General features: G+C 38.6%; 1 protein-coding gene across 1 annotated transcript; it reads left to right on the top strand.

Moving 5' to 3' along the window:
* The first annotated feature begins 925 nt into the window (after positions 1-925).
* Positions 926-50,770, top strand: SLC1A1 (solute carrier family 1 member 1). Its single transcript, XM_062512593.1, has 12 exons — positions 926-1,016; positions 14,338-14,478; positions 31,932-32,024; positions 33,612-33,726; positions 35,527-35,569; positions 37,304-37,411; positions 38,716-38,900; positions 40,844-40,951; positions 45,689-45,811; positions 46,340-46,534; positions 47,032-47,166; positions 50,353-50,770. The coding sequence occupies exons 1-12, from the start codon at positions 926-928 to the stop codon at positions 50,597-50,599; spliced, it is 1,584 nt and encodes a 527-aa protein (XP_062368577.1). The 3' UTR covers positions 50,600-50,770.
* Positions 50,771-51,426: the final 656 nt, after the last annotated feature.

Raw genomic sequence — 51,426 nt, 5'->3', positions numbered from 1 at the left:
GCTAAGTCCGAGTTTTAACACTTGACACTGATGACAGCTCTTGCTTCTCATCCAGGTGGATTTCAGTGCTCTTACCTGCCTCATCAAGGTACATACTTGTCTCTTTCTCCAAGATGTCACACAAAACAGCTAGATTCATGTGAAGAGCTAAAGTGACAAGGTTTCAAATGCAGTTTCTGCTGATTTCCTTCAGGTCTTACTCACTCAGTTATTATAGAAAGAAATTAGGGAAACCTCACTAGTGTATGTTCTGAAATGGATGACATCAAGTGAAATTAAATGAGATAAATTAAACTTACATTCTGCTCTCTGCATCATGTCATCCAGCAAGACAATGGCAGATTTTGGTTAGGCTTGGCTGTTTCTTTTTCACACTTACCATTGAGCTTCGGGTTTGACAATCAAAACCGACACGTTTATAGACATACTGAAAACCACAGCTGCACAGGGAATCGGGTCCAAATATTATGTATACTTTAATCAAGCTTATGGTGGGGAGGAAGAAGAAGGCCATTGCCAGTGAACTGCACAAGAAATAAACGGTTCTTCGCTTAAGCCTATCAGGGTCAAATCCCCGGGGGAAACCTTACCAGGCATTAGCGTCCCTCCGCCTCCAGGGCTCCCAGCAGGGGCTGGGTGCGCTGGCCGGCAGGTGGGCCGGCCGAGTGAGGGGGCCGGGCTCTCCGGTTGCCAGGTGAAGCGCAACGTCTCCGCCTCCCCGCGGTAAGCGCGCAGCCCCGCGGAGCGCACGCAGGCGGCCCGGTTCGGTTCGGTTCGGCTCGGCTCGGCTCGGCTCGGCTCGGCTCGTCCCGGCTCGGCTCGGCTCGGCTCGTCCCGGATCGGCTCGGCTCGGCTCGTCCCGGATCGGCTTGGCTCGGCTCAGCTCCGCGCGGCGCGCACCGCCCCAGCCCCGCCGAGCCCCGCCATGGCGAAGGCGATCAAGAAGGGATTGTTCTGCCCGAGCGCCGTGAGGAAGAACTGGCTGCTGCTGAGCACGGTGGCCGCAGTGCTGGCGGGTGAGCACGGGGGCAAGAAGGGAGCGCGGCGCCGCCGCCCCCCGCCCGGCCTTGCCGGCACGGTACGGCCTTGCCGGGATCAAGGGTGGCGCGGCGCCCGTCCGGAGTCCCCGGCGGGGCGAGGGGTGCTGCGCGGCCGCAGGGCTGGGCTGGGCTGGGCTGGGAGGCGCGGGGCCACGCCAACGACCCACCCGAAAGGCGGGCATCGCCGCGGCCGCGGAGAGCAGTGTCTCGGTGCCGCAGCGGCCGGGCGAGAGCGGGGCTGGGCGCGGGGGACGCGGTGCTCGCAGCCCCGGGCGGTCGGGTCGGCGGTGGGGGGCCCGGGGCCCTCCTGGCCGGGCCGGCCCCTGCGCGCCTCCAGTGTGGCAAAGGTCGGTGATCGGCGGGCTGAGACCGCCCTGTGGAGAAGGCGCGCGGGCGCTGTGAGCTCTGGGCGCTGTGAGCTCTCCGTGCTGCGGTCCGCAAGGCGGGCTCTACCCCGGGCGGCGTCTGCAGCTCTTGGGGGGACGCGGCCCCTGCCTGCTGCTGGTCTGCCGGTGGCAGCCCCGCCGAGACAGGCTGCAAGGCCGGAGAGCGGTGGAGGTGGCTTTGCGGGGCTTCTGGTGGCCCAGGCGAACGGTGCGACTGGAAGAGTTTGACAGTGCCGCCCAGCTTTTGGAGGGGTTTTCGGGGGTGAAACCTCTGGCAGTGCCACCCGGCTTTCAGAGAGATTTTCAAGGCCATCATTGCAGAGATAGCAGGATTTCTTCCCTGTACGTCAACAAGTTTTCGAAGGGGAAACGAGTTGAACGCCATCTTACTAAGGATAAGTGGTCAAAGAGGGCAGAGAAAATGCATCGAATTACTTAGCTGAAGAGGCTTTTCCATAGGGCATAATTTCGGCCCTATTTGCGCACCTTAATTTTCTCCTGGTTTTAATTTGGAGTGCCTCGTTTACATTGTTTCTCCTGTGGAGAAGTGGTGCTAAAAACACTTTCTTAACTTGCTGTCTCGATGTCCTTGAGGTGACTTTTCTGCTAAGTTGAACTTTGGCTGGACCATGCCTATTTTGGTGCAAATTTGTTCAGAAGAGAGTTATTATTTTGGGATTCCACCCAGTTATTTATAAGCTGTTATCAGAACTGTGCTTACATATGCGTGTTTTTCTCAATGCATTCAGTATTTGAAAGATTTTTGGATTTTTCTCACCTCGTTCAAAAAGGAAAGATTTTTGTGAGTTTTTCATACCTGGTGCTAAGGGCCTTGCTTTGGAAATGTGACTGTAGAACTGGAGGAGTGTGTTTATGTGTCTGTGTTTGCGTTGTGTACAACTGCTTTTTCACATTCTCCTGTTAGGTACTCTTTCAAGAGTTGACATACTTACTTCCAATTTACAGAAGTGGTATATTCCCCCCTCAGTATCTTCAGTGACTGTAGTTGGAATTGAAGAGTATGATGTGGTACTATAGGCGCACCATTCTAAAATCAAATTTCTCTGAGAGCCACAAAGTATGACAATGCAGGAGCTGTGGGGACAACTGACCCCAATTCCCCTAATACTTACTAGGAATTCCCAGTGAGAGAATAGACTCCCAACACCTGCTGTGTCCTTCGACTTCTCTGCCTGCTACACTGTAATTAACAGTCCATAACTCAGGGGAGCTCTATAGTACTGTCAAAGAGAGCCTTCCTAGAAGTTCTGTGAGCCTTGAACCAAATTACCTTTTGCAAGGAACTGTGTATCTGCAGCATTTCCAGTATTTCTCAAAGGTGAAGTAAGGTACACAAGAAGAGCAGTGAAACACTTGTAAAGGTGAAGTTAAATGTTATATTACTGTTTTACTACAGTTTGAGGAAAGTTTGTAATATACCTAGAGTCCACAAATCCCTCATCATTAAATTTGCATATTCATATTTTAATATACCCTGGGAAATTGTTCTGAGGTTTGTTAATCTAATTAGTTTGGGAGAACAATTTAGCATTTATGAGCAGAAGAGTGGCACATCATTTTGAAAGAAGAAAATGGGCTTTTCAGGAATGTATGGAAGTCATAAATGCATCAAGCTGTGAAATGAAAATATGCTGTGAAAGCTGTCCAGCTGTAATGCAAAATACCTGACATTCCTACACTATCATAAGGAATTGGGATTTTTTTTTCATCATTGTCAGAGCAGTGTTCAGCATCCAACTGGAATATGCTTATCTTTGCTAGTATCCTTACTAAGCTGAATTTTTCCTGATTATTGGTGTGTGTCTCTGAAAAGAGACAGAAGCAGACAGAAACCTCTCAGAACTCCGAATACTTCTTCCTTCAAGAGTAATTATTTTATGCTATGTCTTAAGCATTCAACATTTTGCCTCTTCTTTCTGTTTTCAAAAATACCAGAATTTCTTTCTTAGTGTGTGTGTGTGGATGGAGGTATAATTTAAAATCTGAACACAAAATATCTTGAGTATCATGTATTTTGGGTGGAAACACTTGAATGCATATTCAAAGAAAACAAAATTTGAGGGTCAAGTGGTTATTTATCTCACCTTAGAAGAGAATCAACTTTAGGCCACCAAGCTGATGTGGAGAGATGTGTAACCAGGAGAGTAGCAGCCTCACACAAATACCTGCAAAAGGAGGTGTATCTCACACCTTTTTATTATGCTGGCCTTACTGAGCCCAAAGCAACTGAGCTAACAAAATCAGTATAAAAGTCATCTTGCTTCAAGTGCTTATTGTGCCCTTTATATAGAAAGTTACATTGTTTCCAGATTATACAATCAGACAAAATAAGCCAGAAATATCACTGGAAGTTACTCACCCTGAAACAGATGTCCAAAGGGCAATTGCATACGGAGTCTATTAAGTCACACCTCATGGGTTTCTCCTAGAGTATTTCTTTTTTGTCATCACTTTGTCACCAAAAGGTCACTGCTGCAATGCAGACAAACCAGTCATGAAAGTAAAAGGCTGATTGTGTGTAAATACTTGCTCATTAGTCCCTGTGTCATAGCCTGATAGTCTGTAATACTGTGCAGTTCTTCACTTTTTCTTATCGTGGAAATTAAAGTGTAGGTGATTTGTGTATATATAGTCCAAGGCACTGAGTTGCAGTAGCAAGCTATACTAGAGCCAAGATTGTTTTATGTTCTCAGAAACTATACACAAGGAAGTTGCAATTTTTAATAATTTTTTTAAGCTTTGTGACTGGGAAAGATTATTCTGAGAGATTTAGTTCATCTAAATTTGCAGGTTACAAGTACTGTTTTTTTAATCACTAAATAAAGTGTCTGTCACTTCCTAAACAGATTCAGAATTTCAGATACCTCTGACCCTGTCTGTGACTTGCCATTGGGATTTTCTCAACAGCATATGTGTGGGACTCTCAAATTGTTCAGGTATTCATGCAGAAATGTGAGAAATGCAATATTGAGATTGATAAAGAAGGAGGAAGCTAATGGCACGGGAGACTGTGAATGGTAGATGTCCTTTGTTCATCAGGGGTGTGCCAGTGCAGTCTCAGCGTGAGGCAGCGATAAACACTTTTGTGCTCTGCTGTTACCTTCCTCCATCCTTCTCCTCTTCAGGTATGTACGTGGTCCTTACGCTGTACACCGCAGACACCAGGAGGAAGGAGCCTTGGTGCCGCCCGGGGAGGCGGGCTGGGCGGTGCAGGGGCGGCGGGAGCTGTCCGAGGTGGCGTAGGGAGAGCCGGACCGGGCAGACGGAGAACACCCAGAAACTCGAGCTGCAGCAAGCGCTGATGTAAAGCAGGGGTGGACTGATAGCGCAGCATTCAGGTGTTGACGCTGGAGCATGCCTAAATACCTGACTCTTCCACCTCTGAAGTGAATTTATTCAGCCTCCGCAGGATGAGATGCTTTGCTTGTGCAGTTCTATTGTTGAAAGATTTGGGCTCACATCAGAGCTCTTTTTCTCCTCACAACTGAGAGGTCGATTAAAATATGCATAGTTCCTGTTGTAACACCAGCACTGCAGAAACTTTTAGTGTTGTGACTATAGTGATTTGGCAGTATTTGGAAAGTGCAGGAGCCTCTGAATATTCTGTTTTGTGTTTTATGATATCCCCCTAGCAGTTTATATGCCTTTATTCTCTATAATATTAATGGAAGTTATTCTTTTATATTATAAAATTAAGTAGTGTTGTCTTACTATAGGAATATTTGTTTCTAGACAAGTCAGGTGCATTCACACCTACTAAATGAAAAGCTATGCTCCCTCTGTATCGGGGGACTTGACAGCTGGTTTTAGTAGCAGTAGTTCTGCATTACTGGAAGCCCACCAGTGCATTCTTACAAGAATGAATGTCTCAAAGGGTGAAGAAGACAACAGAATAGTTAGAACCTGTCACTCTGTTGATGACCTGTCCCTATGCAGAAGGCCACATGAATCCAGCAAGCTCACCATATTCCTGAGTTTCTTATGCAAATGTAGACTGCAGCCTCTAAACCCCAAAGACCTATAAAGCCTTTCTGAAAGTAAGTTTCTTCTGTCTTTGGCAAATACAATTTAAATAGCAAAAGCCCATTCTTGATATGAGGTAAGATTTCACCATTTTCCATTTCTCCCTCCATGTACCCTTACCAAAATGGCCTATTAGCTTAGTTTAGGCTGTCTTCAGTACTGCTTCTTGCTTGTAGAATACAGTGGTAACGTTCCAAGCAATGAAGCAGATTTATAGTCTCTTGAAATACACCAGCAGAACCAGCAGGAGGGAAGCTAAGAGGAATATAATAAAACAAAAGAATTATTGTTTTGTTTCTGACAAGTACAGTTAGTAAGCCAAGCATTCAATTCCTTTCTTGAATTCTGAAGCATAGTATTTTATTAATTTGGAATTTATAGAAAATGAAGACCAGATATCTTGAATCAACTGTGGTATCATGGAAATTTAAAAGAATACTGTTTTCTTCTTGCTGTGCCTCAGAACAGCATAGATGATACTTGTGACTTCTTATGCCTCTCTAGACAGTGATTATTCTTAGGCCTGTGTTTCTCTGTAACACTTGCCAACAGTTTCATATAGGATGGGATCTCTTCAGAAATGTACAAAACACAGCAATTCTGAGAAAATGTCTGATTTTAATTTTAACAATGGAAAGCAAAATGCAGAATTACAAATAATTTCATCTGAGACTTTCACATACCACTGAGGATCAAAAACAGTCTAAGCCAGGAAGTCAGCCAGTGAAAGAATTCAAGGTGATTGAAGTTAAGCATGATGCCTCTTTTGGTCTTGAAGTGCTTTGAAGCAAAGAAAACCCAACTTTTATTACTTCTTCTGGCATATAAAGTTTTCCTATTCTATTATTTGTTTTATCACAGTCTCTGGGTTTCACTTTATGTGAGTGAAGTGAAACTATCACTAGAGATGAATTTTTATATCTTTGGAAAGAGTGAGCCAAATGTCAGTATACACTCTGCAAAGTCCCCAAACTGCCAAAGTCTACCAGTATTATTTTTACATTTGAAGCAAGAACACCAATATTAGTATCAGCAAAATATTTACTGTGTCCAGTTTCCCAATATTATTTAAGGGAAGATACGACAGTGTAATTGCTGTATTAGCAATTTTTTCTTCTTTTATATTTACATTTTAGAAACAAAGAATAAAGACGCTTTCATCTTATTTACCCCATCAAGAAAAGATCATGTTTAGGTTGACACTACACACAAACAACAGTTGTGCTGTTCAGAATTTTTTTTTCCACAAATGCCTCATAGGATTTGTGCAAGACGTTTGTACTTAGAGTCCCACAGCATTATCTTGTGCAGTGAGAACACATCTGTATCACATCTGTATCACATCTGAAGATAAGGGCTGTACTGGAGTTAGTGTTTCAAATGTCATGGTCCTTGCATGTTTTTGGAAGGGCAAACAACCTGGCCTTGCTTAATCTGAGCTAATTTTCTGGGTCATATATCAGATTTCTCAATGTTCTGATGTGTTCCTCAGTTTCAGAATAACAATGTTTCTGCATGGTACTATCTGTCTATCTTTAGTGTCCACTAAATTGCCTTTCCAGCTGCTTATCTTAGTCATAATCATTCCATTGCTCTTTCAGCAAGGGGCAAGCTAGAACAGAATGTCCTGTTTACTGTCCTCTCTCATCAAAGAAGCAATAACAAGGGCCAGAATCTGGCAGATATTTCCAGTTACTAGCCTTTCACCTTTCTTATACCACTGCCAACCATTTGGTTTCTTTTGTGTTTTGGGGGTCTTAAATGAAGATGCATTTTTCCTGATTTTTCTAACTGAGCTAGTGTCTATCGGGCTATCCGTGTTCAAAGGTGCTTACACAGCTTTAGGACAGCAAGCAAAGATTGTGGAAAGAGAACAGAAGAGCAGTGGGCTTTTACAAGGAAGGGTGAGAAATTAGGTGTTTGTGTGTGTGTGTGTGTGTGGCATTGTGATGGTGCCAGTGGTGCTATAGTGTGTTAGGCCATATAAGCAAAACATTAGATGCTAAAACTGGAGGACATGAATTTCTGAAATGACTGAGAAGAGGGTCTAAATGCTTTATAAAATGTAGTGCATTTGGAGACATTATGGAAATAGTAAGACCTATACATGTCTGGATAAAAAAAGCAGGCTTACACGACATTGATGGATGAGATGAAGGAGAAGGGTAATGGTTTTAGAACTGATATCTGAAAGGTGTCATAAGGGAGGTCTGCAAAAGAAGAAAGACAAGTACTGTTGTCAGGTTACCTTTCAATTTTACTGTAAAACACAGGAATATGAGATAGAAGGATACCTCCTGGGCTATCATATCTAGCCTCTGCTGCTTCAGGTTACACCATTGTAGATAAAATTCTGTTACATATCATGCTCCATCTTAAAGCTGGATAGGCTATTTGGTGCTGTATATCCTCCTAGGAAGCTGTATTCTTCAATATGATGGTTGAAAGCCTTGCAATTTCCTGTATAAATGTATTCAGCTTCACTATGCATCCAATAATTAAAATATTGTTCCATCTCTAGTATTAAGCCATTTTCTATATTTCTACCTCACTTATCCCTAGTGGGCAAACTAATCTCTTTCATCTCCTTTCAAAAGGTAGGCTTGTGTGTTTTCAACACTGAATTAATTTTTCCTGAAACCTTAATGAGTTTCACACAGTATTTCCCAACAGAGCAGGTGCTTTCACCAGAACACACCCAAATTCATGAAGAAATGTAGGGTGTGTAGCTGCTGGGAAAGAGTTGCATTTTCCCCAGATTGTTTAATTTATGACATAACCTTGTTTATAAAATAAATAGATTTGTTATGTTTAGATTGTAAGCACAGAACTTCACAAGCATAACAAGTCAACAAGTTTGTTGAAAAACTGTGAAAATAATTTTATCTCTTGTACAACTTAGTTTATTTTTACAGTGGTAAATTCTGTACAAGAGTTCTAGCTAGATGAAGCACAATTGTAAGGTTTTTCTTGTTCCTTGAGCAGTGGTTTTTTTTTTTCTTTTGCTTTCTCTGGAAGAAGTTGCATCTGCACGTGGAAGATATTTGGAAGATATGTACAGGTGGAATTCCCCTACAATCTGTTTGGATAAAGGAGAGGAAAGCCAGAAGAAAGCAGAGTCCAATAGGAGACATAGTTAAATAATCAAATAATCTGTTTAGCTCTCTACATGTTTGGAGGGAGTACTGGTTTAGATTCAGCAGAACTGTGGTCATGTAGTCGCAGGAAAATAGCTGTTTTATAGCCATAGAATATTTCTGTTTTCCTGGCTGAGTGAACTTACTGCCCTTGGTTTGATTAAGGGTGAGGTGTTGCCTTGTGCAGGGCTGCCTAGCAGAGAGGCTGCTCTTCCTTAGCGGTGACTGCTACAGGCAGTTATTACTGTTACTAGACCTGTTCCAGGCTCCTGGAAAGTAGCAGGAAAGTAGCAGGAGTTACATGGGTTTTCTGTTTGCAGTAGACTTCAAAACTACTGCGAGTAAACGGAGTACACTCACACTGGAGATGCTGATTTTCCCCCTCTGGCCAGCACTCCACTTTGCCTTCATTCCTGAAGGTCCCTCACAGGGAGTCACTGCCTACCTGAACTTTTCTCACACTGCAGTCAGATGACAATGTGTTTTACTTGTGTGAAGGAATTTACAACCACTGCACCCTCAACAGGATAACCCGAGAGCATCAGGGGGCCCACTAAGGCAGAGAAAAGCATATATTCTCATACATTGCTACTAAATACTCTTCAGTAAACCAAAAACTGGTATGGAAACTTTCTTCTGGAAGATTTCTAAGAGAACTTTTCTTCACATGTCTTTGTAAGCAAGCTGGTAGTCTGGTTAACACTTGCAACCAGAGAGTTAAGATTAGTTGCCATGTAATTATACCCCTGAAATTCTGTATCTTAGTGGTTTTCTAAGAATCTTCTTTTTTTCAATCAACATCAGTATGTTTATTGGAAGGTACATTGTAAAGTAGAGTGTAACATTAGTAAAAAGTGTGTAACATTAGTAAATATTAAAAATAATGCAAAAAGAGCTGAAATAATATGTTTATAAGCATTAGTAATATATTCTTCCACACCCTCTCTTTTAGTGTTCTACAGCTGGCACTGTGTTTCTTGGCACTAAGAGACTGCCAGTGGTAAGAGAAACTCTATGGAGAGAGCATACAAAATTGATTTATAAAATATTACTAAAGGACTGAGCATGTATCACACTGAAAAAAATCTTTCCTGCCTGTGCTGCAAGTTGACATGTTATATTGAATATTTTGCATTGTTTTTGAAGCAAGTCAGCAAACTTTGTTTGCTAGCCTTTTCAGTTCCATGAATCATCTGCTGTGAAGTTAATCCAATTAAAACTAACCAAAATGATAGAAGTAATTGTGTTTTAGTCTGTCACTTGTGTGCATTATATAATGTGAAATTATGAAGAGCTTAATCACTTAGTTAATAGCACAATAGATACTAAATAATACCAGGCTTAAACAATGTGACTTTTTTTTTCTTCTTTCAGTGCTGTGTCAAAGAAGAAACCCTATAATTCTCACACTGTCTATCAGCATTAGCCAGGGTCACCAACTCTGCTTTAGTGAAAAGGAATTTCCATACTACAAAATTTTAAGAAAACAGGAAAAATAAATACCACCGTTTTTGTGTTTTTTTTTTTTCAGAGCACTATGTGTACTACAGAACAGATCATTTTACAAAACAGATTATTAGTTCTACAAAAATACATGCTGGATTCCTTTTCTCATTGTCTTTGCAGTTCCTTCCTAAGGACCATTCACATAATTAAGTCAGTGGGAGGTGAAGGTGATGTGCTGCTTTTTCAGCGTCATATGCACTGATGAAGAACTCCCTGTCAGTTAAAACTATGCGTCCCAAACCAGTGTTCTCATCCATGAATGTAGATAATATGAGGGAGTCCTATCTGTTAGATAACATTTTTTCTGTTTTATATTTTTCTTTCAATGAGAAATAGAAGCAGGCATGTCTATGTGTGGACCTTGGTTATCAGTTTCTAAATTGTGAGTTGTTCTGCCTGTGAAGGTAAAGAAAGTATAGGGGCATGCTATCATGCCATCTTCTTATCAGGGATGTAATTAGGTTCTGAAGAGCAACTAACCCACAATGGTACTGATGTAAAGCAAATAAGTACAGTAATGTCATACTGCATGTCCTGAACAGATTCAAATACTCAGGGTCCAAATTCAAAATCTGTATTTTGTTGACCTCACATAATTATACAAAAAAGGCTTCCAGGTTTAGTTATCACTTCCTGAAAAATTGTAAATGTTCTCCATGAAAGGTTGCTTACCGGGCTGTTGAATGGCCAGCACATTTTTAAAAGTTTACAATAGCTGTAGGACAATCTATGACATACCCCATGTATGGTAGTATAACTGAGCCCAGAGATTATGTGAATTTTCTGAGCAGAGTGTGTGGATGTCTTTTTACTAATTTCCAAATCTGTGTCATGAACTTCAGCAAGGTATGTGAAGAAGAATGTAGTAGCCCTATAATGGTTCCCATACAAAGAATTTAGACAGCATTTCAGAAGGAATAGCAATATGCAAAGAGACACTCCAGACAAAGATGAGATGCAATAAATTACTGTTCACCAGATACCCAGATGTCACAGAAGTAATTTTGCGGAAACCTCAACATTATGGTCTCTCAAGACACATTTTGCCTAATTTTCTGAACTATTTGCCTAATCACTGAACATGTATGCACAGGCCAGACTGATTCTGCCACCTTATTGCACACAGACATCATCTCCTAGGTCCTGTAAAGCCTCAGGCTTGGTAGATGTGGTGGATCTACTGCTACATACAGTGGAGCCTGTTGCACATGCTAGCTAACCCCTTGCAGCACTTTCTGCTCCCCTTTTTCTGGGTAACACAGTAAAGAATAGCTCATCCTACAGAGAGGAAACATTCCCTCTAGCTTTTTAAGCTGTGACTCCCTGAAAGATGGGGGCCAGCAGGTGTCACTTGGTGTGCTTATATTCAGTGATTTTTTTTCTGCTGTTTTTCTTCTCTTGTTCTTCTCATCCCCGTCCTTTGCTTTGCTTGGTCTGTATTTATACCCTTTCTTTGAAGGATTTTCTCTCTGTTACCAAGCTTATAAAAAGCTTAACGTTCTACCTGGAAGAACAGTAAGAAGGAGTTAGGGCATGTGTTGTTTCATATAGGTTCAGACAGGAGAATTGTCCTGTGGCCTTCATTGTGCATCACAATCCCAGGGACCCAGGCTGCACCTTTTACTTGCTGTCTTCGTGGCAGCTGGTAGAGGAAATGTAGACACCATGCTATACAGCATGTGCTGTACTATGCACAGTTACAAGGATATATTTTCCTTAAAAAATTAAAGATACAGGATTGTACAGTTTATTCCACCATCATTCTTCACATCTGCCCAGTATTGCAGAAATCTAGAGCTTAAGCAGTATAAGTCATTGAGCTGTAAGTAAAGGATTTCTCTTGTGGTAAAAATCATAACCTGACTTAACCATGTGGACAAGAAGGAAAAACAAAGAGAAGAGATGGAAAATAAATAAAACCAGTTTATCATGGACGAGAAGAAAGGTGGAGTGGTTGAGAAGGAAGGAGGAAGAGGGCAAGTAGGAAAAATGATGTTTTGTTCAAAAAGTAGAAGTAAATTATTTCATAAGTTGTAGTAGTAATAATAATAATAATAATAATTATTATTATTATTATTATTATTATTGAATGCTAATATATAGAAGCAACTTTGCAGACTATAGTGTATTTTAAGGATGCCAAAAGTAATTTACCATTTTAATTTCAGAAATAATGGAGTTATCAGTAGCATTCATTTAGAGAAACTGAGATTTTTATAAGTCTGTCTCTACTTATGGCTGCTGTGATCAATTTGATGTTAAAAGTAGTGGTTACCATGTGAAATATGTTTATGCTGGACCACACTTCTTTTTGTGCATTATAATTCCCAGGAGAAATTCCCAAGTTTAGCTTGGTTATTGAGGTGAGGATTAAAAAATTCTGTATATGTCCATTTCCAGTACAAAAGTGGGTCTATTCTCCTAAATTTCTAATCTTCTCTTGTTATTGTTACAAAATAGAATTTCTTATATTCCCATGATATATTCAAGCAGCATATGCTAGATGCTTACTGCACTTAAAAGGTAGCTGAATTTTACTGTAGTTTGGCATACTACACAAGTTAATGTGGATTTAAATGCTCTGTCTGGTAAAGAAATTCCATGAATAAGGAATTGAGAGCAGTAATGTAATTTGAAGAAATTGTTGGAACTGTATTCTCAGATATTGTTATTAGATAAATAATATCCTCAAAAAAAAAATCAAACAGAACAGGTATAAATCTAGAGATGGAAAATCAACCCTGCTATAATTTTGAGAGCATATGGGAAGTTTTTGTAGTGAAATACTAAGAAGTGAAAGACAGAACTCTCAAGATTGAAAACAAGGGTGAATCTTTCTACCTGGTAGCAATCCTGCTGAATATACAAGGATCAGAATTCCATCTGGTCAAATAGGACGGTCACCATATCGAATGAAAGGCAGACGTTAGAATGTGTCCTAGTCATACCTGATCAAAGTAAAGTGGCATTACACTGCTAGCCGTAAACATGGAGTTCAGTCTTGCTGCAGTTTAAGCAAATGTCTACCCTGAGTTTCATGAATGGTCTGAAGACATGGAGATTACCTGTGTGGTTAGATTCAGCTGTTTACTCTAGTGCTTTCAGGATCAAAGTCTTAGCAACTAACTTCAATTCATGTAAGCGTTTACAAGTGGAATTTTATCTCACTTGGGCTTATCTAAAAGTGCAGAGTAAATATTTTCAACCCATCTAATTCAGTCCCTAGATTAGAGATCATTGTGTCTTATCATTCATTAATCAAGGTCATTTGCATAATATTGCAAATATCTTCAAGGCTGTTAAGATTCAAGATTGCTCCAAGGAATTTAAACTGTCTGTATTCACTGGCAGAGATTACACCTTGATAGAAATCTTTAGCACAAAGCTCATATGTGAAGCAACAGTTCTGGTGGTTTTTTAGACACTGAAGAACACATTTCTTATAACAGTCATTTTAATTTGAAAATCATGTAGGAATGGAAAATGAAGATATTTCCTGTCAAACTGAAGAATTTTGTGTTTTGGCCTATGATTTTTTTGCTTTTGGTAGAGCTCTTATCCATGATCTATCTCAGAAGTGAGAACTAACTGATAATTCATGTAATCTAAAGATAAGAGGATGTATAAAGGTGCCTTGCACCATGGCTCAATCACTGATTGAATTTATAGTCTGGTATTTGTGTTGTGAAATGAGCGGAGTGTATTTTTGTTGATCTGTTTCCTGGAAGTTATTAAATTAATTTAGTGATTACAGTCACACTCTTTCCTAATTATGTAGAACAGCAATTATTGAAAGTGGCGCTGCTGGGTAGGCTTATTTTCACCAATGGAAATCATCTGAAGTATTTATGTCACCATCTTTATTTATTGTTTGGTAGTGTTTATATAGTCCATTGATTTTTTTAATACCAACTATAAGTCTTCTGGCACTAGCGAAGGTGGGTAAAGAGTCAGTACTGGACTAGACTGATAATCAAACCACCTAAACAGATTTTTCCAAAGACATACCTGAAGACATTCTGCAACTTCAAAATTATGTGTTACTACTTTGCTTATCATTAGAAAAGGAAATATCTCTTATCTGATTTGCTTTAGAAGTTCTACCATAGCTGTGAAAATATGTTTATTGCTTGCTCTTTTTGTTCTGCTATTTTTTCTCCATGTCTCACATGTCTCTACTGTAAATTACATCTAATTTGTATAACATTTTTATGTCCTTTTTAGGTATTGGAATTGGTGTGCTGGTACGGGAATATGGCAAGCTGTCTAACTTGGATAAGGTCTACTTTGCATTTCCTGGGGAACTGCTGATGAGAATGCTCAAACTCATCATTCTGCCATTAATCATATCAAGTATGATCACAGGTATGACTGAAAATGTATTGTTATCTTACAGGGTTATCATTGTGGGTTAGCTTTCTTTCAAAAGGAAATAACCCCTAAAAACAACCTGATGGAAGTCTATACTGGGAAATACCAATTTCATACCTTTAGATTAAGTTATTTCTGTATATAATGAGAATGAGAAAAGATTTGAAAGGATTAACACTGTTATCTGGGATATTATATAGAGCTGTGAGCTAATAACTTTGCAAATTATAGATTCTTATATCTCTCCTAATTTTCAGCAGTGGGTTAAGCAGTTACAAATTGCAAGCTCAAAGCTGCACCTACTTATTCTGAGGTACAGAGTTAACTGTTGTAAGTAGTCTCGTGATGCCATTTCACAAGCAAAGGAGAGCTGATCTCATAACCTACTGTCACAAAAAGAGGACATTCCTGACATATACTTCCTTGGTCTCAGCAAACTTCCATGAGGTACCTTGCATGAGTTCTAGAATTCACTGAATATTTCTATGAGTTCACTTCTATGAGTTTAACTTTGTACTTCCCCAAAACTGAAAACTCCTTTGAACCAAGCAAGTTCTGTGTGGCCAGGAAGGGGTAATGGAAGGAAAAGCAAAGCTTCCATCTTCTGGGAAAAGCAAGCAAGCTGCTGGCTGGAACCCTGAATGCTAGAATTTGCTAACAGTTCACCTGCAAGGAAAACTTTTGAAAGATTTGGTGGAGAAAACCCAAAGCAAAGAGTCAGAACTGAAATGTCAAACAGCCTTTCCTTAGAAATAACTTTTTTCAAAAAAGCAATAGCCAAGCAAACTTTTCTTCATTCTTTAAGTTTTTGTTGAGGGTGCAAGGATTATAACTATTTACTTTCACCTTCTTGCTGCGAATCAAGACATATTGGTAACTATACTGTCCCTTTTCATCTCCACAAAACCTCTGTTTTGACAACATGTTCATGTCCAGGTGTTTGTTGATTGGTTAGATATTAGTGAAAAGGCATCAGGCATTTGACTAAAGAAAAGGAGAGAATGTTGTGATCATAAAATAAAAGGAGAATTTTGATCATGTTATGAAAATGAATTCAAGAATAGGATATTAAATACAAACTTTCAAACTCCCCAAAATTTATAGCTAAAAATATCACTAACTTCACAGCAGCTCACACCAAAAAGGGTCTGTGACAGAAAGTTCTTAAAGGAAGCTGTCAAGGCCTTTTGAGCATATCTGTAATACAGGATGAGAGGAACCCAGTGTTAGAACTGAAATGGAGAATGTCGAGAGCTGCAAGATCCTGAACAGAAAGCTGCCAAAGGCAGAGTGAGAAATGATGACACAAAGTAGTCAAGGACTGTGTCCAAAGGAGTGAAAGGAGGTTGAACAGTTATTGGTGTGTAAAGGAGAGGAGAACCTTAGTCTGTGCTGCCAAGATAAGACAAACATATTTCTTTTTTGAACAAGCTTTTATTTGTGAGTGAAGTTGAGCCCATGTCTTCAGAAATAAATTAGGTCATTAGAATAATCGTGAAATGAATTATTTATTAAATCTATCCCTGTCCAGCACTTGAAGGGGAAACAAGAATCATCCTGTTAAAAAATACTGTGCTTTCTTAATGTATAATGTTCCACTATGCACAAACTGCATTTGTAAGTAGTAATAGAAGCTTGGATTTTACAGATTGCAGATTACAGTCAAATACAGGAATGACTGTATAATTGGATATGCCAAGGTCAGAATCAGAGCATCTCATGGTGAGACTGCTCTGATTCTGACCTTGGCATATCCAATTCCTGTAGAAAGTAAGGGCATATTTTTTCTACACTTTTATATTAGGATTTTAGGCAAGAGAAAGGAAACAAGATGCATAAAAACAGAAGCTGCTTCAATAGAGTATATAGGGCTTTGCAAATGAACCACAAATGTCTGTGCATTATGATTTTCACTATTCACCCGTATCTGTCCTTGGGATGTTGGTGAGTTACTGCCTCTTTTAAAATAGCTATGTTAACCTTCCAAGCATCAGAAATGCACATTTGAATTTAATAAGCAAACCTGCGAATGATTATGAAGCATACTAGTAATTTTTTTTCTTTTGTACAGAGTCATACAGAATGATTGAGGTTGGAAGGGATCTCTTGAAACTATCTAATCCAGTACCCATGCAGAGTGTCATGGTTTGATACTGGCTAAACACCAGACAGCCACAGAAATTGTTCACTCATGCTCTTCTATTATAGTTGGGCAGAGGAGAGGGAAAAAGAAATTCAACTTAGGGCTCATGAGTTAAAGTAACAACTGGGAGAAAAAATACTCTAAGGGATAATCGGGTTCAAATTTAAAGGTGTAAGATAAATTCATTATTAACAGAGTCAGAGGAGGATAATGAGAAGTAAAATAAGCCTTTAAAAAACCTTTTCCTCTGCCAGGCCTTCCTTCCTTCCCAGCAGCACAGGAAGACAGGACATGGGAGTTTTGGTCAGTTCATCACTCAAGATCTTCTGTTCACTCAAAAGGAGTCTTTGCTATGCTGAGGGGTCCCTCCCACGGGCAAACACTTTTCCCAAAACTGTTGTGGCATGGGTCACCCATCCATGGGGTGCAATCCTCTAAGGACAGGCTGCTCTAGTTTGGAAGCAAGGGCCCTCTCTCTCTCTGTCTCTGGAAGTGGGGTCCTTCTCTCTCTATCCCAGTTTCCCATGGATCACAGCCCCCTACAACATCCACCCACTCTGGCATGAGCACTTTTCCCATGGGCTGCGAGTGAAATGTCTGCATCCCCCATGGACTTCATGCATTACAGGGGGACAGTTTGTTTCACCATAGTCCTCATTTCAGTTCTGGCACTTGGAGCACCTCCCCCCAGTCCGTTTTTCCACTGGCCGTGGTGTCACCATGCTGTTTTTCCCCTTATGTTCTCACTTCCTCATCTTCTCTGATTAGAAGAAAAACTGCTCCTTGCAGTACCGTTGTCAATGAGTTCTACCAAGTGCAAGATCCCTGCAGGATCCCGCAGCGCCGAGAGGTTGATCTTGTCTAGGTTCCAAGTCGGGGAGTTGCTCGTCACGTTTCCACTGCTGGCCAGGCGCCCCCAGCGCCATCGCAGGGGCAGTGGTGGCCTGTTTGATGTCTGTCTTGGTGCAGGGTGCCGGGAAGGGGAAGCCACCAGCACCACCCTCCCCTCTGTCCTTCTGCCTGCAGCGTGGCTGGCTAGGGGAGGCCAGGCTGGCAAGGCCTGCAGGCCGTGTGCTGCATCGAGGTGGCGGCAGCCACGGCTCATCGCCACCACTGGAAAAAAACTGTGCACATGCTGTTTTGATTTTCTTCTTAAATATGTCATCACAGAGATGTTACCAACCTCTCTAACTGGGGAAGCAGCATGTCCATCATCAGAGCCATCAGAGATTGGCTCTGTTAGACATGGTGGAAGCTTCTAGTAGTTTCTCACAGAAGCTACTTCTGTGCTCCCCCACTACCAAAAATCCAGGCAGTGTCAAATCAGCACACAGGGTCAGCTAAAGCAGTGTCTCTGTTTTGAGATTAAATCTCATGGGTTTTTAAAATTTTTTGTTATTGTTTCATGACTTGTTTTGGGCACCACTGCTAAGAGCCTGGCTCTGTACTCATTCCCACCCATCAGCAACCATACACGTGACTAAGGTCACTCTCTGAGCATTCTCTTCCCTAGACTGAACAATCCCTGCTCTCCTAGCTGTCCTCATGTGAGAGATGCTCCAAAACCCTCATCATAGTTGCAGCCCTTTGCTGGACTAAGTCCGTTCCTTTCTTGTACTGGGGAACCCAGAATTAGACCTAGTACTCCAGGTGTAGCATTGCATGTGTTGTGTTTAGAGATCTCCTCCCCCCACAGGCTGACAGTGCTTGTCATAGTGTTGTCCAGGAGTCTGTTGGCCTCCTTTGCTGTGAGATCTTACTATGTTACAGTCAGCTTGTTGTCTGCCAGGACTCTCAGATCCTTCTCTGCTGAGCTGTTCCAGCCAGCCAGCCTCCAGCGCATACTGTGCCCTGCATAATTCCTGCCCAAATGTAGAGCTCTGCATTTCTTCATGTTGAACTCCACAAGATTTCTCTCTGACAAATTCTTTAGCCCATCCAGGTACTTTTGAGTGACCGTATAGCCATCTATACATCAGCCAGTCCTCCCAGTTTTGCCCTGGTGATTCGTGCACAAAACTGTTACTTGTAACCAAAATCTAGTATTTTTACATGACATAAATTTACAAAAGGCATCAAAACTTCCTAGATGTCTTTGGACTGAGCATCACAGTCTGGTTACAGTTATGTACCAATGAGCCATTGTAATTGTCTCTGGTGTACACACTTAACCTGCAGCAAAGGCACAATGACAATGTTTTTCTCTCATGATGAGCTAATTGCATCCCCCTAACTTGTAAACTAAAAAGACATTCCTTCTGGACCAGTTGAAGTGTTGTTGCTACTTTTACTGCAGTAACTTTGAATATATTGTGATCCCAAGTGTCTGCCACTGAGCATGTGAGCACATACACAGGTCCATCAGCTGTGATCATCAGTTACAGGCCCTGTAGGGGTCTGCATAATACATATATTCCAAGGAGGTGGACATTCCAGGACACATCTGGTCCCACCAAAGACAACCAGCCAGCATGCAGATTGTGGTGCTTTCCTTGCACATCTGACATTTAATCAAGAATGGTGAGGTTTCTTTGGAGGAAAATACTTTTGGGTCTCATTCTAGAAAAAGGTACTGCCAAATGCAGAAATATGTGGCCTTGCTACTAACAATAAGGCAAACAATGAACTGTCTTGCTTACAGTCATAGCTGAAGACAAATCCTGGATCTTCCATAATTTTTTAATTCCCCACTTTGTTTACTTATTTACAGTAATTTTTGAAAGAATGAATTCTGCTTTTGATTTGAAAATTCAGAATTTCAAAGAGGTCCTGTGGTCTGACTTGACTTCAGTAAGGTTTTTGACACTCTCCCATAACATCCCTACAGTACAACTGATGCAATACAGGTTTGCACAGTGAGGCAAAATGAAATCTCTTGGAACGGGCAGACCCAGAAGGTTGTAATCACCAGCAAAAGTCTGGCTGGAAAAAAGGCAGTAGTGATGTACCCCAGGATTTAATACTGTGACCAGTTCTGTTTAACATTTTATCAGTGGTAATATCCACTGGTGATAGAGCTGAATGCTTCTTCAGCAAGTTCACAGGCTTGTTCAGTATGTAGAAGAGAAGGTTACAGAGAGACCTTATTCCAGCTTTCCAGTACTTGAAGTGGCCTACAAGAGAGCTGAAGGAGATCTTTTTTACGTGGACATCTAGTTCTAAGAAAGGGATGATGGCTTTAAACTGGAAACAAGTAGGTTTAGATTAGATAGTGAGAAGAAATTCTTTACTGTGAGGTTTGTGAGGCACTGGAATGGGTTAACCCATGAAATTGTCCCATTCCCGGAAATATCCAAAGTCATGTTGGATGGAGATCTGAGCAACCTGTCTAGTAAAAGATGTCCCTGCACTTAGCAGATATGTTGGAATTAGAGGATCTTTAAGATTACTTCCAACCCAAACCATTTTATGATTCTATGATAAAAAATATGTCACCAAGATGTTTTTGAAAATGCAGTCTGTGGTTTTCTTTTTTAGGATTATGTCTTAAAAGGTAATGTCACATCCTGAAAAGAATCAGCATATGCTTTAGAGATGGGGAGCTGTGCACAAATGCATGTCTCATGACCAGATCCCAATCTGTTTGCTCATATTGATGTAAATCAGGCCACAGCAAAGAGAGTAGAGGTTGGAATCACTCCTCGAGATTTCAGGATTTTCTGCAAAACTTAAAGTATTAGTAATTTTAATTTATTGGAGTAAATTCAATCTTAATGGAAAAAACCTCACTGATTTCCTCAATTAAGTCAGAAACATGTTGGTTCTTTTTCCTTGGAGCTCTAATTAGAGCAGAAAACCCCTTATCTCTATTTTCAGATTCAAAAGGCAAAATTCTTCTGGTCAAATGGAGAGCTTTGTAGAATGTGGTTTTCATTCACAAACCCAGCTCTTCTGAGTGTAAGAGAGGAAAAGCATTGTTTACATACTTATTTAGTGTACAAGTTGCAGTTTGTGGAATTTTTCCGCTAACCTGCCTCGAAATTTTTGATTAGTAAGGACCTTGCTTTGGGGATGGAATAGTCTGAGTAGTACTCTGCCTCACAGACAAATTTTAATTGTTCTCCTCGTACTAATTTTAATGGATTCAGATGTAAACTTATTGACTCTGACCCAAAAGTCTACCCCTGATAATTCAGTTCAAAATATAGAGCTCTTTTGTCTACTCCTGAGATTTCTATACCTTGAATTAGTTAATAGCACACTAATGCATCATTCATGTCAAGAAATTATTTCTATTTTCTGTCTCCTGCTGTAGTGATGTGGGAAAATTGAAAATGAAAATCAAAATCCTAGAATGTTACTCAAGATCAGGCTTTGCCACCAGAATTACAGCTGTATTGAGTGTAATACTCCACACCCCAAATCTACTTTTTTTTGAAGTAATGCTCTAAAAGAAGAAGTATTAGACAAATACAAGAAATATGTTATTTTTAGGTGCCCTGTAAGGAGAAAGAATTGAGAGGAATCTCTTGTATGCTTCATGGGAGTTTTGAGACTTAAATCTAATCATTTTGGGAGTACTTACAACGTATATCCTTGAAAGTCTTGGAAATTCACAACTCTAATCTCATTCTGAGAACAGAAATCCCCTGGAGTTGTGCAGTGTATTTCATCAAGGGTGCATACTGAGCAGATTAGTCCCCTTTAATGACTTTTAGCTTTCTTTTTCATGAAGTGGGATTCACACAGTATGCAACAGCAGAAAATGTTTGCAAATCTGTTTTCTGTCAGGATCACAGCAGAACTTAGCTTGGCAACAGCTGTCAAGTTTCCTGAACAGTTTTTCCCTTGTACTTGGAAAAGCTGAGGTAACTTACATGCCCTTTCTGAAGCTTACCAATCCACATGGATTGTGTCGGGCCTTATTTTCTGCACCTAAATTCCTTGTTAGTAGCAAGCATCAGGAGATGTGGATCTTAAGATAATACCCCCAGACATCCAGATACTATGGGAATACCAGGGGTCTGCTTCCCACCTCTCTTCAATTGCTCCTCTCAGATGAGGTTATAGCATGTTGCCTCCCACATAGTTCGACTTTCAAACTATAAGCCGTAGATCTTGATGTTGAGGTCTTTCTTCTTCAGGGCTAGAATGCGTTCTGTCAAAAATTCACATTGCATATGTGATAAATGACCTTTCTTTGATGATGCTTCCAGAGTTACCCATAAATACCAAAATTTTAGCTTTGTGTTAAAAGATGTGACACATAGCACAGCAGGTCCATGTCTCAGATCTCAGTATTAATGACATGATTTTTATCAGCAATTCAACGTCTGTTTCAAGTTCTGCAATAATCTCTCCCTCATTTCTTATATTTCCTCCCTGACAAAATGTTAATAAAGCCTTTTCTTATGTTTCTGACCTTCCCTGCACTTTCAGCCTTCACAGACAACTTTAAAGAGACTAGAAGAGATGCATGGGAGTTTCCTGCACTGTGAATCTGTGTAGGCTCAGCTATGGGGAGCACTAGAATTTCTTGAAGCAGTTGATGAGGCATTTGCAGGTACACATGGCATACCTCAAGAACAGTGGAAAAAAAGAAAGTATCAATTACCTCTCTCGAGGCAGAGGTAATTTATGTGAGCTATAAATACAATGTCTTCAGAGCTGTGTGTCTGGCAAAACTATCAAGCTTCCATTACTATAGAAATAAACTCTTGCTTTACTCCAGGTCCTGCTTTGACTGCTGGTCCACTGCAGTCTGAAGCATCATGGCCATTCCAGTTTTCTCGATGCCAAATACACACTCTTACTTGCACTTCCTACTAATAGTACAAAGGTAATGATTCCACCACAAATGTGGCTTATTTTGACAACTGCTTGAGAGATAAAAATATCCCAGTGAATTACCAAGGCCATGTGACTTTTCCCATTTTCAGAGTCAGCTATTTTCCCTGTGTAAAATTTATATTAGATTGTGACTGATGAATGGATGTGTTGACTAGGTTATTTATCCTTTTTGGTTGTTCAAAATTGAAGTGGGAGTTGCCTACTTTAATCCTTCCTGGATCTGTGTTGGATCTGTGTCTGGGAAGATATTAGTTTGTTCTATCCCATCCAAAGGATTTAGAGAATGAAAATAAAATATAGAAAATGGGAAACAACAGAGCTACAATGCAATAAGAAAAAGATTTTGAATGAATCAGATTGTTCCTATTTCTCATATTTATTTTTGAAAATCAGAACAATTCAGGATTTTGAAAATACTTATTTATTTTGCCTAATCTATTTGTAATTTCAATTAGAATCCCCTAAGACTGTGGTGACACCCAGGAATAGACCTGCAAGTTGCATTTTATATATACATTGTATGTACATTACAGTATTGTTAAGGAGTACAGATAAGGAAACGGCAGTAGGACAAATCTGGTTTTTTTACTATAGTGCAGGGCATCCAAATCAGTTTTTTCTCTGGTATCACAATTCCTGGGATGGCAGCTGCCTCAGCAGTTTCCATTTCTGCAAGTCCAAGAAACATGGCTATTGGGAGATGCTCCATTACTGAGGCTTCCTTTAACAGGCCCTGTGCATGACCAACACAGTCCTTGGGAAATTACTGGTCTAGCTTAATGTACTCAGACACTGTCTTTTGAACTACCTGCATGTTCTTTTTATGTTTTGCTGTTTCTTAAGCCAAGAGAACTTCCAAGAAAATCAGATCCATTTGACTGTATTAGTAAACTAGTTATCTGGGCTCAGACAGGAGACTCAGCTCTTCCCTCTGTATCATTAATTGTGTGAAGGTCAGAAAATGTTACAGTACTGTTGATGAGTTCTGCCTTCCATTGTACTGAGGGATGCTGGAAGTTCTGTCCCTGCTGTCCATGTGCAGTCATTGAGGCAGGCAGGATGGCAGAGTCACAGGTTATTAATGGACAAGACTTTGTGCCCATCTTCTTTAGATTACTTATATCATAGTCATCTACTCATTTCTCATCAATATCAGTTGACCTTATACAACTGAGGCAGCCCCTACATCATTTAAGGTTTTAAATTATAGTAATAAAACTTTGAAGTGCACTTCTGGTTCATGGAGCATGATTACCACCAGCTCTCAAGGGCAAAGAACTCCAACACAGCAGCCATTTTGTGGCACCAGCTGTCACTCCGTCCTGTCCTAGCCATATTACTGTGGGCACTCTGTTGGCACCAGTGTGGATGGGTCTAAAGTCAGTTGGTGTCTTCTGCTGTTCTCTTGTGGACCTCAGGACATAAACAACTGTTCCACTAGTAAGCCATATTTCAGTCACCTTTTTCACTCAAATTCCCTGTGAGTAGATATCACAATCGATTAAAATTGCAGTGTCATGTTAAAGGGTTTTTTCTAAACGTTGTATACCTATGTATTTTGCTGCCAATAATTTTGAGGGAATTCAAGTACTTTCAATTCTACAGGTTTTCTGTATATACCACATACATGTATCACCAGCAACAGTGCAGGGGATGTATTTCTGCTACATCCTTGAACTGAATCTGATTCCTGTAACGAATCTTGTTAGCCTGTCCATCTTGGCAGATAGATGTGTCATCTTCCTTCCTTTTAAGTTTTTCTTATATTCCAATCAAGGAACATCATCTCTCCTGAAAAGGCATTAACTTCAGAAGTGATGAAGTGTTTCTAGAAGTGATGAATAGAAGGCAGTACTAATACCCTCTTCCTCTGCATGTCTCCAGTAAGCTCTGTAGGGAAAGATCATAATACAATGATTGTGCCAACTGCCAAGGAGACAGCACAATAGCCCCTTAGCAAACTGATATCCAGGTTCAGAAATTTTTCTTTAAATCTTATCTGAAATTTCCTCTGTTTTAGAATTATTTTAACCCTTTCATTGCTATTCACTGTTTGTCTCCCATTCCAACACCCTATCTGACACTTAGAAAGAATTTACTTTTTCAACCCCATCCTAAATGACGCAACACATTTCTCAGTATTTGAACTGTTGCAACCATTGTTGCATTCCACACGTTAATCTGTTTGTTGGGGTTTTGTTTTCAAATAATCTTTTTTAATGCCTCTCCAAAGTTAAGAGATTAATATTTGACATGCTAATCCAAATCTAATTAGATCACGTAATTAGAAACTGAGAATTTTCTGACTTGTATTTTGTGATGATACTTAAATAGCATCAACAGATGTTCAGGCATTGCCTGCATGCATCTATCTCTCTTTCCCACTCTGTCCCTCACACTTCCCCCCTGTCATGTGCTAGGTTTTTTAATTTCATTTGTAAGACATTCTTCTGTTGCGTTTACACAGCATACTGGTGGAAAAATCACTTGTTCCACAGAAGAGCAATTAATGAAATTTCTGTCAAGTCTATTGAGAAGGTAATTGCTTCAAGTTGTTATGGAAATCCTTCTCCTTTACAGTAAGTAACAATGACATTTGAATAGACAGGATGACTGCTCCTACAGGAGAATTGACAGAATAGAAATGCAAGACTTCTGGTAAAAACACTAAAGACAGTAGATAATGAAAAATCTCATTTGAAGACTGCTTATCACTGTGTGTTTGGGGCTTCCATTTGCCATAGCTTTTTCATTACCTGATCTTCTCAGCCAACATCTGACTTGGAACTGACCTCCTAATGAGACTTAGCTAAAGAGGTCATTGAGTTAGCTGAGGAAAGACTAGTTGCAAAAGATCCTTCCAAGCCCCATGACACAGTAAACAAAATTACTATATGCATATCAAGTGAAAGATATTTGAGAATGAATACAGGCAGTAGTAGTCTGAGTCCCGAGGACTCATACATAACATCATGCTGTCTGAAGGTGGTATTTCAGTAGACAGTTGTGAATTACTTAATCAGTACTGGTAGTCTTGTTCATACACAATGAATGTGATATTGCATTTCCCAGAGAGTTCCACAGAGCATCAGAAAAAAAATGGAAAAGATTCATTGTTCAGCTTTTGGAAGAAGCAGCAGAAATTGCCATTGAACCTAGTTTGGAAACTGAAATTTCAGGGAGAATATGAAGATAATTACCTTTCAGGAGATTAATGACAATCAGGGAAAACTTGTACTACAAAATTATGCAAATAAAAGGGCAAAATGGGAGAGAAAGGGCTCAGAGTCAGAAATGGGAAGAGGGTAAAATCTTAAAAGACTCAAAAATGTCTTCAGGAAAGCATAGTCTCTGAATTCACCATGGTGAATTCTCTCACTGCACTTATTGTCTGAATTGTATGTGGAAGGATTTTCCCTTCAAAAAGTGAGCACAGACTAAGAACAAAATTAAATACTGGGCCAAGAGCAAAAGGACAGGGGACAGTAGGCCTTGCAATCCTTTCTTTTCAGAAGCCCTGAGGAAGACATTTTTCTGAATTGATATTTAACTGTCCTAAGTTTATAGGACTTTCCCTGGAGTGAATAGGAAATTTTCTTGTTTGTGTCTATAATCCAACTATTTAATAATGACAAAATTGACGTGGAAATATGATGAAATCTAGTCTTACTTGTGTGAGATGCCTTCCTTTCCTAGCATTAGCTGATTAGAATTGACACAGCTCTTGGAACAAGAACGCAAATTTGGATTCTTGTAGATACATAGTGGTATATGAAAATAAGCAATAAGCTTGCATCACATTGCTTATGCAAGCAATAAGCTTGCTCAACTCTGGAGCTAGAATTTTGTGTTCACTCCTCAGATAAAAAGCATGTCTGTCTTCTGAAGGTACAGGCCAAATATTGTTTTAGTATTGGTAGTGTTTCCCATTGCAAGTAGAAGAAATGTATGGCAACTAATTCAAAATTTTCACTTGCAACTAAGAAAGATTGTTTTTATGGCCTGACCACCAGCTCTGTGGTGACCAGTGGATTAAAACAGAACTCTCAGTACTAGGTAAATGATATCTCAAAACCAGTTTGGAACAGAGAGGTCATATCACAGTCAGATGCAGCTGAAATTTTGATACTGCTCATGTCTTAAATTAGAAATAATCCCAGCTCCATCTTTAAAGCCAAGAAACTTCATGTATTTCATGCAGCCATTTATCAAAGGCAGAGTCTCAGCACAGTTTTGGGGTTTTATTCCCTAGTATTTTTTAAAGAATAAATATTACCTATTTGCAGCAACACATAACGTAGTTCACCTCAACAATAAAATGACATTACTTCTTTTATATAAGACATTGTTGTCGCCTTATAAGGATTGCCTATTGAAATTCTGTATATCAATTTTGAGTCACCTATGGTTTTCTATTTTTATATGTCTTATGCAACATTCTGTAAAAAATGTTTGCTCTCCTGGATGTTCACCAATCATATAATTTCTATAATGTAGTGAACTGCATATTGCAGCCAGAAGATCCAAAATGGACATGAAGTGTGGACACCTGGGAGAAGTTGAGAATTATTTTTTGATTTATGTAGTGACCACAGAAATGCCTCAATTAAATGAATAAGGCTGCTGGCAGTTTGAAGCAGTTTCAGAACTGTGTTTTGCCTTTTTTTTGGCTTTTGCCACTATCAGCATCATGGTCATAGCCTAGAAGGTCTAAAAGCCATGCAGTTCTATTCTTCAGGAGCTTTTGTTATGTTTTCGTTACAACGGGGAATTAGATAGGGAATTAGATATCAGAACCCTGAAAGAATGTGATGTACATTTGTACTTGAGTTGGTTTTTTTTTGTCAGAATTTAATTAGCTTCTAAAATTAATAGAGAAATAAACCATGTGGCTGGCAGTAGTGTGAAGTTGGAAGGACCTTGAGCCAGACTCTTCTTCGGGCCCTGCATCACTTAAGGAGAACAACTGTCAGTGCTAGGAGCTGGCTAATTTGCATTGGAACAATACTCACATCTTGATCATCCAAGTGTAGCTGTGTTGCAAAAGGTAAACAGCCTAGCCTTTTATGGATTATACATAATGATCAATGCGTCGTGCAGATGAAGTGATGATCCTCTCAGCTTCCACCAATCTTCAAAAGTTTGAGAACAGCTAAGAAGTACTGCAGGAGATGGACTTGGTGATAATACTGAAATTTGTAGAGCAGCAATAAAAAATGCCAGGGAGTCTAGGTATGATTTTTGCTGTTGAGCAGAGTCAATCACTCACCAAAGTGTAGATTAAATCTCTTATAATGTACTGAAAAAGAGCACCTGGAAGCAAAAATCTGTGTTTACAGTTGCTGTATCTGTATCTGTTCCTATCTGTAGAATGGTATGACAGATTCTAAGGATGTAGATATTATCCCCTAGGGAACTAAGAAGATGGTAAGTACTGTAAGTCAGAAGATCTGTGATTGTTTGCAGTCCTTCACAGAACCCTTTTTCACTCCTGGTGTCACAGGACCACAGCACTGGTCTCACAAGAGCATAGTGAACAACTCTGGAATTACAGTGCTATACCTCAAGCCAAAGCTATTTCGCCATTTGTACATATGCATTTTTACAGTGAACAGTTCTAAAGTGAGCACATTTTATGTTCAGTGGCTACTGGTAAAAAGTTCTGGAGCACCATGTTTCATATTTAAGCATAACTTTGTTTAAATCAGACTATTCCCTTAGGTTTATCCAGTAATATTTCAGGGAAGTAGTTTTAAATATGTGCAATTTTTAAAAATTGCTGCAATGCAGCATTTCACTTTTTAGGATTTTGAGGTCCTTGTACAAGAAAGAGTAGAAGGGAGAGACTTGATTTCACTGATCGTTTTGAGTTTTATTCTTTTGCAAGTGTATGTGATGCAAAATAGAGAAAACTGGGCAAAAACAGAGAAGAGAGTATACTAAGAGCTCCAAGCTGGAGACTGTAGTATAGAAAACATGGGAGGTGAATTGCAGACTAGACAATTGATTCCAAAATTTGACTTCAGTTATTAAGACCTTAACTCTGTTCTGTGAAAATGATATGAGCAGAGAGGTAGATAGGTTAACAGATTTTAAACATCAGTTGGTGCTCTTGATGATCTTACTTAAGCCTTTTTGCATCATAGCCACAGAACTGCATTTTGTGCTTCAGTGTCTGCAGCTGAATTAGGAAATATTTTATGGGAAAAATTAAGGGACTAATCAAAAATACTGCAGTTTTGAAATGCTCAGGCATGGAAGAGCATCCATCATACCTGTTCAAATTCTATAGAGTAAATTATATTACCAGTTTATCTGTTTAAACTTGTGGATAGATAGAGGGAAGAAAGAACAAATAAATTAGTTGTAAACGTTTAGTGGTAATCCCAAGCAGATAACCAAACTTAATTTACACTGCTTTTGTGATCTAATTTTGGATGACAATGCAGGCGTTCCTTTTGGAGCAGCGCATGTTCCATCTTAGTTTGAGAAATTAGTTTTCTTCTGAATTGAAATGAGTGATGTGTAGTAGTTTAATATTACTAATGTTGTAGCTAGTAGTTGTGTTAGTGCTTTGTTCAGTACATCTTCCATTAACTCTTTCAGTTATGTCCAAAAAACTGTAAGCATGATGTAACTACAAAGGGAATCTTAATTTTCAGTTGTGTTGAGAAAAAGGCTATCAGTTATATTATCAATTACTCAGTCATGAGAGTAGAATATATCTGGATAGTAGTCTATTATTATATATCATATTTTCTTATGTGTAGCAAGCTAACATGAAAAAAAAGGATCTTAGCAGTATACATCACCCAGTGCAAACCTGTGTCTGTGGCACTTGTAGTGAATGATATTTTAGTCTCCAAATGGAAGCATCCTTCTGAATGCAGGTTTCAGAGTACAGCAGCTTTCAAAAAAATGCAAATCCCACCCTTAACCATCCTCAGACCATACTTGTACTTATTCAGCCATGTCTGTCTGAATGATTTATGTGGTTTTATGATTACCAGCAAAGCAACACCAACATAACAATGGAAGGACAGCCTGGATCCTAGCACAACTTGCTCACTTACAGGGTCATTATCCAGTTTAAAAAGGCAGGGGCAAAGTTTACCCTTTATTATACCTCTGTTACACTACTGAGCATAAGTTTGCAATGGGGTTTCTTTTGAAGCCAGAAGAATGCCTGTCACAGAAATCTCCTTTCATATTAACTGTAGGATCTTTATAACAGACTATTCCAGGGAAATTACCTTGCATAATTATTAGGCTCTTGACTAAGTCAACAACACTGTCAGGCAAAAAAAAAAAACCAAACCTCCAAAAATACGAAGGCACAAGTTTTAGAATAAAATTCCACTATTTACAGGTTTTATGAACTTTTCATTAAAAGATGCAAAACACTGGCTGTACCTGTTTGCTCTCTTTTTTAAAAAAATCGTGTGAATTCATCCAAGTTAATTTATCAGGTGCAGAAGTTTCAGTATTGATAGCCTTTGAAAACAGGCCTGTCCACAGAAAGCATTATTTATTACTATTGGTGTGAATTGACAGAATCAGTTAACCAAGGGAACCGCCAAGCGACAGCTGAAACGCAAAGAGTAGATTTATTTCATTACTTCATCAGCAATGCCAGGTGGCAGAGACACATAGAGACAGACACTCTGTAAGGCTTAGCTCATCCTAGCAGCCAGCCCTTGGGAAGTGTTTGCAGCCTGCCTCACTGTAACAGAAGGCTTCCTGCATGGCTGTGAGAGTGTGTTGTCTCTCCATAGGAATTCCACTTCTTAAAACAGGCACAGGATGATCCACACTAGGCATAATAAATAGAATTTTCCCACACTGACATTTTTAGCATTCTTAGCTGCAAGGTCACTTTGGTCCAAATGATTCCCTCATCCTCCCCAAATCTTCCAGTTTTAACTGTTTCCTCCCAAAACTATCCATTCTCAGGAGTTCTTGCTGCCGTGATTTCCACAGCTGAGCCCACAGCAGTTGAAAAGTCCTCCTTTCTACCTTTTTTCCCCCTGTTCCCAAGGTGAGAAACAGAAATCATGGCCTAGATTCAGTGTCCATTCTGTTATTTATGCCCCAGACAATATCCTTACTGCTGACAGCTTCCTGTTATAGCTGTGGCATTTTTTTCTCTGTATTAATCTGTATTCCTTTGCCATATGAGTAGTTCATTAATTATCCTTATTTGCTCAACAAGTGAGAGAATCTTTGCATTATAGTTTCTGTATATAAGTGTAGTTCTTCTGTACTCAATCTGAGGATACACTATCCCATGAAAGGCACCAAGATAATCAGATTATGGAATAAAATAACCTTTATTCTCCCCTCTGAATATTTTTTGCATTTTGAATAACAATTAACAGAACTAGTAAGACATTATATGAGTACTCTAGGCACAAGTTGTCAGTGCTGTTAATGTACCTTCAGAACAAGACACCAACACATAGTTAAACTGTGCTTGCTAAGATCCTTTTTGAGCTCAAAGATCAGTAAGTTACATGTATGTCAGATCTCTTGATTTTTCTTCCTTCACTTTTGAAACTTTTTTTCCCTACAAGACCATTTTTCTCTGAGGCTAAATATCCAGCTGGTGGTTTTGCTTTTGTATATGAAGAAATCTAACCAGTCTTTGGTAAACTGACTCAATAAACATACAAGTATAAAGGGATTGCAAATGCGTAATAAAGAGATAGCAGTGGATTATTAACTAATGTTCTAAACAGACAAGTTTTGGAGTCACAGTGCTCATTTTTCCCCTAGTTACTGATTTTACTCATGCAACTTCTATAAATCTTTTAAACAATTAAGAAATACTTCATGAGAATCTTTATCTAATATTGTTGCTAGGAGCAAAGGTGACCTCAATATAATACCTGTCTCAGCACTTTCCCAACCTTAATTCGTAAATCTACCCTCTGTTCTTGACAATGACGTATACAGGTGGAAAAGTGTGAACCACCCAAACTTCAAAAAAAGCTTTAGTCAAAAATTTAAAGACAGTAAACCTGTTAGTGAATACAAACTGACCAGAAATTATCCTTACTTGTCTGATGTGCCTTTGAGCAGCCTGGGATAACAGACCAGAGCAACTCCTTTCACATGACTTTTAGCTTTAAAACCAAAATGTTACAGATCTGGAAAAAGTGAAGCTATTAGTTAAGTGAATAAAGAAATAAATTGTGATGTAGTCTTATAAACCAAAGAAGTTTAATTCATCACAAACATGTGGGAATCGAGAAAGCTCAATTGTCTTTCTCCAAGAAAAAGGGGGGGAAAGAAAGGGAAAACAGATTTTTGCAGAAAAGCAGAAGCAAATATATTCATCAGCTATAGATATTTTTCAGAAGTTCAATTATCAATTTAGTATTTAGAAACACCTTGAATAAAGAAAAATTTCCTGCATAGAAATAAGAGGCAGTAATTACTTCTCTCTACAAAAATGACAACGTTCTTATAAGACAGGTTTTTACTGATCTTTTTCTGTGGCTGTTTTTTGCAGGTGTGGCTGCTTTGGATTCCAACATTTCTGGGAAGATTGGTTTGCGAGCAGTTGTATATTATTTCTGCACTACAGTCATTGCTGTAATACTAGGTACTCTGTGATTCTGTGACTTTTTAGACCATCAGCATTGCCTAATTGCAAATGTACTGCACTGTGACTTTATTAATTTCCCAAGACACAATGTGGAGATGAAATGGGGCATCATACAAGACAATCTGACATTATGTGTAGTCAGATACAGAGAGAAGCTAGTCCTGCTGTCCACAGTTGGGCTGTGTTCATATCCAGTGTGAAGCTACAGGCAATTTTGCCATATATTTCAGCTCAGGAAAGATGAAGAGTTGTCTGCTGAGGTAAAAAGTGACCAGCAGTGAGAAAAATGAATTAATGTCAAAAGCCAACCTTAAATACGAAGTGAATTTCCTCAATAGCAAAACTGATAGCTTGTTCCTGATCCTCAGACTGGAAAATATGTATTGTGTCACACCTGAAAGAATGACAGAAAATACTGGTTCCCCTGTCATCTTGTTTCTTTCCTTGAAGGTTTTTTCCTCCTCTGTCACTGCCAGGCTCCAATCCTACATCTCTGAAATTCACATCTCCTCTTACAGAAAGTTCATTCCTGACAAGCAACATTTACATGCTTTGTATTTGCTTAAAAAATCACCCTCAGACAGCCTTTTTAAATAAGAAAAAAAAAATAAAACTATCTGTCTCATATGTCTAGAAAATTTCTGTGAATATGTGAGCAGGAATATTATTAGAGACTAATGTTAGTTTGTATCTAACTTTGAAATGGTCCCAACTCTGGGTGAGGTGTTAAACCAGACAGTCTCCCAAGGTCCTTGCTACCTTAAGTTGTTCCATAGCATTATGACATTACTTGTTTCATAATGCAGACCTATGCAAATGCAGTACTGTTTTTATTCATTAGAAAGACTTATTCCTGCCTGGTTGAAGGGTCATCCAAATGCTTCTTTCTCCCTTCTCTCTCCCTTCAGTGAAATTTAGTAGTTTTCTTTGCTTTGGCTTTCTTTGGACTTGTATAAGAGAAAAAAAAAAAGAGAAAAAATAATATGCATTTGGAGAATAACAATAGTGAAAATGCTTAAAATTAAGCCACTAAATAAAATGAAAAATTTGTCATTGATTTCAAGGTCTAATCCAATGTTTCTTAACCAACAGTATTTTATGTTTTTCTTTTTCTGAAGCCCTGCTCTTGCATAATTTATTTGCTACCTAACTTTACCCTGTGACTTTGGGTTCACAGGACAGCACACACTTGAATTCATATAGGAAGGCTAGCAACAAGAAGGGCTACATAAAAGAAAAGGTAAATAGCAATTAATTATATTCACTCTGCAAAAGTTGCAGCACACTTATCTGAAGCCCAGCTAAAGTAATTTATCCTTTTGCTGAGCAGTAGTGATGTATTACAATACACACAAAAACAAAGCTAAAGTGATGAAGTCTAGGGACAAGTCTGCAAGTAGCTCCTGTACTAGGGGAACCCACACATTTAAGGACACCACCTGCAGAACAGAAGCGCACAGGGAAAGTGTTAATTGGGTTGAGTTCAATAAATACTCAACAAATAGTTTGCCTACACAGGAGATACCAAAGAAAAATGCAGCAATGCCTCAGCTTGAACTGAGCTCTCTGCTTCTCCTTCTGCAGGGATTGTCCTTGTTGTGACCATTAAACCTGGAGTGACTCAAAAGGCAAGTGAGATTGACAGAGTGGGCAGTTCCCCAGAAGTCAATACCGTTGATGCAATGCTGGATCTGATCAGGTGAGATTTTAATTTTTAGTTTCCATGTCCCCTTTGCAGAAGACCAAACAAAAACAAATATAGTTGTGATATGTAATAAATAAAGTGTCTTCTGGTACTGTTTGGATGAATAAGGGGAGGAGAACAGCTTGTATTTCAACAAATTAGACATTTTAAAATATACTCAAAGCAGTTTGTTTAAAAAAATTCTCTTTACACCATAGACTTTGGTTAATAAATCAGTGACATAAAAAATCCCTCCTCCATAGAAATTGGCATGCAAGATTTATTTATTATGAGGAAAAGATCCATAAAGAATTGGTGGATTACTGGTGGATTGCTGACTTTCAGCTTCTGTGTCATCCAGCATAGACAAACAGCTGAAATTGCAGAGCTGCTCTTGCCCTTCTCAAGGCAGCATGCAGAATAACAGATGCAGGATGTAAAGACTTCCAAGGGTTCCACAGTCAATAAGTTTGTTGTATCGCGAGTATCTAAGGCAACCTTATAATGTGTCTTTCCCCATTAGCACCATGGACAATGATAGATAATTTAAAGTGGTTAGAAGACTGAAACCCCAGAAAAGTCTGCAGAAGACATGTGCAGGTTTTCAGTGCTACTGTTTAAAGAATTTGAAGAAAAATAACACAAAAAAAATCTGCTTTTCCAATAGATGCTAGGTAGTACCTTCAAAAATATTTCTGTTGATTTGTTTTATCTTCTGGTATATTAAGTCTCTATTCTGGGTCACTATACCTGCCCACCATTTTGTTTTTGTAGAATTTTACTTAATCTGTCATGTAAGAATTCATTGCCACGTATCTAGTAGTTTGGGGGTTTGCTATAGATTATAGCTCAATTTCTTGCAAACAAGTTTAAGACTGTAAATTAGCAGTTAAAAGATCTGAAATTCTCTTTTAAAGAAATTAGTATTAATTTTCCTACATATTTATATTCAAAAATATGAATAAAAATAATAGATTTAGGATCCAAATCCAGACAGTCTTGTAAAGATGAAGGAAAAATCCACACTTACACAAACTGTTTTTGCTTTTGAATAGATTTTGCTTTAAAAGCTCGATAACTAAAGGCAGGAGTTTGTGAAATATCTTCAGGGGACATAAAAGGACTTCTGCTTCAGTATATAAAATGCTTGTTCCTGCACTGGATTGGATATTTTCCAAATACCTAATTAATGTTTTTTTTCCCCCAGTTGTTTGAATCTGAAACTGACATTTGGAAAGGAGTCACACAACTACATTGCACTAAATCTTCTAATTTTTCAGTGTGTGAAAAGTCCTTGACATCAGAATAATACAGGAGAATTTACTATTAACGAAGATTAATTTCTGAATTCAAAACTACAATAGAGCACACCAAATATGCTATTCTTACAGCACACCCTTGTAAGAGGTCTTTTATTTTTCTCTTCTGCCTATATTTGACATATCCTATAAAGATGGTGTCTCCTCTATTCCTTATGCAAGTCAAGGAAGTAATGTAAAAGGGAAAAAATACACTGAGTTTAGTATCTTACCAATAGAAATGTCAAATACTACAAATATAAGCCCTCTAAAATCCAAGAAGTGCAAATAGGAAAACAGTCATTTGGATTCTTAAAGCCTTAATTTCTTTGGAAAAAAGAAATTTATCTATCTATCTGTCTATCTATCCAATCTGCTGATGCTAAATATACTGCTTTCTGATAAAAGAAACACAACATGATCTGGTTTTAAGCATCAAATTTTATCATTTTGTTTATAGCAAACAACTTTTCCTTAGTATGCTGTAGTATTGAAATGCTTCTATGCTTATTAATAGGAATATGTTCCCAGAGAACCTTGTTCAGGCCTGTTTCCAACAGGTAAGTTTGAATATTCCTCTTTATTTCTGTAGTTTTCACTGTTAACCACAAATTATTTTCTTATGTCAAAAACAAAAAAGTTGTCAGGCAAGACTTATTTCTGAGAAGTCCAGGAATATCTTAATCTCCTATAAACTGGTGGGGTTTAAGGCATCTTGATTCCATTTCCATTACAATAAACACTCTACTATCAGCTATTAAGTCCCAAAAAGACACTGTTTAAGAGCTGGATGCAGAAACCCAGCAGTGTATAAAACAAGATTTTTCCTTTTGAGACAGCAAGAGTTAGAAGAACTCATGTTATGAGTTTCCTTGTTCTTAAGACCCCTTTGGGTCTGATGAAGTCTGTGTAAGTTAGTCCTCACCCTGAAGTGTCTCACATCTAATGTCCATTGCCAGACCAAATCCTTTGAAGGAAAAGGCTGATAACTAGTAGTCTATTTGAGACATCTTTCAGGAAAAATGAGTGTTGCAAGATGAAAGAGGAAACTTTTGTCTATATATTAAACTTACCAGTTAACCTTCTGCAGAAATTTGTATCAGATATGCTGCTGTGTGCAGCTCACTTTATAAAACTTCTCCATGTAAATCTTCTCTCATCATTACTGGCCACCCAACACTAAGGGGACAGGAAGACTCTTTTAGGGATCCTTGACAGAATGATGGTGGCACTAAACTGTAGTTACTATAAAAGTCTTATTTTCTTAATGGATTATTATTAGTATAGCACAAAACTTAAAATCAGAATAGCACAGAATTTCTATGAGCAGAATCAGTGTAGTACAGTTTTATAATAGCACCGTTTAACTTATGTTTTCTAATCACCTGGAGCACTGCATACTTGGTCAAATCTTAATACTTGGTTTGCTGTATCAAAATAGCAAGCCATAATCTAGGCTTGAAAAACATATAAAAGAGTACAGGTTGGTCATTCAGTCCTCAGAGAAAGCAGACAATGATTGAGGTATCTGAGACCACCAGGTCTCACTGTTCTGTAGCAGTTTTGGTCCAAGTTACTCATTAGGACTTGTGCCTGTTTGTTTCCATGGACAGTGTACTTGCTGCTGTTAAACTTCCCTGTTCTGTGACTGTGTCATCAGCACCACTTGTCTGGCTGGGTGCCTGGAACATTTAAGACAAATAAGGAGAGGAGTAGTCAGTCTAGTGCCAAGAATCTGGAGGCTAGTAGGGAGAGGAATAGTAAGTCTGTTCAGTTTGTCTGCTTGAAGCACAGGACCTTGAAGACCTGGCAATGAGGGGAGACCTATTTGACCACAAAGAATGGCTGTTTGCCTACCTTAATGGCATTAGTTATGCTGACCAAGTCACCAAGGGCCTGGTTGTATCAGGTGCATCTGCTCTACAGACCTCTCCTGGAATGGCTATCAACAATTCTTTCCAGACTCTTTGTTCCATCAAAAGTTCTTGCCATTGTCGGGAGCTCTAGTTCATGCCCTGCAAGACTTCAGCACATCCATGGGATATCCAAGATGCAGGGGAGCATAATTCATAGTATATTATTTGTGAATCTCTTGTTTGAGCTAAAGCTTCTGAGGTACAGATGGCTTACATGAATTGGGAAATAAAGTCTTTGTCTATATTTGCTACCTTCAAGTCAGATTGGTTAATTTTTCTCTTATTTTTACTGGACAAAGGCTATGCCTTTGTCTATTCTTCAGTTTTCTCATGTTTCTAAGTAAGTTCTTCTGGATTTTTTTTTTTAAACTTTTTCAGTATAAAACCAAACGTGAAAAAGTTAAAGCTACAACTACTGTGGATAGAAATAGCTCCGTATTTCAAGAAGAACCCACTACAACCACTACGACAGCGAAGGCTTCAGAGGTGCAACCTTTATCTTTTTATTCCTTCATAATATATGAAATAGGGAGAAGGAATACAGACTAAATTTGGTTTAGTTCATGTGGTTAGTAATGAAGAAATTAATAGAAATAGCACATAGATGGATTTTAGCAAGAGCACAGAAGTTAATTGGTAAATGCTTAGAGGTCATTGCGAGTGTTTTCCAGTAGATTTAAGAACATCAGAGGAGCCCAAGAGTAATTGACTAGTCCAAAGATAATAGATGAAGATTGATTAAACTTAGGTTCTTATGAATTGTCAGTTTTCTGAGATATTCAACACTAACTGTGGAAATACTAGATATATATCACTATGAGATGTTTCGGTAGTGATCACTGTATCTGTAAGCACTAAAGAAGAAAAGTTGAAAATAATATTTTTTTAATGGGAAACACAACAGTATAAACCATTTGTTAACTAATACTTTGTTACTCTGAAAAAAATGTACAGAGGAAAAAGTGAAAAATATATTTAACAAGCCTTTCATTAGAAGTGTGGAAAGCTTATGGCTGTTAATGGCATTTAAAGTCTAGAATTACTCTGGAGGAGACGGAGAAAGAATTCAGTAGAATGTGAGCAGAGAGCTATAAACAATATCAAATCAATATACATTTTATTATACTCATTCCAAATTTAATCTCAAAGTAGTAATAGCATGGGAAGATGAGCAATATGAAGAGACATTAATTAAATCCTGAACCAGAACGTAGAGAAGAATTGAACCCTTTCCTTCATGCTTTTTCTGCACAAAAGAATGTATGAATAACTCTTTAGTAGGACTTTTATGTTATGTGTGTACGATTCTCCTATAAATTATGCAATTACACTGATGTCCAAGTTGTTAGGCAGTGGTGAATTTATCTTAAATCCATATACAAACCCTTGAGTTGCTCAGAAACAAACACGAGGATTTTACATCTGTGGTTTACTTTCCAGTGGGGGAGTAAATCTTGAGGGAAGGGGGAGTAAATCTTGAAAGCATGGCTGTGGGATAATTAGACCTTGCCATACCTCATGTCAGAAGTGTGTAAAAAGGACAATACAAATTAAGGGGTGCTTTACTCCCTGCTGAGTCAGATCCTTGCATGGCTTTAAAATACAAAGTGTTCAGGTTCAGTTTAGTGCATTCCTGAACTTGCCCACCTGGCACTTTCAGAAAGCAAATAGAGTGGCTGGGAAAGATTTTCATGTCTTTCAAAAAAATCTAACTGTATTAATTTTAGAACTCTTAAAAGTAAATTCATTATTTTCAGATAGTATTTTTTTCTCTTGATTCCAATTTATAGAACAAAACCCAAGAATACAAAATTGTGGGGATGTATTCCAACGGCATCAATGCACTAGGGCTGATTGTCTTTTGTCTTGTTTTTGGAATGGTTATTGGGAAAATGGGAGAGAAAGGACAAGTGCTGATGGATTTCTTCAACGCGCTGAATGAAGCTACAATGAGAATAGTTCAGATAATTATGTGGTAAGTCCAAGGATATATTGTCATTTTCCACCAACTTCTTTAAGTGGATTTTGTCATTGAAGAGGTAGGAGAAGACTCAGACTTCATGTTTGCTTTTGTACAGTGCTTTACAGAAAGCAGCTTTCAAAGAAAGTTTGGTAAAAATTTTCCTTCCTACAGAATTTGATTCTTTTGAGGAAACTGGATACAGGGCTTCCACTTAATATATACTAAAGAAACAGTCCTATTGGTTCCCAAGAAACCTGAGGTTTTTAGACATTATTGCTAGATGTTTATAAAAAACTAGTGCACTATCCTCATTCATTTGAGGATAAGCGTTACCACACATATGCCCTTCTGAGTCTTGAACATTATTCCCTGACAGACATTATATTCACAGGATGGCTGTCCTTGGATCTAAGTTCCTCTAGAAATCTGAATTAATATGCAAGCCACAGCACAGAAGAATTCAAAATGGTATGCAAAGTACATCTTAGCATCATTTACCTCCTGCTAATAGGTTTTGTGAGAATATATTCTCATAATATTCTCAGACAAGAAAAACAAATTTAAAATATAGAAACTTGTCTGATAGTGTTTATTTGTATTTCACCAACCAGCTATTCATAGAATTTTGTCTGTGCACATCACAATTACATGATCAGGACTAGAAATACAGACAATTCCTTCCAGAGTTTGATCCTACATGTGGAGTGTCTTGTGCCACTTACTACAATATTCTGCTCATATTCATGTTTGATACCAGTACCTTGTCAGATCTGACCCTTCCATGGGTTTTTCTTGCATCCCAGCACACTGAGATGTCTGTAAAACAGCAGACCTGTCTGGGGTTTAGTTGCACACTTCTTGCTTTCTTAAAGAAAGGCAAATTAATTTCTGCAACTGGTTCTGTGCTAACCAGCTAGTTTAGTCCCAGGCTAAGTTAAAGCTCTGTGAGATAGGCTGCCTCACTGCAGAAAGTTACCACCAACAAGGCTCCAGACTTAGCACATGCCATACAGGAATTTACTTATAAATTGATTATCCATTTTCTTGCATGTGCCGGAAGCTGTGGCTACAGGCTCCCTGAGTTTCTAAAAATGTGGGAGCTGTTGTTTGAAACAAAGTAGACTTTTTTGCTGAAAGTATGAGGAATAAGTTCTGTTTTCATCAAGTTCAGTGCTTAGAAGTACTATCCCTGCTTTCTACAGGGATAAGATAGAATTTTGTTTATGAGATAGCACACTTGAATTTTCTTAATTTATAATTTATGTTTTTAAATTGATACATTTTATATATTCACAGATTTCCAGATTAATTTATACTGCTCAGAGCTCTGAAGTAGTAACTTGTCTCTGTGACAGCCTGCTCTCTGGAGCTAAAAAAAACGCAGTGTGGCTGGTGCTACCATAATTCCCAATATTTCCCTTGAATTTACTGCAGGCAGTAGCCTACACAGCTGTTCAGATCCATAAGTCATGGCCTTATGCAGGTTTGCTTTATTCTGTGCAGTCCCCAGTGCTGCAGGGCAGTTCCTGTAACTAAAGGAGACCTTTCCCATCTGTGTATGATTACAGACTAGACAGACACTGGTCTCAACCCCGCAAACTTCCACCCACAGGGGAGCCTGTGGCTACACTTAAACATTTGCTGTAACAGGGTATATGCCCCTTCCCAGCTTCTGGGTATTCTGTCACACCAAGTTATACAATATTAACTAGACAGACAGAGTTACATTTACTTTTATTTTGCCAGCCTCTTTTATCACCTCTGCTGTAACCTTACTGCAAATGAATAAAGTCCAATGTATAACATAAGAAAAAAAAATCTGTTGCTGTGAAATAGTATATCATAACATATTTTCTGTCTGTTTTTAAAAATTACTCTGGGAGAGAAATTATTTCATGGTGAGCATGCAGTATTTCTGAGAACACATTTTTGATAGCTTTATTTTTGCTTTTTAGGTATATGCCAATTGGTATCGTGTTTTTAGTTGCTGGGAAGATAATAGAAGTTGAGGACTGGGAAATCTTTCGTAAACTGGGTCTTTATATGGCTACAGTAATAAGTGGGTATGTAATTTCTTGAAGATGGAATTGTATGTATGCAGTTTTGGAGCTCAGTTGATTACCACTCAGTTATCCACCATATCCAGTCTTCTAGGTCAGAGACAAAAATTCTCATCAGTGAAAATTATGTGAGGATGTGTGAGGATAGCTTGAATCCATGTTTTTCTGGATGCATGTTTTGTTTTAAAAAGTCACTGCCTTGCATTCTAAAAAAATACAAATGCAAATTCTTTTCTTGTAATCATTGTTTCATTTCACAGCTTGTGATGAAGCAGAAAATATTGTTGTATTAAAAGTGAGATCATGAATTATTTCTTATTGGGGCTTGCCAGCCTATAAAACATAGGCAAATATGTGGATTATGTTGGGAACTTCCATGGAATTTTTGGGCCCAAGGTGTAGCAGCAGAGACCAAAAGTTCCCTGCTGAATACAGATGCATAGTAAGAGCAGTGCACAACGAAGGACACCAAAGAGACTGATCCCTTCCCTCCCCAGTACTGAACAGACAGCTGACATCAAGAGAAGCCCTGGGGATTGCAGTGTTTGTTAATTCCTCCTTCAAAGTTAGGGTAGATTATGAGGCTGCAAAAAGAGGAGTTGCAATCTGAATAACATAGACGAGCATCAGAATTTTTTTATATTCTTTTTTGTTAGCTGTTGTCTATGTAGAACCATCCGGGTGGAGGAGGTTACACCTGCACAATGTGGAGCCTTTCAGCAGTCGAATTTCAGAATAACTTAAATACTCCAAATGATGGGTTATAATACCAGATTATTATGTATCTCTGAAGACTATCCTACAAAGGACTTTTTTGTCAGATAAATGGATATTACAGTCCCAGTAAGATAAATGTGCTTAAATTTCTATTTCCAATTCATTGAAGCATAGCCTTCTAAGCAGTCTTGGTCCATTTTCTTAGCATCCACTCCTATAATTCCTTCAGTATATTAAGGATTTATATATGTTTTGTCTAGAGACTGGGTCCAAAGTTGTTCAAGAGTTTCTTTCCCCACACTTTATGCATTTGCATACTATTCTTCAAATGTCATTCACACACGTTCTGAGAGCCAGGCAAAGAGAATGGCAATATATTAGTCTTAAATGCAAACTACTTTATAAATAGTCAAGAAGGATCTCTGGGATTTTTGCATTCATCTGTGCTAGATAAGCACATTTATTTCAAGGTTGTTGTTTTGTTTTATTCATAAGTCTGTATGTTTGGACTAGCTGTTTGAAAATCACAGATAAAATTTCTTTCTAAATAAGAATTACTGCTCCAGAAATAGCACTGATTCACGACTTTTTCAAAATGTTTGAGATGAGTGCAAGTTATGTTTATCTAATGCATTATGCAGTTTTTTGTGAGTACTTGTTTGCACTTGGAAAATAAGTCAAATTTTTGCAGGTTTCAAAAGCTGATATTTACCAAGAGATGGTAAATCAAGACTCTAATATTTTCTGTACAAATTATAAATTACACCCCAACCACAAGCTAGATAGGAATCACTGGCAGAATGACAGTGAATCACTTCCACAGGTTTTCTGTTATTAACTCCAGTCAATTCAGAGGAGGCATATGTTGAATGGATTACTACTGCCTTTTGACTTCAGTTTTACATCAGATAGCAAGTTTTAGTTTTAGATGTGATAGCAAGTTTTATGACTATTTACCTATCAGTTACTGGTTACAGGTTACTATTTGTACTGTGACAAGGCAAGTCTTTTTAAGATGTGTGTGAAGACACAGTGCCTTCTCTAAAGTTCTTTGATTGCAAAGTAAACTGTCATTGCACAGTCTCCTGATTAGCTCTTAACCATTGGTTTGACAGGCACAACAATTTCAAGTAGATCCCCAGATGCCGTCAAAAGTATTATATGCAGTGAGCAGCTTTGCATCCTTGTAGAGAAAGAAAAATTCTCTGCTCCTCCAAACATGACACCATTTTCCCTGACAGGTGGTCAGGTAGATCCCTGCAGCAGTTCTGCCTCCTGCAGAGTAGCATCCCATGAGGGCTGCTCAAGGTGGTGTGAATCAGGGGTAATGGCCACACATTCTCTACAAAACTGATCATCGGGGGAGCAGGTTGTAATCAGATCAAAGGAGCAGATACGGACACGTACACACAAGGCTATAGGCAAGAGGTGCTTGTTCTATGCTTTTCAGCCTGCGAGAATACCCTTTTCTCTTAATTCTCAGGAAGAAGGAGAAATGTTGCTCATTGTTTGGGTTTCTTAAAAACTGCTGTTCCTACTGTCATTTTGGTTTTCATTCTTATGTGTTTAACCCTGTCTGTTTGAATTGTATTCTGTTCATTGGTGTCTTCTCTAACTGCTTATTATCCTCTCTTTAAGCTTGAACCTGAAAATAACAAGTTACCTTAAAGATTTCTTGTATTCCTTATCAAGATAATTGTCTTACCCTGTTTTCTTTCCTTTAACCTCCCTAACCATCTCACCTTCTTCCCAACTTAATTATTATTCGTGATCTTTCATTGCCATAGCTCTACCAGCACAAAGCCACCAATGTCTGCAGCTCATCTCAGTCTCTGTGTCTCCTTCAGGTCAGGATAAGGGAACAGACTTCCCCCAGTGTCTTTGGTGCAATTTGCCACTAATTATCTCTAGTCTCTCAGGATTAATGGTTGCAGAGTCAGGATTAGAAGTTACAGAAGAGGAAATTCAAAGTGGAGACAATTTAAGTGCCAGAGGGAACTCAGGCTGAAGTGGGAGAAAAAAAAAAAAGAAAAAAAAGTAGACTCTCCTTGCCTGTGCCTTTGTCTCTTCTGAAAGCAGCAAGCCAGGTACAAGCTACATCCTTGTAAGAGATATTCCCATATGGAATGGTAGCTTGGGATTCTGAGGGACAAGATTCTTCCTAACTTTAAAATGAATGCTATTAAAGGTTCTGTTTTCAATTACTGATTATGATTTTTGGTTTTAAAAATTTCTGCTGCTTGCTGAGAGTTGCATTTTATGAACAAAAATAAATATTACTTCAATTTTTTTCAGGAAAACCAGTAGCTGCATAGCATACATAAAAATATGTTATTTTGAATAATATCATGTTCATGCTGCTACTGAAAAGGTGCAGATCTAAATTTTTCGAATAACTCGGTATGCTTTTTGACTTAGACATAACTAAAATGCTTACTCTCATTAACATTTTATTAGGCCTCAAGTGGCACCCATGCCACTTAATTTTTTTCCCTATATATTCTGCAGAATGCAGTTTGTTCTTGGGCCTATCACAAACCTAGCAATTTATACAATGGTGCCTTGTGGTGGTGCATGTATAAATTGCTAGATTTCTTTCTAGAGATATTTACAAAATTTTATCAAGACATGTTGCATGCTGTTATTTACATTCCACTAAATATGTCATATGTTCCCGTACAGAATTAAAACTTTAATGCCCGTTCCTTTAAAAAAGATAATCTTTCCTTGTAATTCCCATTCCTTTAAAAAAGATAATTTTTCCAAGGAAACAAATACGTAGGTTTTGTGGACAATTTTGGATGCTGTTGTGGATTTCTGTACTGTGGCTTCTGGTCTCTTAATTGTTTTTGGCAGAACAGATGGTACCATGATCTATTGCTGTCTTTATCAACTGCTCTGAAACCATAGAGCACTGTTAAACTACAGGAATATACCCATGAACATTTTATGAGGACAGAATTAAAATTCCAAGGTTATAGGTGACAAGAGGTTTTGGGTGTGTGTTTCTAGGCTATGTGATAATTTCTTTTCATGAAAAGCTGATGTTGCTATAATTGCAACCTTTGAACATAGGGAATATTCACAGATGCTTCAAATAAGTTTCATTTCAAATGTACTTACAGCAGTCAGTTTACCTCTTAATGCCCCACAAGCTCTGCATTCATGTGCATTCAGGATTACTGCACAGTATTCAAAATTAATGCATAAGTTGAAGGATGATTTTCCCTGAGACCTATACAAATACCCAGGCAAATACATCAGAGCTGCTAAAGTCAGGAGAGCAAGTTGATATTTCTGTGAGTCAACCCATTTAATTTTGAAAATTAATAGTTTCAAAATATAGTATTTCAGCATCTTATAATATTAAAAATGCTAAGTCTACATATATCTTGTTTAAACAGGTGGAAATACCCCACCACGTTTTACTTGTAGACCTGAGCTTACACAGTTTTCCCCAGAGCAGATGTGGATTTTTCTAAAGGTTCATATTTGAAGTTTCTGCAAAAAGAAGTGTACTTCAGCTGTCCCTGACTGGAAAGCATGTTTACCTTTATTTCCAAAACATGTTCTGTAATAAGGGCAGACAGATTAAGAATAATAATTTGATTTGATTTTCTGATTTGTCTCTGGTTTGCATTGTAAGGATTTGGCAAAAGAGTGAAGTGTTTTAGTGTTATTTCAAATCACCCTCTGCACATTAGTTTAAATATTATGTATTAGTTTAGGCTTCTCATTTTGATCAGTTTAAAATTATTTCCAAGGTTAATTCTTGTTCAGCATAGGAAAGAGAGACAATTCATATATGGTCTCTCCTTTACAAAAGGAAGTGTAGAACAGCATTAGTCTGCTTTTTATTAACATGGCATTCTCTCTAAATTTTGCACCTAGGTGTCATTAAAGTCACCTTTAGTTTTTAATAAGTATACTTGAGGGCAGAGCTGAGTACCTATTATCACCATCTTAGTAAAGAAAGACAATGAGATGGATCTATTTGTTTAACTAGTTGATTTTATTTTGCAGACTTGCAATCCATTCCAGTATAATTCTGCCCCTTATCTACTTCATAATAGTAAGGAAAAATCCTCTTCGGTTTGCCATGGGTATGGCTCAGGCACTTCTGACAGCCCTCATGATCTCTTCCAGGTAAACCAATGAAACATCTTTTCTGTAATGTACCTGCTAGTAATTTCATGGTCTGTGCTCTGATTTTACTGCTACTTTTTTAAAAGCTGTGGTATCAGCTGGATAGTTCTCATTCCCCTGGAGGCTGAAATACTGTTTTCATTAATATTTCTGTCATACCCAAAGGGCACTACAGAGTGCCTTAGCCTTACACAAAATGAGAGTCTGCCTCTCCCAGGTGGAGGCAGTTCTTTGCTGTTCAGTTCATTAGCCACAGACTTGACAGCATTTAAGCTGTTGCATGTTTTTTGTGACTACATATACCATGGCAATTTACCATATAATTTTGAGAATAACTAACAGTTAGCTATTTCTTCCAATAATTGGAAGGTATAACAAAATTTCTTTGCTTTTTCATGGTGCAGCCTCCCTTCCTGCCTTAGACGTCCATTTGAGTCATAAAGCAGATCATGCCCTGAGCAAAAGAAAACATAATTGAAAGGGTGTGTTGTTGCCTGCGCTTACTTTATGTGTTTCATTATCTGCCAGTTCAGCAACATTGCCTGTCACCTTCCGATGTGCAGAAGAAAAAAACTTGATTGACAAAAGAATCACTAGGTTCGTTCTTCCAGTTGGAGCTACCATCAACATGGATGGCACAGCTCTTTATGAAGCAGTAGCAGCCATATTTATTGCACAGCTGAATGACTTAGAACTGGATATTGGCCAGATAGTTACCATTAGGTAAGACTAAAGCTGTCACATGCATTGTGTGGGAATAAGCTTTTTTGTGAATGGTATATTAACTTTGGATACCATATGGGAAAGTTTAAACTATTTGCAGGACAAGAAATAGCAAACATTGTCACTTCTTAAGCCAAGGCCTAGCCAGTGTAACCTCATGAGGAGGTAGGATGGGCCAGAATATGCAGCTGGTATACAGCACTGTTATGAAAGTTGCCATTATTCTTCTCTGCAAACACTTGTAAACATAACTCAGCCTCTACCTTCGATCTGTCCAGTTTGCTTGCTAGATGTGTGTTGCCTGTTATTCTGCAGTGTAACCATAACAGTACATCAGAACGTGGCTCATCCTATAAGCTTGAGACCCGACTTTGAGGGACAAGAGGAAAACTGAAACATTTAGGCTTTTTTCTTGCAGTGAAACAAAAATATTTGTGCCAGAAACTCTGTAAGTAACGTGTTCTGAATGCCTTTTCTGGGTTTCATTTGGAATTTAGTGTCACAGCTACGGCAGCCAGCATCGGGGCTGCAGGTGTGCCCCAAGCCGGACTTGTCACCATGGTGATTGTGCTGAGTGCCATTGGCCTGCCTGCAGAAGATGTTACTTTGATCATTGCAGTTGACTGGCTTCTGTAAGTTTAGGATCCCTACATTTAATGATTTTTCCTTTTTCTTTATCTTCTTTTAATGTTTGCATAAGTTGCCTGGAAACGTGTGAGTCTGAGAAAGAAAGCAATAAAATAATTTAGGACTGTTGCAGAAAATGGACAAAGATTATTGGTATGGTCAAGCTTTTTCAGAGTTGAATGCAGTAATGGCTTTTATTGAGAGAGAGGTCCTACTGCATGGGATGGCAGTGAAAAACCTCACATTCCAAGATGCTTTCTGCCTTAAAGTAGTAGTTACAGCACTAAATCATGAACATCATCCTCAAGAGAGACAAATTTGACAAAGAAATGTCTCTAGAGATGCTACTCATATGCTAAATACAGACATCATTCATGAAAATCAAATATAGCCACAAGCTACAAAGCACATAATATTCATACACTGGCAATAGAGCACAACATGAACAAAGCAAAACTGACCCTGGATTCCACATGCACACATGTAGCAGGCTGTACACAGGTCTGTGCTGACAGCACTACTTTGCTAGGGCTGTTCTTCACTGAGAGCACTGGCCCAGCCCTCAAATCAGCAAGCACATGTAAATTTGGAGAGTGCCTTGTACCTAATCCTAACCATATCAGAGCACTTCAAAACCTCTCAGTCCCATTCACCTGCTCTTTCTGGAGTGAAGCCTTTCCACCAGAAATCTTTTCTGTTCAAGTTAACCAGTGTAACTACAGTTCAAGTACAGCAGTGTAACTGCTTCTATTGCAAAAGTCCAAAGAATCACAGAGTGTATTCTGGAGGTCAGAAGGGCATCAATACTTAGTTTTGTCCCATGATACATCAGGTAACAAGATTCACAAGTTAAGGAATATAATTTTAGTTCTTTTTCATCCTGAACTTGTGAGCTTTAGTGGTAGCCTAAGGTGTTTTTCACCTGAAGTTTGTATGGATGGCATTTCACTGGTATCAATCCAGTGATCTTAGTAATTTCATAATATTTGCATGTCTTCTTCAGGTTTGTTTACACTCACAATAAATCCCTTGCTGTTCCTCCTCCGCCCCTTCCAATCATTTTATTGAAAGATTTCTGGCAGCAGCCTATGTATTTCACAGATATATTTAATTTATTTGATTATATAACTCAATTTTGCAAACAGAGAGAAATGCCAGTCTCCAGAAAACCAGGGCTGTTGTATGGATCCAAGAATCAATTCAATTTATTTATAAGTATAATTTCTCCAAAGGAGCCAGTTCCATCCACAAGCACATTCTCCCAATTAGCTGTCTGCAGCAGGGTCTAATAGTTTGTTTGCTGTGCTCCACAGTTATTTTGTTTTCTCCTGCTCTCTTCTATTCCTAGTGGGCATTTAATGTTTTAAAGTATAGTGCAGATCCGTACAAACCACTGGCTCAGAAAAGGTACTTAATTTTACAGGTATTTAAAGAGCCTAAGAACAGAACAAATTTGTATTGGTTCTTTTTACAAAGTGTTTGCCCAGCCTCCTGCAAATTCCAGTGCAGAGAGTTCCTGAGTTAGAGGTGATTTTTGTCTTCTTCTATGAATGACTCATTGCTTTGGACTCATGTTTCCACAAGTCCTGTGGAGATGAATTCCACATCCTAGTGATGTATTGTGCAGAGACATAATTGAATTTTGTTTGTTTACATTTTCATCCCTAATAATTTCATTTTATGCCCTCTACTTATCTTGTGGAAGTGAGAAAGAAACAGAACAATACCCTGTTTCTCAGAGCAATCATGACTTTATGGATCTGATTTTTACCTATGGAATTTTTAAAGTCTGTAGCTATTGTGGGTTTTAGAAACAATATTAGTACATGCAAGGTACTTGTTCCACCATGAAACATACAAATAATTCAAGAGGTTTCTGGTTCTAATTGAGGCATTTTTCAGACTGAGATGTGTTTTGCTGTGTTCATTAAATTAAAGATTAATTTAATATACCAGGGATTATTGCTAGTGTATTTTGCACCTCAGAAGATTGAATGCACATTTTCATGCCACACAGATTATTAACACTTTCACCTTTTGTACTTATTGCCTAAAATGTATAATTTTGCAAACTGTTTGCTAGTAGTGGCTCATTAATAGCCCACTAATTAATTCTGAACTTAGCAAAGTTATATTACATAGGCTTGAGTAGTATTTCCACATTAAATGAAGAATAGAAAAATAAATAGAATAGTACTATTATAACAGAAGAGTTTCCAGTGCTATTGATTTCCTCACTTGTCACACCGATCTTACTAGAATCTTCACTATTCTCTCTTCCTTTCCCTACCATTTATTTCTGTTGCACATGGAAAACTTTTTTAGCACTGGAATTGTAAATAGTTGTAGAAGTATTGAGAAATACCGTGAATATATCCACCTCAATGTCTCTGTATGGAAAGAGAAACTTCTTCTGCCACAGAGCCTTTGTAGTGTTCTGTAGCTGAAAAGAAAAACAAGGAAGCATGGCCTTTCACTGTCCATACCCTACTTCCATGTCGATTTTCAAACTTTGTTATGTTGCAAAGGTTTGTTGTTCCTCTGCCAAGTATCAGCAGGTTTTTAAGGCCTTCATGTCACATTTTTGTCTGGACACAAATCAATAGTGCAGGACTATCAGATTCCTTTAAGTGATTCTTTTAGTACAGGTTTGTACTTCAGCCCTTTAACAAGGAGAAGCTAGCAGAAGACAAACCTTTCCCTTTTCCAGGTTGGGTCAGAATACTGAAGATACTGGGCTAGGTATACTCTTCTGGCTGAGGACATGACATGATAGAATGACAAAAGGCACAATGCCAGCTCTGCTGCTGCACCCCACATCTATCACTACAAAGGGAACCAGCTGTGTTGCATACTTCAGAGGCCTGAGAGGTGATCCTTCCAACATGATATAAGGCGTTGCCACAGCAGTGGAATTACTGCTGTAGCAGACAAGTGACATGACTTGCAGTCATGCAATTTTGCATGTCCTGTACAAAATTATTTCTCATGAAAATTACTTCAGGCTTCTTCAAATACATGTGGGTAAAATTCTGTTTCTTGTTTTACAAGACTGTTTTCTTTTAATTGAATAATTACCCAAATCTGCACTGGGAAGAAAACAGTGCTGCATGAGCTAGAGTATCTTAGTTTTACTAAAAGGATTTTCTAAACAACTGAATAGTTTGTCTCACAATATTTTTGTTCCATAGGGATCGGTTCAGAACAATGGTGAATGTCTTGGGAGATGCCTTTGGTACAGGAGTAGTGGAGAAGCTCTCAAAAAAGGAGCTGGAGCAGATGGATGTCACCTCTGAAGTCAACATAGTCAATCCTTTTGCCTTGGAAACAGGAATACTTGATAATGATGAAACACAGGCCAAGAAATCTTACATCAACGGAGGCTTCGCTATAGATAAATCTGACACCATATCCTTCACACAGACATCCCAGTTCTAAAGCCAGTAGTTTGCAGATAAAACAGGAGCACTAGGGGACATGGCCATATGCAATATCTCAAAAAGCTTAAAGGAAATTGAGAATGAATTGCATTTCACTTACATTTGATTTACCACACAGACTGATTCTCCTTACCAGTTCTACCCCTTCTCATCATCTTCCCTCAACAGTTTGAAGTCATCATTGTTAGCCCTTATTGATAGGTTGAAGAAAAAGATAGTTGTAAAATACTTTTTTTTTTTTTTAATATATACTATTCCTGAGGCTGTGAAATGCCTCTCTGGAATCAGCATGCTCATAAATGGGTCATTAGCTGGGACAGACAAATGTGTTTTACTCAGGAGTAGCACAGCATTTCACACATTACCACATCACAACTCACCTGTATGAAATCCCATTTTACATCCTAGCCTTCTAAACAGGTTGCACAGTACTTGACAACTCCTGTAACTTGATCATTTGCCAAAATGCTAATTTCTGCAGCTGAGGGGATACTACTTGCATGATTCAGGAAAAAACAGACCAGAAGGGCCTTGTAATAAGTACATTTTACTGTGAATAGGGTTTAGTTTTTCTTCAATTGTGAAATAATCAGTCACTGAAAAATGCCCAGTATTTGTGTAGCTAAGTTTCCCCATACCTTTCATGTGAATGCCAGCTTCTGGTACTGACCTTCAGTTGTGAAATAAATGGCTCTGAGCTGGCTCTTCTGGTATTTGAAGAGTTTTTGTAAAATGATACTTCACCTATTTAGGTCAACTTTGATGGCCTCCTTGTACATTTCCAACAGAAACAAGTCAATTTTATGTTGTCCACTTTTGATTTTA

Source organism: Cinclus cinclus, chromosome Z (genome assembly GCF_963662255.1).
Source record: "Cinclus cinclus chromosome Z, bCinCin1.1, whole genome shotgun sequence".
In the NCBI taxonomy this organism is placed as follows: Eukaryota; Metazoa; Chordata; class Aves; order Passeriformes; family Cinclidae; genus Cinclus; species Cinclus cinclus.
This window is presented reverse-complemented; position numbering and strand designations above follow the sequence as displayed.

Excerpts from the sequence above, each read along its gene's own strand:
- SLC1A1 (XM_062512593.1), top strand. The coding sequence starts at position 926 with ATGGCGAAGGCGATCAAGAAGGGATTGTTCTGCCCGAGCGCCGTGAGG. Across the intron at positions 45,812-46,339 it reads GCCCTCATGATCTCTTCCAG|TTCAGCAACATTGCCTGTCA; the intron begins GTAAACCAATGA and ends ATTATCTGCCAG. Across the intron at positions 47,167-50,352 it reads ATTGCAGTTGACTGGCTTCT|GGATCGGTTCAGAACAATGG; the intron begins GTAAGTTTAGGA and ends TTTGTTCCATAG.